The 62,463-nt window shown below is 48.6% G+C and overlaps 2 pseudogenes; one reads left to right on the forward strand and one right to left on the reverse strand.

The window, feature by feature from the left end:
• Positions 1-6,386: 6,386 nt before the first annotated feature.
• On the forward strand, positions 6,387-41,676 carry LOC134390284 (ski oncogene-like; annotated as a pseudogene).
• A 796-nt stretch (positions 41,677-42,472) lies between these two features.
• LOC134390183 (mortality factor 4-like protein 2) lies at positions 42,473-52,741 on the reverse strand (annotated as a pseudogene).
• Between the last annotated feature and the right edge of the window lie 9,722 nt (positions 52,742-62,463).

Raw genomic sequence — 62,463 nt, forward strand, 5'->3', positions numbered from 1 at the left:
GAGCAGCTCTGCGGTGGGCTGGCAGAGCGCCCTTTCCCTGCAGCGCCCACTGCCTGCTGCCCGCTGCCCCTCCATTCACCGGACGCCCAGCTGGGAACCAGACTGAGGCCCGTGGCTGCCTGGACTCCCCTTCCTCTCTTCCTTCATTGGAGACCCAGCCCCAACCACTGCTCCGCCTCTGCTTCCCTGGGGCACATGCAGTGTCCCCTGCCACCGTGCCAGGCCCCAACCCCAGGGCCAACCCAGAACCCCCGTCTCCTGGGAAGACCACAGGTTCAAAGAGTGGAAGGTGCTCCAGAGAGGCTGTGTCAGGGGCTGCGGGGCAGTTCTTGGGGCCTGAGTGCGCAGTGGGGGGTCCTTAGGGTAGTACCCACAGCCATGTGGGCACCATCCTGCCAATGCTGTGTGGGTGGGCTGCCCAGCCTGAAGATACCTGGCTGGCCAGTGGCTGGGCCTGGGGGATGTGCCTCACCTCGTCCATCTATTCACACAGATTTAATGAGACTCTACTTGGTGCTCGCCACCAGGCAGGCCAGCCGACCCTGACAGGCAGAGTGAGGGGGCCACCAGGCAGGAGGAGGCCAGCCCCATGCCTGGGTCACTGGCCCGAGCAGTGAGCATGGCCAGAGGCCAGATCTGCAGAGGTCAGCAGCCTCTGGGAAGGGTCTTGGACTATGCTCTAAAGGCTCAGGCAGGAGAGAGAGAAGCCCGCTGCCCCTCCATCCACTGGACGCCCAGCCGGGAACTGGATTGAGGCCTGTGGCCACCTGAGGGGGTCAAGCATTGTGCTCGGAGCCCAGCATGGGGCAGACCCTGTGCTCAGGAAGTGTGGCTGGAGGAGCTGTGGGTCCAGGAGAGGGGAGGTGGACCATGTCCTGCTGACAAGGGGGAGGGGTGAGCATGGGAGAGTGGTAGGTAGCAGGGGACGAGGGGCAGAGGCTTCCACAGAGGGCTTGTCTGGGAGTGGAAGGTTGGATTCCCTCCGGATAACAGGAAGGTGGATGTCACTGGCTCCTGAGAGATAAAGTGGGTGTCTGGAGGGCAGGACCTGCATGGAGGGGACCACCAAGCCACTGGGGTCTGGCCCTCACAGCTCACCCTGCCCTGTGCCCTCTCAGCAGAGCCCACCTGTCTGTGCCCTGCAGCAGGTTGTTGGGCCTCACCTGGGCTCCCACTGCCTACCATCCAGTGACGTGGGCAGGTCCCGGGTGCCCTGAGCCTTGGCATGCTCTGGTATGACACAGGGACAGTGATACCACCTGCCTCAGTACCGTGAGGGGGAAATAAGCCCTAGCACTGATGCTCGTGACACACGAATTTCTCCTCTTCTTACCAACAGCGTCACAGCCTCCGGCCTCCGGAAGGTGCTGTGGGCAGTGGCACTCCACTTTTAATGGCGCTGGCTGAAACCCTCATGTGGGCAGGGACAGTGCTGTGCTCAGCACTGTGTGCTGTGCTTGGAGGATACTAGTGATGACCAGGCCCTGGCTGGGTCCCCAGCTCCCCTCCCCCACTGAAGCCTCCATGGCCCCCCATCCCTTGCGTTTTTCCATGTGATCTCTTTAGCCAAGTCAGGACTAGACCCCACGGGGACGAGGTGGCCTCCCTGTTATCGGCATGGTATGGCCGCGGCCCCAGGTGGGCCATGGCCAGCACAGTGCACATTCCAGAGCAGCACAGGATGCTTTGGGGGACAGGGTCCGGTGGGCAGGGGTGGGACCTCAGGGCAGGGCGCCCACACAGGCTCTCTTCTCAGCTCAGCATGCAGCTAGCTCCTCCAGGCTGGGCCTGGAGGGAGTGTCCCACCCACCATCTACAGGTGGGGGCAAGTCCTAAGGGACAGGCTGTGGGCTGCTCAGGGGGGACCCCTGGGGGGATCAGGGCCATGTGCCCCTCCCTCACTCATGCTCATTCCTGCTGCTGCGGCACCCTCAGCCCTCAAGGTCCCCTGTGCTGGCAGGGCAGGTGTCTCCTGCAGGGGAAGGGGTCCAAGAGCCAGCCTTGCCTCCCCAGCCTGGGGCCTGGGCCAGGCCACATTGCACCCTGGGAGTGGGCCTGGAGGTAGGGTTGGGTGACCATCTGGCTCCCAGGACTGCCCAATGTGCTGCCCAGGCCCTCAGATGCCAGGTGGCTTCATCGCTACCCCACCCAGCTTTGTCAAGCAGCTGAGGCCGGGCCTGGGTCCTTTGGACACATCTTGTCATTCTCTGAGCCCTTCCTTATTTCACGTCCTATTCTCTCTCTCCCTGCCCCAGCCCTGGGATCAGCTTTTTCTCCAAAGGTTTCTTTCAGAAGAGAATGGAATTCAGAAGCCAAAATCTGGGTTTTTGCTGTGCTCACTGCTGTTAGGGGTCCCTCCTCTCAGGGCCTCTCTGTGAGAGAGCTAGGTATACACATCTGTGCAACACACACATTTACATCTGTAGTTCTGTTTATAAAACCTAACATTTCTGAGATCACATAGGTATTGCTAATTCTAATCCAACACCGCATGGTCCTTTCCATATTTTAAATTCTCACCTCTAACAGTGAGAAACCTGACTCTTGTTGCCCTAAAACACTTCCTGGTTTGGTCAAACCTCCCTCCACGCACCACACACACATAATCCATCTCCCTGCTCCAGTGGATGTCCCCTCAACCCTTGGGCTCTGACCTCTTGCTCAGGGCTGCCCCCTGGGGATGGCTCTGAGCCTGTCTCCAGGTGCCTGGGGAGGTAAGAGGCTTTGCATCTTACCCCAGAGGGCCTGGCTTCCCTTCCCGTCCCTCCCTCACTCCCTCAGACCCTACCTCTACTTCCTGGGACTGCCTCGCAGATAATTTACTTGCACTCAGATCTGTCTCGGTCTGCTTTGCAGGGAACCTAAAACAAGGCAAAAGTCTTTTCTAGGTTTCATCAAGTTTATGTTTCTTGAGTAACTTTTTTTTCAAATTTGAAGTTTTAAAACAGTCACTCAGCACTTTCCTGACAATGGAAGTTCATCCGTGACTGCTACTAGGCTTTTCTTTCTGATCCCCAATGAAGGAGGGGTGGCATGGCAGCGTGGGGACAGCAGGACAGGGTGGAGCAGAGCTGGTCTGCGGTGGGGAAGCTGTGTGTGTTGGGGCTGGTCTGATGCCCATAGTACATTTCTCCAGCTGGGCCTCTGAGCTCCCTGACAAGTAGGGGTACCTCTTTGAGTGCTGGCACCCTCATCTCTCGGTCCTGAGGGCTGTCCATCCCATCTCCAGGCTGCTGGCTTCTTGAGGTTGGAGTCTCAACTACAAGGCCAGTCCCCAAGGGTCCTTCCCTGCCTAAAGCCAGCTCCAGACCACTCTTGCCTCCCCAGGGATGGGATGGTACTGCTCCTACACTAGCGTTATCAGTCTCCCACACAGGAATGGAAGCCGCACAGGGCAGGGCTCGTCTCCTTCTGCTGTTCTGGCGCCCAGCTCAGAGCCTGCAGGGGTAGGAGCTCCACACATGCATGCTTATCCAACAAGGGGACAACCATGCCCAGCTGCCCAACCCATCTGTGTGCCAAGGGCCAGGGAGTGAGCAGGAGGGCCTGGCACGGGGGTCCCTACCCCTGCCTAAATGTGGGGGCTCCTCTGGACAGGCACCAAGCCCATCCCACCCCACTCCCTGAAGTGGCTGTGCCTGTGGCCTGGACCCTCCACGGACTGGCATGGTAGCCTGGCCCAGTGGGCTGGCCCATGGCATGAGTGGGCGACTGGCCAGACCAGCTGTTGGAAGGGGGTGGGAGGGAGGAAGGCCAGCAGGTGGGAACCCCCACTGGGCTCAGGGAGAAAGTAGGGCCCTGCCAGCTCTGCCTAGGCACAGCAGCTCTGGTCTTTGGTGGGGTGGGGTGGCCTACTCTGGAAACTCCATTTTTTGGGGAGGAGGCTTGGAAGTCCAATGAGGGCAGAGGTAGCTTCAGAGGCCAGCCGAAGGCCCTCCCTGCTTCCTAGGGCCCTTCGCCGCCCCTGTCCACAGTACTTTCACCCTCCTGCACACTCCTGCCTGTTTTGCTGGGGAAAGTGTTGTCACCTCATCTGGGCCCTGCAAAGCCAGAGGCACAGATGGAAGTGGAGCATCTGAGTGGACACTGCCCATGCTGGGGGCCATGCTCGGAGTCCTGTCCAGAACTCCTGCTTGGCCAGAAAAGCAAGAGAAATTCCTCCCTTGATTGGAGACACTTCTCAGCTGTCTTAGGTTCTCCAGACATCTTCTTTGGTTGTACAGAATTCAAATCCAGATGGAAGGAAATGACTCCTTCAGGTGCAATCTTACCTTTTTCTGGGTTCCAAAATGTGGGCCAATAAGACCATCTCTAGGAAAACAAATAAGTCCTTTTTCTTTGTTTTTTAAGCATTTGTTTTAAGGTAATACTCTTCTTGGCCTGTCTTCTTACGTGGGAACAAATACAGACGCTCCTGGTGGGGGCTGCCGATGGTGGGGGCAAAGGAAGAGTGGGCGGGACAGCAGGGGCTGTGATCACAAGGAGGGACAACCCCCCAGGGCACTGGCCAGTAGGGACCAGGGAGAGGGCTCACGTGTCTGTGGCGGGAGCAATCATGTTTTCAAACACCCTGAACCTCAAGCCCTTCCTGGGGTGGTCGCTGCCGCTCGACATCTGCCCCTGTCTCGGGGGCGACCCGAGGCCTGCACAGACTGGCTCCCCAGGGCAGGAGCTGTGCACCAGGGGTGCTGGTTTGGGGCCGGTTCCAGCCTCCACTGGGGAAGAAAGGAACAGAAGGTCACGAGATGAAGGTCACCCAGGACAGCTTCAACACCCCTGTCCTGTGAGAAAGTGCCATGCCCAGCTCGCTGGACTGCCCACCTGCATCAGGTTGAGCCAGCTGGGGCTGTGCCCCCCATTCGAGTCCCCACTCCCTGGGCGTCTGCTGAGTGCTGCCTTTCTCTGGGGGCCCCTGGTCTTCTCCCTCTGGCCCTTCCGGGCGCGTGTCTCACCCACAACACAGCCAGTGTCCAAGGGACAGACAGTGGCCTCTCAGTCCGGCCACGAGCCCAGCAGACGTGCAAGCGGCTCCCGGCCCTGGAGGCTGCGAGGTGAGGGCACGCCAGCTGCGCCCCGGGCTCGCAGGCCTTCCAGCGAGCTGGCCGGTTGGCGGCTCAGAGAGGTGGGGCCGTCAACCCAAGGCCCGAGCCCCCAGCCCGGGCGGCGGGGAGGGTCACGCCGCGAACAGGCCGCGGGGTCACGGTGTGGTCAGTGCTGCCGGTCAGCAGTGCTGGGGCTGGGGGCTGCGCCTCGCTGCGTCCTGTGGGGGTGTCCCAGGTCACCTGCCTGATGTGTGTCTCCTAACGTGTGGAATCCCCTCGCCGTGGTGCGGGGCGCGCCGGCCCCGGGGACCCTGAGCCGTGGGGCGGAGGCTGCGCTGACCGCCCCGCCCGCCGCTCCGCTGGTCTGCGGTTGTGGCGGGGCCCTATGGGTTTCTGGCCTGGGCTGCGGTGGCGGGACGGGCGCCTTCCCAGCCGCGCAGGAAGCGGCCCCCGTCGGAAGGTGGACCCTGGTCGCCGCCGCCGCAGCTGCCGCCTCCGCCAAGCGGCCTTCGGGCGGGCGGGGCCGAGCGGGGCCGAGCCCGGGCGGGGGAGCGCGCGCTGCTGGAGGAGCGGGGCCGGGAGCGGGACACTTTCTTGGCCGGCGCTTGGCTGAGGCGGACGCGCGGCAACAAACGGCTCAGGCACCGGGCGGCGGCGGCGTGAGCTCAGCGCCGGGCGCTCAGTCCGCCGGAGCGAGCCGCCGGGAGGATGTACGCCGAGCGCACCGAGCCCCGCGCCGCCGCCGAGCTCTGAGGGCCGCGGGCCAGAGGCGCCTCCGCCGCTCCGGAAGCTGCGCGGGCGGGCGGGCGCGGAGCTGGCGGGAGCGACCGCGGCCGGCCAGAGCCGCCGGGACGAGCCGGGCAGGCGCCGCGCGGTGGGAGGAGCGGGGCGGCGGCGGCGGCGGCCCCGCGCCCGCGCCCTCGCTCCTCCCGGACCGCTCGGCCTAGGCCACCGGGGAGATTCGCGCCTCGCGGCGCCGGCACCTGCGCGGCACCCCCTCCACCGCGAGTCCCAGGCCCGCGACCGTTGGCGTTGGCCGTTGGCGGCGCGCGCAGGGTCATGTCCCGCGTCTAGAGCGCGGGGGGCGCGCGGAGTCCGGGCGGCGCCGGCGGCAGGCGCGGCGAGGGGCGTGTGGATGTGGGGCCGGCTCGGGCGGCGGCGGGCTCCAGCGGCGGGACCCTTTCGCCCCGCCCGCCTTCCCCTTCGCGCCCCCGGGCGAGGCTGAGGGCACGACCGTGATCGGCCGGAAGCCGGCGGCGGGAGGCGGCTAGGATCGGGGTCGCGGGCGCCGCCGGGGGGCGTGGCACGCGGGAGCAGGAGCGGCCCCGGGAACCGGAGCGCACCATGGAGGCGGCGGCGGGCGGTCGCGGCGGCTTCCAACCGCACCCGGGGGTGCAGAAGACGGTGGAGCAGTTCCTCCTAAGCTCCATGAGCTCGCTGGGCGGCCCGGCTGCCTTCTCGGCGCGCTGTGCCCAGGAGGCCTACAAGAAGGAGAGCGCCAAGGAGGCGGCCGCCGAGCCGCCGCCCGTGCTGCACCTGCCCGCAATCCAGCCGCCGCCGCCCGTGCTGCCCGGGCCCTTTTTCATGCCGTCCAACCGCTCCACCGAGCGCTGCGAGACCATGCTGGAGGGCGAGACCATCTCGTGCTTTGTGGTGGGCGGAGAGAAGCGCCTGTGCCTGCTGCAGATGCTCAACTCTGTGCTGCGCGACTTCTCATTGCAGATCAACTCCGTGTGCGATGAGCTGCACATGTACTGCTCGCGCTGCACGGCTGACCAGCTGGAGATCCTCAAAGTCATGGGCATCCTGCTCTTCTCAGCGCCCTCCTGCGGGCTCATCACCAAGACGGACGCTGAGCGCCTGTGCAACGCGCTGCTCTACATTGGCGCCTACCCGCTGCCCTGCAAGAAGGAGCTGGCCGCCAGCCTGGCTCTGGGCCTGGAGCTCAGCGAGCGCAGCGTCCGCGTATACCATGAGTGCTTCGGCAAGTGCAAGGGGCTGCTGGTGCGTGCACCAGCAGCCCAAGCGCCGCCTGCATTCAGTGCCTCGACTGCCGCCTCGTGTACCCGCCGCACAAGTTCGTGGTGCACTCGCACAAGCCTTGGAGAACCGGACCTGCCACTGGGGCTTCGACTTGGCCAAGTGGCGAGCCTACCTCCTGCTGAGCCAGGACTACACGGGGAAGGAGGAGCAGGCTCGTCTGGGCCGCTGCCGGGACGACGTGAAGGAGAAGTTCGACTATGGCAACAAGTACAAGCGGAGGGTGCCCCGGGTGAGTGTTCCCAGGCCTGGGAGCTGGGCAGGCCACACCCGGTGTGGGGGGCCCTCCTGCGCCAGGGGCTCCAGTCTCCCAAGGCTGGCACCTGTGTTACTTACTGCCTTACCCCACGTCTTAGGGTTTTGTTTTGTTTTAAGGAGATTCAGGGCAGCACCAGTGTCCCCATCAACAGGGCCAGATGGCCTGGTTGGAATGCCCTCTTGCCTGACCACCATGACAAGCCTGCGTAGGGGCTGGAGGCCTGGCCTGGTGGGTGGAAAAGCCCCTCTGAGGCCCACAGCCATTGCTTGGATAGGCCGGGAGGGTGCTTGAGAGAGAAGCCTGCCCCATACTCAGCAAATTCGATCTGGCTGGACCCACCCAGGCCTCGAGCCACAGCCCAGGCCTTCTTTGGGGTGTCCAGATGGGTTGGGGTGAAGGTTGCTCCCTCACCCCAGAAGGCTCCCAGATTGCAGACAGAGGGGTGCCTGCCCTTGGTCCCCAGGAGACAGTTTTGGCAAGGCGGTGCCGGGTTTCCCTGTTTGTGCCTTGAAGTCTTGGGACACAGACACAAAAATGAAGCCAGGTGTCCGGGCTGCAGGGGCAGGGGGCCGAGACTTGGTGACTCCAGCCCTGGGCCTGCCAGGGAGCAAGTCCCAGAGTCCCTGGGCAGAGTCGAGGGCGAGGGCCACTGGGCTCCCAGCTTGGGGCCTGATCAGCGGGCAGTGTTGGAGTTACTGGCGCCTGCGATTGGTTTTGGACTTGCCCAAATCGTTTCCTTCTCTGCCTTTCTGAAATGCAAAAGGGCGCCAAGTGGAAGGGTCCTGGCCATGGCTCTGTTGTTTGCCAGGCGGAGGATCTGTGGGATCCGGCTTGGACAGCTTGTGGCCCACTAGATGCTGAAACCGGTCACTGGGGGTCCTCAGGGACTTTCTGTTGCACGCTCCCCCAAAGTATTTGTAACTTTTCTTTTACACGTCTAGGTTTATTAAATTGCACACACACAGTGCTGCATTGGCTCAGCTATTTTGGGGAGGCCTGATTAATTCAGCTATTGCATCAAACTTTTTTTTTCTAAATCTGTGAATAGATGCTCCAGCCTGGTTTTCTCTGGGCGCCCCTCCAGTGGAGTGTCAGAGCTGTGGGAGGAGGGGCTGCAGAAGTGAGGGACTGTCGCCTCTGCTTGGAGGGGGCTGCATCCGTGTGTGCATCTGTGTGTGTGCAGTGGTGTTTCTGTCCTGGACTAGGCCAGTTCCCCAGTGGCCACTGTGTGCAGACCCATGGGGGATGGGTGAGGATGCTGGTGGCCATTTCTTTCAGGTGGGGAGGTGGTTGTGCGTGGACATGATGGGTGCTCCCAGTGAGCCGAGGGCCTTTCTGTTTGGGGTGCCCACACCCTCGCCAACTCCTGTGGCCAGAGGAAGCCAGTGTGCTCCCCAGGGACTGTGGTGAGGAGCCCGGGCGGACCGTGGCACTGGTCGTCGGCGAGGCCCGAGCTGCTGGGAAACGTTCATGTTACCGATCTCCAGCGTGTTGAACAGGGGATCTTGTCTGAGCAGGGTGTGTTTTGTTTTTGTCCGAGTTTGGGTCATGTGTGTGTTTGTGGTCTTTTTGTCTTCCTGGGCTTTGCAGGGGCCCGGTGGAGTGGCCAGCAGGGCCTTTTTGTCATAGCTGCTGTAGAGTGGAGCCCAGGACTGGCCTCTCCTTCCCTTGCAGCAGGCCCTGTGATTCTGGGTGAGGGGTCCTCCGGCTCAGGGTAGGCCTGGCCAGAGCTTGCGGCCCAGGTGCCCCTTGAGGGGAAGGTAGGACGTCCCCAAGCTATGGTCCTAGAGACAGACCAGGCCTCCACTTGGGTCACCTTGGCAGATGGTTTGGAGAGGCCTTTCTCTCTCAGTGCCTTCTCTAGCACGGCTTTGAAATCCAGTTTACTGATTAAAAAGACATTCCCTGAGTGGTGAGTGTGAGTGACTGGGGTGTCGATGCCTGAGTGGCAGTCCCAGCCCTGCCCTCACAATGGTGGCGTGGACTGGGTCCCTGCACATTTGCCAGGTCCTGCATGCTTTCCTGAGGAGGGACCAGAAGGCCACTGTCCACTCCTTGTGGGGTGCTCGGGCTCCCAGCCTCGCCTCTCTTTAAGTTCTCGATGGTGCAGCGGCTGGGCTCCCCTTGCTCAGTGACCATGCCATTGGGAGTTCTGAGCTGCGTGGTCCCCTTTAAATCTCCCTCTACAGCAGTGTGCTTGTCTCTGTAAATGCCAGGGGCATCACGTGAAAAGGGGGTGGCTCTCTCAAGGTGGGTGTGGACCCATGGCTGCCCAGACCCCACTGGTCCTAGGAGGAGTGGCCTGGGAGAACCCCCCGAGCCCCACCCATAGCCCCACTGCTGATCTCCTTTGGGCCCTCCTAGTTGCCTCTTGACAGCTTAATGGGATATGTTTTGATTTCTTCACTTCTTTTGTAGCTTATTTTAATATTTTTGATCTATGGAGGATGAGGGCAGAAGGAACAAAAAACGTCCTGGAACTCTCTTTGCAGGGGACGCTGCTTCCAGCAGGCCTTTGGGCTCTGCTGAGTGGGAGTGAGCCTTCTGGTTGTTTGTGTGAGGCGAGTTGTGTGCCGGGTCTCCTGCTAGGGTGGACTCGGTGATTTTCCCAGTTTCTCTGGAACCCTGATTACCTCTGCCCACCCTGCTTTGCGGGCAGGCCTGGTTGTGGTGCGGTCGTGGTTCCTGTGGTCATCCCAGTGTGGAACTGGGTGGGAGGCAGGGCTCCAGCTTTGAGCCCTGGGGGGGCCCTGTGCAGGCAGGAGGCTGTGCCCAAGGCCTGGCATGTCAGTGGTGCTGTGACAGTGTGAGGGGTTGGCAGTCTTCCTTGGTCGTGTCTCCCTAATGTCATAGGGGGCTCAGAGGAAGTGTTCACTGATGTCCCGGCTTCCTGCTGGTGTAGCTTGGATGACCATGTGCACTACCTGGGAGTGCCGTAAGTCACCTCTTAGAGATTCCTATGGATGTTGTCATTGGGGGCTATCTGCAGTGAGCCAGCCCAGCTCTGGAACCTGGGGTGTTGGTCTCACATCTCCACTCTGTCCCTTGCTGTGTGACCTTGAGCGAGTTGCCTAGCTTCTCTGTGTTTCAGTTTCCTCATGTGTAATCTGGGGACTAATGTTTTATTGATCTTGGGTGTTTAACGTGTTGAGTGTCAGAGGTGGGGTCTGTACGGGTCATTGCTGCTTGGAACACATGGCAAAGAGACAGGAGCCTTTACCTCTCCATCCTTCCCTTTTCTTTGGCCTGGTCAACTCTGTCCCTTTCTCTTGGGTTGTCTGATGGGTGTTGCAGGAAATTGGACTAAATCTTTTCATTGGCATAGATTGCTGTCAGTCAGAAAAGTAGACAAATGGTGGCAGTTTGAGCTGCCGCTTGGCCCGCTGCCTGGGACACGGCTTCTTGTCCCACAGAGCGTCTCGATGGGTAGCCAAGCACTTCCTTTCAGGCTGACGACAAGGTGGCACGGTGCCTCCCTCGGCCAGAGCAGTCTCCACCGCTTCTGTGTTTGACAAACAGGCTCCTAAGTACTGTGTGTGGTTTTGAATGTCCTCGTGAGTCAAGAATATCTGTTGTTACATTATTTCACCTCTGTCTCCAGACGCCTGAGGTCTTCGAGGGGTCTTTGTTTGAATTGCTTGTATGTGTGATCAATGTCAGTCCGTGGTGCATGGACCCGTGCGCGGCAGGCATGGCGGTGTGGATTGTCTGAGTTCCTGACAATTGGTAACTTTTTCTGGCTAGCCTCAGTCAGCATTGAGTCTTGAAGAGAGCATTGAATGACTGAATCTTTTAGGTACAGAGGCCAGGAAAGGGTTCTGGACGCAGGAGCCCACTCTGAGTAAGTTGTATTTTGCTCTTTTAAGCTGAAATTCCTACAGGAAGCGGTGGTACTGGGAACTGGGAATGCTGGAAATAGCCTGCTTATTCCAGGACCCCTCTTTGGTGCAGTGGCGGACATCCTCAGGTCTGGGGGGTGCTTCAGAGGGTGGGCTGTCCCTTTGCCTCTGGCCTCCTTTTGGAGAAGTGTATTTACTGTGAGGGTGTTTTGCTGCAGGTTTTCGTGGGGTGCAGCGCTGATTTCCCGGCTTCCGATGCTTGGCTCAGACAGCAGGCTGTCTTCTCGGTGATGCTCTGCAGTCTGGCTCCTGAACGAGCCCCCGCCCGTGCACAAGGATGGGGTCCGCGGGTCTGGTCTGATCACCAGGGCAAGGGCTGCAGCACGAAGGCTGGTAGGGTCTTTCCAGACGGGGGAAACGGCAGCCTGAGAGCCAGCTCTGGCTTCTTCCTGTGGCCAGAGCCAGTCCTGCAGTGAGGGGAGCTGGGGGCCCTGCCTGTCCCGCCTGTGCCCTTCGCTGGCCTCTGCTGGGTGCAGAGCCTCACACAGCTCGTTCTCTGGGCACGGTCCATTGCCCCATCCATCTGACTGTCTGTCCTGCTGGTTTCCAGGATCCCCTGGGAGCTGGGCTGGGTGCCTTGCCTTCTGGGGTCAGCAAGATCACTGAGTAGCTCCCCTGCTGCTCCTTGGGTGCCACAGTCAGCATGGGGCTTTGGAGAGTAAGGTCGCTGACTGTGCGGCGTCTGTTTTTCCACCTCCCTGAAGCCAGTTTGTGTAATGTCTGTCTGAAACGTCAGTGAGACAGACAGGGTATGGCGCGTGAGGAAGTTTGGGTGAAATGTAAGCCGAGCCCCACCCTGGAGCCGGGCGTGGGGGGCAGCCCCAGCCCAGGTTGAGCCCTGCGCCCAAGGGGGCCTGGGGGGAGGTGGCAGCAGGTCCGGGGCCTGCACCCTGGCCATCTGGAAGGAGGTGTCCGCAGCCTGGCGGCTGGGCTTTCTGCGGCAATGTGTCTCTTTCTAAGGATTGCAAAAGTTTAGGGAGGATTTCTCCACTAGAAGGATTATGCAAGTTTCAAGTGAAATGTTTTTTAAAAGTTTCTTTGTTTTGAGTCAAAATACAGAGGCTGAGTTATTTCCTTAAGATCTGGGACAGCTGAGAAAGAAGAATGTCCCGCTCTTCCTCATCCTCTCGGCACTAGGGCTCGTGGAGCTGGGGACCGACCAGAGACAGGCCTAGGTTTTCACCTTCACACCTCCCTCCCAACTGCTGCTGGGGGTAGTTGTCAGGTGGGGGCTCCATCCCACCCTGGCCATCACCTGTCATGTCCCTGGGGACACTTTATTGCCTGTGTAAGCCTGGCCGAGGTCTACCCCTACCTTTGCACCTGGCCTCAGGGCAGCTTGGTTCCTTGTCTGGTGACTGGGTGCTGCTCTGGCCACCTTTCTCCTTGCTCTCTGTTGTGGGTAACTCAGGTCACCCTCAGGAAGCACTTGGCACGTCCTGGGGGCAGGGGCGTAGTAAGCGATAGCTCTTAGTGCTGCTTTTTTGTGAATACGGAGACAGTTCCCGAAGAGCTCTGCTTTCCGGAGCCTGTTTGTTTGTTGCACTGTACGGTACCTGATGCTTTTCCAGGAGGCCTCGCTGGGGGAACGGGGTCTGGGGGTCCCCCAGCTCCAGGCTCATCACCACTTGCATCTGCTTACTTACTGAAATGAAGGACCAAGACTTGGGTGTGAATTTTTCGTGAGACTTGTGGGTGACAGTAGTAAAACCTAGGAGAAGGCCCAGGGTGGACGCAGCACCCATGCCGTTCACACCCTCAGGGGACTTGGTGGCACCCGGCACCTGTAACCTGCAGCATGTCCTACCCTGCGTGGAATGAGTTATTTAATGAGTCACGTGGCATCGGGAGGCTGATTTTTATTATGTCGTGGGTGCGACTTTCCCGGTGGGCACCCCGTGTGTGCTGGGGTCAGGGGCTTCTCTGTGTGGCGCAATGTGCTGGGGCTTCCTGGTGGGGCTGCTGCAGAGTCAGGGCGGCTTGGCCTGGGAAGCTTGCAAGGAATTGCACCTGATCCTTCTCATCCAGAGAGCCTGAGCCTTTCTCGGACAGCAGTTTGTTCTTGCACTCTTGTCAGTGATCCCATGGCCCGAGGCTCCTCAGCATGGCAGTGGGCTGGCACCGTCGCTGCCCTGCCACTCACAGCCCACCCTCGGCTCTCTGGCTCTAACAGTTGTGGTGGGTCCCAGCTGACTGGATCGTGTTGGGCCTCTGTGTCCTGGACATGCTTTTCTCTGTGCCACCCTGACAGGTTCGTGGCCCTGCCCACCTCCTGTGCCCCAGCACTGGTTGTGCCCCTGGGCTCCCCCTTCCCTGCCCATCCCTGACACCCAAGGGTGGTGCTCCTTGGTCTGTGGCGTGTCCAGCCCCACAGCTCCCCTCTTCAGAAGTGGCGAGAGCCAGGGTGCCAGGGTGAGGGACTCATGCTTGTTTGTTGAAGGTGAGCATTGGGTCTGGACTCTGACCCCTGGCTTGAGTGTGAGGGGGAGTGTGCCGGACAGGGTGGGGGCAGCCTGGCCCCCTGCACAAGCTGTGGGTAGCACACGCGACCACATGTGGTGCAGAGTTTGTGCATTTCCTGAAGCCCCTTGTGCTTGTTTCCATGCATCCCCCCGGACCGGCAGTAACCAAAAGAGGGTCACGCCTGGAACCTGTGTTGTCAGAATTCGGGGCTGCATCAAGGTCTCTGTGCCAAAGAGGCTGCAGGGGGTCCTGCTGTCTCCCCTTCGTCTCTCCCTCCAAAGGTGTGCCCTGCTGGGGCATTCTGTGTACCTGGGTGGGGGTGGGGGTTTTGCAGAGCCCGCCGCAGGCTAATCAGCCTTTCTGGGGAGGGGGCCTGGGTGGAAGATGCCCAGGACCTCCATCCTGGTGTAACTGGACACTTGGGAGGTGGGGACCCAGGGCCGTTGCCTAGGGCCTGAGGCACTGTTGGCCCCATCTTTACTCTGCCTCACCTGCTGCCTCCCCTTCTGGGAGTTACAACCTGTGTTGCCCAAACCGTTAAAAAAATTATACTCCCAAGTTGAATGATATGCAAATGTAGTCAATTAAGCGAGGGGATTTTAATTAGCAGTTTCAGTTCATGTGTGAAGTGCCTTGCCTTAATTACTTGACAGTTTTGTTGTAAATTTCCTAAGTGTTTTTTTGCAGAACTATCAAAACTGTGATTTTTTTTTAAAAAAACATTCTTGTATGCAAAAAGTGTTGCCTAGCTGCCTGGCCCTCGTGGATTTTGTCTCAATTTATAAAGCTTTTTGAACTATGAAAACAAGATGAGCCCCATGGGCTGCCTTGTGGTGGCTCTGTGAGTTCAGCTGCGATCTGTGTTTTGCCGTGCACAGGCTGGTGGGGGGGCTTGCTGGTGGGGGTCTTGGGCTCCCTGCATGGAGAACATGCAGAACTTTCCTCCCAGGTTGGATCTGGGCAGCTACTGGCAGTGCCTTGCCCCAGGGTCGGAAGACCTGCAGAGGAGTCAGGAAGGTGGGGCCCCTGAGGGCCAGCAGTCACAGATGTCAGGCTGGGGGACCTACACGGGTGGGCACGGGCACACCCCTGGCATCCCTGAGGCCTGCTGTTGTGGCTGGATGTTTGTTTGCACTGCCTTGGGGGTTCACGGTTTAGTTTTTGAGAGGCGAGAATTCCTGATCTCGAAGTTCCTTTCCTGATCACCGAGAGCCTTTGTCCCCGTTGGCTTGAACCAGAGGCAGTTTCCACAGCACTGGGGTTGGGTAAGACCTGCCTGTGTCCAGGCTCTGCCCACTGGTGCCCTTTTCAACCACTGGCTGGGCCCCTGCCCTCTCTGCCAGGATGTCCCAGTGTGAACAGGAGGTTGGTGCAAATTGTTATTTCAGCTGGATTCAGAATATGCTTTAATTTGCTTGTTCTTAAAGTTGTCTCCTGTGTGGGGCAGGGGGTCCTGTATGATTTTTAGTGTCCCATGTTTACTTGCCTGATTAAGCTTGATGTCTCTGGTATAGACAAGTTTTTAACAATTTCAACATTTTTATTTGAGTTGTGATTTATTTGGTGACTTACTCAGCTCTGAATGAGGACTGGATCTGTTTTCTCTCAGGCATGTCTGTGATGTCCTGTGCCCTCCTTTTCTCTATGAGGCATGCTCCCCTGGGGCATAGGAAAGAGGCCTAGGACCCAGCAGGATAGCCCCATGAAGTGGACGGCTGTTTCTGGAGTTCCGTCCTGTTTGTCCGGCCCAGGCTTCTGGGATCTCGGCCTTTGGGAGGGTGAAATGGCCATGGGGGTGTGTAACGCACAGGAGGAGAAGTGGATGGAGGGAGTGAGGGAGGGAGGGCAAGCGAGCAAGGTCCTGGAGCAGTGGGGGAGGGGCTGCACCCAGAGCGTGCTCATGTCCTGGGGGGAGGTCCCATCTGCGCCTTTCCGAATAGTCTCGAGAAATGTGGCCTTGGTTGGCTTGGCTGGCTAGATGGGAATGTGTTTGCGACACTAAATTTTCAAAAGCAAATGGCAGGTGAAGAGCTGGAGGTGGGTGGCCGCTTGGCTCACCTGCCTAGGCTGATGTGTAGGTGGTGGCTGCAGGGCTGAACTCACAGGCTGGTCCCCCAGGCAGGGCTTCCTGGGCTGCTGAGATCCACAGTAAAAGAAACCAAGTGGATTTTAAGATGTGAAGCTCTCTTCAGCCTGAAGGGACTGCTCAGTAGTAAAAGTGCACTTGGGGCTGTGGGATGCGAGGCTGCCCTGACGGCCCCCCCCCGCAGCTGTAACCCACCTGAGGAGCCGCAGTGAGACTCTGCATCATGGGGGAGGAGTGTGGCATCTTGTTTCCATGGTCAGGTAAAAGGCAGGAGTGAACCACTACTATTTCCCTGGAAACGTTTGAAGCCAGGGTGGAGGCTGCCCACGTGTGTGTTCCAGCCCTGCCACCACAGCTCCCTTCCTGCCCTCCAGCAAGGGCGGCCCTGCCCTGGCCTCGGCGCCTGGGGCTGCAGTGAGGCCTTATGGTCTGGACCCTGTGGTGCCTGGCCACCCCAGGGTCCCACGCAGGGCCTCAGGAGGGCTTTGCGGAGCTCTGTGGCTGTGCTGCACACTTGGCCTCTCTGTTTTCTGCTGAGACTTCAAAGCTCATGGGAGCAGAAGACCAGGAGGCCGTGAGTCTGGAGAGGCAGGGCTAGCCAGGTCCCTCTCCACTCCCCGCACTTCCCCACGGGCCGGTAGGGAACGTTTCCTTTCACTGTCTTTGTGACTGTGGGTCTTAAACTTGTCCGTGCACTTATATAAAAACAGTTTTATGTGGAAGATTTCAAGCTTACCCCAAAGTAGAGAGACTAGCTTAGTGCACCCCATGTACCCAGTTCCACAGTTATCAGCACTCTTACTAATTTGTTTCATCTGTCTTCCTCCTTTTTTTTTTTGCAAAGGGTCTAGGTTTTTAAAGCAAATCCCAGGCATCATCTGATTTCATATTTAAGTGTTTTAATATCTATGTTAATGGATATGGAATTAGAAAAATTCATAACCATGACACCATTAAGATGCCCGACAACATGAGTGGAATTCCTTAGCGACAGCCTGCGTTCAGGTCCCTCCTGTCTCAGAAAGGGTCTGTGCTACTGCTTTTCAGAATCCAGGGACAACATCGCGTGTGGTTGACGGATCTACTGTGTTTGCATCTGTGTGCATGTCTGTGTGTGTCTTTGTGTGTGTGTTTGCATGTGTGTCCGTGTGCATGTCTGTGAGTACTTGCCTGTGCATGTATGCATTACTTTTATCTGTGTGAACATATCTGTGTGTACATGTCTGTATGCATGTATGTCTGCATTCATGTTTGCGTGTGTGCATGTCTGTGTGTGTCTGCCTGTGTATATGTGCGTGTACTTGTTTGCACATATCTGTGTGCATGTATGTCTGCATTCATATGTGTGCTTGTGTGTCTGTGTGTGTGCATCTGCCTGTGTGTGTACTTGTGTCAGTGTGCACTTCTCCGTGCATGCATTCACTAGTTCTTTTGTGCATGTGTGTGTCTGTGTGCATGTCTGCCTGTGTACATATGCGTGTACCTATGTCTGTGTGCACGTGTGCCTGCATTCACATGCATTTGTGCATGTGTGTGCACATGTGTCTGTGTGCATGTCTATGTATGTGTGTACTTGTGTCTGTGTGCGCACATCTGTGCGCATGTGTCTGTGTGCACACTTCTGCGTGCATGCATGTCTTCATTCACACGTTTATGTGTGTGCCTATGTGCTTGTCTGCCTCTGTGTGTGTGTGTGTGTGTGTGTTTGTGTGTGGTGCTGTGATGGGCTTGTATGGACAGTCCCAAGTGCTGTCCTGAACATGGCAGAGGTGACATTTTTTCCTGTTGAGAGGCAGCAGGGGTGGGAGAGGGCAGAGTATGGTCATCAGATCTGCTGGCCTTGGAGCCAGATTCTCCCCCTTGTGGAGGGACAGCCTCCTCGCCTGGTGTTGGGACCAGGTGTGCCCATCAGCACAGCCACCAGCACCCACCAGGTTCTCTGGAAGTGGAAGTGGTGAGCCCTTGTAAATGTATGAGCTTTTCCCTGTACACGTGTCATCAGAAAAGCAGTTGGCACATGGTTCGCTGAAGGATCCTCAAATGGTAGAGAAAAGGGCAGAGTAGAGTGGCCAGTCCCTGTGGTACTGCCCTCACCTTAATCTCCACCACACTGACTAGAAGTGTTTTTCTTGACTGGGTTTTCCCTTACGTACCCCATTTTACAGTCTGCCTTTCCCCTGAGTGCAATATTGAAAGTACTTTCCTCTCTTGCTAGGTTTTCTATAGGAATATTGTTCTTCAGGAGATAAGCGAAAATAGCACATGATGACAGCATTCAAGTGGTACAGAAGGCCATGAGAGAAAAACGGAGATGAAGCACGGGTGATGTTGTTCTTGGTTACTGCAGGTGGATGCGGCATGCTGTTCTGTGCCTGTCCTTCCTGCTTCCTGTCTTTTGGGGTATCAGTGGCGCTGGGTGCTGCCTTTGGCTGTCCACATGGTATTTCTGAGTGTTTGCTGGTGTTGAGGGTTCTGGAGTTTCTCTAGTGTCTAGGGCATATGCTATTTTTTGTTACTGTAAGTGGTGCTTCAGGGCTTGTCTTAACAAACGTGCACCATAGGAGCTTCCTTATGCAACACGCACCAGCAGGAAATGTCATGTACTCTGCAGATCAGCTGCTTTGTCCCTGCCCTGTTAAGAGAGGCAGCATACCCCTGTTTCTGTCTTCCTGTGCCCCTGCTTCTGTCTTCCTGTGCCCCTGCAGGATCTCCATCCCAGGAGCCTCCCTTCCCTGTGTCTGCCCTGTGGGGCAGCAGGGTGGTCGCCAAGCTGTGTCCCAGGATCCCTAGTCTTTGGTGCTTGTCTGTGCAGGGCCCTCTTACTTGGCGCTGTCATCAGTCTGGCTGGATCCCTGTCATTGCTGTGTGGCTTTGCTGCATCCCTGTTCTTGTGTAGGTGGACATTTGGGCTTCCAGTGTGGGTGGCTCAGTATAAGTGTGTAGAGGGTTGTTGGGTACATCTTGGTGCATGCGTGTGCACGAGCTGCATGTGTATGTGGACCATGGGACTAGGAGTAAAATGGCTTGATCAGAGGGTGTGTAGATCACACCAGGCTGTCTTCGGAAATGTCCCTGTCCTGCCTTCCCCTTTGTCATGTGACACCGGGCATGGTGAGTTTCTTGCAGATCTGGCAGGTCAGAGGGATGCCCGCTTGTCACCCTTCTGTTTGTTTACGTTGGACGCGCACTTACACAGACACAACTTACGCCTGGATGGATTTCTTTTGCATCTTAAATCATGTGGGTTGACCACGTTTGTGCTTAAGTCTTTGTGCACATTCTGATCACTTATATAATAGGCCCTGAGGTCCCCAAGAGGCAGGGCCATTTCAAAGACTGTCAGTTTTACGTATTACCAAAACTTTTTTCTAAATGGTGTGCCAATTTACACACCCACAGAACTGTAAAGAAACTACCCATTTTCCCACCTCCTTAAGGTCCTGTTATTTAGAATAGCTTTGTTAGTTTGGCAGGTGGAAAGTCACATTGAGTTGTATTTCTTTGCTTTCTAGTGGGATCGACCATTTTGTTATTTTTAGTGCTCTTTTCTGTAATTTGCCTTGTGCATGTTATTTTGTTGTTGTTGTTGTGGCAAAATAGACATAACGTAAAATTTACCATTTTAACCATTTTTAAATACACTTCAGTGGCATTAAGCACATTCACTCTGCTGTGCAACCATCACTGCCATCCATCTCCAGAACTCTTCGTCTTCCCAAACACGATCTCCGACTGCATTGAACAACAGCTCCCTGTCTCCCTCCCCGAGTCCTGGCAACCTCTTTCTGCTTTCAGTCTCTGTGGATTTGACTCCTCTTGGGACCTCACATGAGTAGTATCAAATGGTACTTGTTGCTTTGTTTCTGGCTTATTTCACTGAGCATAGCATCCTCAAGATTCACCCGTGTTGTAGCATGTGTCAGAATTTCCTCCTTTTTTGAGTCTGAATAATAATTCCGTTGTATGTGTGGTGCACATCTTGCTTACCCACTCATCTGTGGGTGGACACTGGGCCGCTTCCATGTTGTAGCTGCTGTGAATATGCTCCTGAGAGCACGGGTGCGCAAATAGCTCCTTGAGACCCTGCTTTCAGTTCTTTTGAGTATAGACCCAGAAGTGAATTGCTGGATAATGTGGTAGTTCTATTTTTAACTTTTTGAGAAACTGCCAGACCGTTTTCTGCAGCGGCACCCTGTTTTGCACTCCTGCCAGCCGTGCACGGGGCTCTCACTCCTCCACGTCCTGCCCATGTCGTTATCTTCTGTCTTCCTGATGGTAGCTATCCTGTGGGTATGAGGTGGTGTCTCCCTGTGGCTTTGATATGCATTTCCCTGTTGAGCATCTTTCCATGTGCTCATGGGCCATCTGTGTGTCTTCTTTGGGAGCTCTGTCCAAGTCCTTTGCCCATTTTGAATTGGGCTATGTGGATCCATTTTTTTGGTTGTAGTTCTCTCTGTTCTGGGCATTCATCGCTTCTCACTGTCATAAGTGAGTGTCTCCACTGTTGTAAGTGACCTTCTCCTGGTGCATCTGCTGAACGTACCTGGTTTGGCTGCTCTCTGTTACTGGTGGGCTGCCCGCAGGTCTCTGCTGTGGTATGTTGGGAGGCAGAAACGTCTTGGTGCCAGAATCTTCTTCATAAGAGGAGACCCTGCACATGATAGTGCCCAGGGCTGCCTGTGAGTTTTCTGTCCCCCTGTGCTGGGCAGGGACTGTGCCTGGAATTGCCAGGTGCTCAGCGAGAGGGTTCCTGCCCCATGCAGAGGTGACAGCAGCCTGCTGGGATGGAGGCTGTGAGAGTCATGGTGGGAGTGAGTCTCTGAGTGGAAGTGTGGCCTTGAAGCACAGCAACAAGCAGGCCTGGGTGTGGACACTGTTTTCTTTCAGAGCTCCTGCTGTGTGCCTGGCCTGTGACAGCCACGAGAAAGAACGTGCTGGTGGGCCTGGGGTCCAGTCTGGTGGTCTGGAGACCCTGCCTTGCCCACTGTGCCTGGACTGCCTTTGCCTCTTGGGGAGGCCTGTGTCAAAGCTGTGTGTGTGTGTGCGCGTGTGCGCGTGTGCGCACATGTGTGTGCAGGTGTGCACAGCTGGAGAGGGCAGGGCCTGGACAGATGGCTGTCTCAGCCTGGGGCCAGGGAAAGGCGGCAGGAGGGCTTCAGGTTCCAGGTGGGCCTGGTACTGATTTCACTTCTCACTGTTCAGTCTGCCTTCTGCCAGACTTGGAGAAAGTTCTTCAGGAAGAGATGGGCTCACCGAGAGTGAGACTTCTCGCCACATGGAGGCCTGCACTCCTTCCTCCTCCTTAATCTCTCTGCCAAAGGTGGGCTGCGTTTACCCAAGGCAAGGTGTTGGTGTCCTGGTAGCTCCTTGAAATGTCTCCCTGGCATGGGGTGCAGCTGCCAGGCAGGAGGGACATCCCTTCCCTGGCCACTCAGAGTGGGGACAACCCACTGGCTAGACCTCGACATTCTGTGGAGAGTGGGAAGAGAGGAGCCCCGGGGCCTGCTCCCTGCCCCAGCACTGCGCTTTCTCCTTCCTGGACTCCAGAGGTGCTTGGGGCGTGCACAACTGACCTATGGCCAAGTCCAGTCTGGCTGTGGGAAAGAGGTGACCCCAACCCTGGCCCCCCTACCCACCCACTGCCGCTGCCTGGTGTTGGTGTTGGCATCTCCCTGATGGTCTAGCTTGCCTCCGTCACCTGGGCCTGTAGGCTAGGGCCCTTTTTCATCAGGTGTTCAGCTGTATGACTCTGTTGGTTCCCGGGAGGCTGTTGGTGAGCATGTTGTGTGAGTGACTGTGGATCTGAGACTTGTAGAGTATGCTTGTGGGACCTTGTGTGGAACAGCCACGTCCCTTCCCTGCAGCCCAACAGGCTAGGCCAGCTCCCTGTCCAGGCAATGAGGCCTCGAGGATTGGGGGGTGGAACCTGGGGCCTGGACAGTCACCTCGGCCAGAATGGGCGGTGCCCATGCTGCCCGCTTCCCCGTCCTCGGGGTTACACTGAGAGCAAGGTGGTGTGTGGAGAACCAGCTTGGAGACCCCTGATTCTGTCTGCTGTTGCTGGGGCTGAAAGCTTGGGAGAGACAGAGTCAGTGGGAAGGGTTATGGCACCAGCATTGTAGATGGACTCTGAGCTGCAGTCTCCCTGGGGCCTTCCCATCCTTCTGCCACTGTTGTCCAGGCCCACAGGCACTTTGTATTTGTCCATTACTGCACTAGAGAGTTGACCTGGAATTTGAGATCTGTTTATAGTGGGCCAGGGTTTGTTGCAGTTGAGAGAATTTGGAATTTTGGGAGTTGAATGTCATAATGCTGTTTTGGTCTGCGTGAGTTTTGGCTGCTTGTTTCAGAGAAACCGCTAAACACGGCTTGGATGTTAATGGCGCTCATTGTCCTGTACAAGCTGAAACAGGCTTGGGGCAGCCTCGAGTTACACCGGGGCTGTCCCTGGGGCCTGACGTCCACTCAGAGGTGTGCCTTGCCACCCCAGGTGTGCTGCGGTCAATGGCTGATGGGGGAGCAGAAATGAACCTGTGTGCAAGCCTGCTGCCTCTCCTTGGGTTAGGACTTGATGTTTGGAGAAATCTTCACATGTATGGTAATGTGAGAATCAAGCAGCGTGGCGGCCCTGTTCACCGTGATGCACCATCGCCGATGCTTGCCATGTTGGCTTCCTGTCTCCATGTGAGAGGTCTTGTAGTTTTTTGCAGATCCTTTGAGAACATGTTTCGGTTCTTCTCTCAAGCTCTTCTGAGTGAATCTCTTAAAAGCTAGGGCATTGTGGTCACCATATCTGGGAAGCTGACCCCATGACCACCTGTGGCTGGGCTGCAGCCATCAGCCTGCTTGCCTGCTGTCCCAGTCCTTTTCCACTGCTTACTTCTGCCCAAGCCCTGCCTTGCAGTGCAGCCGATGACTCTCCTGAGCCCTGTTGTACCTGGGCAGTCCCTCAGCTGCCCTTTGTCCTTCACGATGCTGGCACATTTGAAGGGCACCGGGGGCCGTCGTGTGGAGCACCTCCAGCCTGGCTGTGCCCAGTGGTCCTTGGTTGGATGCACGGGAGGCGTTTTGGGTAGGAGCCTGGCATCCATGCATTGTCTTCAGGAGCCTTATCCCTCGGTAATTAATGAGTAATCCACAGGAAGACTTTAGAACCTGTAATGTTTCTGGCCCTGTGAACTTGCTCCCTGTGGGTTCAGGGTCCTCTGGGGATTCTGCCGGGCTCGGCCTTGGAGACTGTGGTGTTTTCCTCCTTTTCTGTAGAGCGCTTCCTCTCCTCTCCTGCCTCTTGCTGGTTGGTATCACTGTGGACCCTTCTTTTTAAAGCATCACCAGTACGATCTGTTCTTGTCATTATTTTGATGCCTAAATTGTCATTTTGGCTGTTTGCTGGTGTCAGTCCTCGCTGGTGTCTTTTTTGAGAGCGAGCAGAGCTTTCCCTGCAGTCCCTCGGGCGCCCTCACGTCTCATGGCAGTGCCGTGTGGCTTGTTGTTCCTGACCCGCAGGACCTGGTATGTGGATTTGTGGACACCCTTCAGCCAGAGCTGTGTGATGAGCAGATACCCACCGGCAAGTGGACGGCATGTGTGTCTATGGTGCCAGGCAGCTGAGGTGCCACATGTCACTGGCAAAGCCCAGTTTATCTGACAGATTCTCAAGTCTGAATCACAAAGTTGTGCCTGCACAAGACGGCTTTTCTAGAAAAATGAGCAGCAAGGCATTTTTCTGCACATGAACATTGGCCATTTTTCCAGGCCTCATTGTCATCGATCATTTACAACCGAACACCTTCCTCTCTTTGCTGGACTCCCTCTCTGCTCCTTGGCTGTGGGCACAGCATGGCGAGTGCAGCTTATCTGGCCCTTTCTCCGGAGGCCTCCCTGCTGTTGTGCCCCATTGACATTTCACTGTCCCTGGCAGTGTCTGTGCCCAGACAGGCCGAGGCACGCGGGGACTCATGCTCCTCTTGCTGTGCTTTGCGCACCTGACTGCGAGGCCTCCCGAGGTCCTCCCCCAGGGTTGTGTGGCCCCATCTGGGTGAGTGGGGTCGGAGGGAGAAAAGCGGACTGGGGTGGATGGTGGCTCCTTCAGATACTGAGGACTGAAAACTGTCCTTTCTTGTCCAGTTTTAAAACAAACCTTATCCCACCTTTAATTTTTGGAAGTCCTATGAGGTAATGACTAGCTCAGTTCATTTCCAGCTGCTCTAGGAAAAGCAGGAAAGTCTTGACTGGAGTGGCTGTTGTTGTACGATGGGGCTCAACTTTGGCAAAGCTGATGGGTCCTTTAGGCCCCACAGGGCTCCTGAGCTGGTGCCTGTGGCAGCTGGGGGCTGCCCATGTCCCGGAGGTCCTGGTGCTGGGCTGCACTCCCCTTTCTGGGATCATCCTGGGCCCGTGGTCCTATCTGGCATTGCCTGAAGGGTCCCCACATGGTTCTGTGTTTTCTCCCTACTGCAGGCTTTTGTCTGCTGGAGCTGCTGACCTCAAAGCAAAGCCATGACTTTAAACCTCAAGTGACTCAGTGATCAGGGCCAAAGAGAGGATGGAGCTTGGAGAAGTGAATGGCTGTCTAATGTGGTCCTCCAGAGGGTCAGGCTGGCATCCCCACAGACGCTCCTGAGCTCGGGTGTGGGCTCTTCCTTTAGACCAGTGCCAGGCTGGTGCTCAGCTTGTCTGGAAGAGCCTCCAGGGGTTCCAGTTCATCAACAGAAGGCTGGAAATTTTGAGCGTTACACGAAGGAAGTGAGGATTATTGATCTGGAATCCATATTTTGTGATGTGAGTCACGCCTTGTGAATATAGCTCTCCACACACTGCCTCCGTGACCTGAATCCAAAACACCCAGACTTGGGCTGGAACCACCATCTCTAACACCAGCCACCACATTTAACAAAAGTGGGTGTCATGGGGGAGAAGCCTGGAGGCTCCACAGGCCTGGGGAGTCTGGAGTCATCCTTAAAGAGGTATCCTGAGAGTCGTCTTTTTATTTTAATTTTGATGTATCCCTTTGTTTGTTTACACCCAGGGAGCGGCCCGTCCAGGCCTTCTTGGGGGTAAAGGAGCATGTGAGCCCAGGTCTGTCCTCAGACAGGCACTGTGAGGAAACAGTGTACAGAGCACACACGTGTTCTCTCAATAACCCCCCCCCCATGTACATGCACGTCCCAGAGGCTGCTGGCGTCCCCGGGTGCTTCGCTTCTCTTCTTGAGGACATGTTCCCTGCACAGGTGCATTTATTTGTAAATTAGCCACATGCTCCCTACTGCTAGCAGTTAGAAATGGTACGAAGCAAAGGAAAAAACATCACTTTGAGAGGACTAGGAGGCAAGAACTAGCTGATGCTTTCTAGTGAGTCTGTGTGCCGCCTCTGATGTCCCTGTCCACTGTATCTGCAGAGGCCCGGGGAGGCAAGGCCACGCACCCCTCCGTACGGACCTGGCACGAGGCCCATGTGTAGGTATGCTCTTTGTGCTCCATGCAGGAGCAGAGGAGGTTGTGTGATTCTGAGACCTGTCTGAAGACATCCATGTTGATGGATATGGTGAGGAGTCTGCTGGGGTGGCAGCGTAAGCAAAGGCCTTGCTGGGGGTTCAGCTCTGGTGGCTCATGGACACCTAGGTACAGGGTGCTGCCCATGGAGCTCTCATTGCAGGAGTAGAAAGTTCTGTGTTCTAGATGCTCATCTCATGAGATAAAAAACCTCATGACAGCATGCCTATCATCTTCCTGCGGGCACCCTGCTGAGCTGTCAGCGTCTGCTTTGGTGGAAGAACTGTTCCCTGGCTGCAGCCTTGCCCTTGTAGCAGGAGGAGGAGGCGAGGGCCGTGCAGCCTTTCAAGGCCGTGGTTCTCAGCCAGTGTTCAGGGCTCAAGTGCTCGAGCGTCCTTATGGGTGCTCAGGTGTCCCAAGCTGCACCACATTGTTCTCTGTCAGAATCGTTGCTGCAGGTGCTCCTGGCAGGTTCACAGTTATGACAGTCTGGGCTGGTGCTGCCCCTGCGAAGTGTTGGGCACACATAGGAATTGCTGTTCACCTGGAGACATTGATTCTGAAGGGTCTAGGAGGCCTCTGTGTGGAGGAGGTGATGGCCTGCCTGGGTGCACCTGCTGGAAATGCTGGCCTGGGCCTGCGTCCCCCACATTGGAGCTGACCAAGGGGCAGGACGACTTGGCTCTGCCCTCCTCCCTGTGGCCTCCCGTGTTGTTATGCCCTGTCCCTTGAGCAGCCCTGCAGCTGCCTCAGTTCTGCCTGATTCTAGGAATTGCTGACTGTGAAAGCTGAAGATCCTATTTTGATGTTGATTTGGCTGCATTTCCTCTTCATTTACTCAGAATTCACTCTGGACATATTGAAATTGCAGCCCACTGGCTGTTGGTCTGTCCTCGTGCACATGTGATCGGTATGTTGCCTGCCTGGTGCGGTGCCTGTGCATAGGTGAAGTGGAACTGGCTGTGGGAGCTGACTTGGAATCTTATTTATTCTTGACGACATCACAGTTGGCTAGGCTGTTTGGATGTGACTCTGGGCATTTGCGATAGGACAGTACAGGCCATCAACACATTCACTTGATGCATGTGGCCCCTCTGCTGCATACCTTTGGGGTCCCTACGGTCTCAGTGAGCTCTAGGTGGTTTTCGAGAATGGAGACAAGAGACCAAGATGGTAGTTCTTTTCCTCTAGATGCCTGTGCCATCCAGTTGGGCACAGGGGGCCTTCAGGTGATGGCAGCCTGGTGCTGCCCAGCAGTGTCACCTCTCAGTTGTGTGATGCTTGGTTCGGACTGGCTGCCCCACCCTGCATACCCAGTAGTCAAGTTCAGGCCACTTCTCCTTTTGTTTGGTCTGTCATACCATTATACGGGGTTTCTTCTTCTCTTTTGTAGTCATTTAAGGAATCCATGGACAGTAGCTAGAGTCAGAGTGCCAGAAGTCAAATGAAAACATGCAGGTGTCCCCATCCTGTCCTCCCCAAGTCAGCTACAGGCAGGTACTTTTCCATTCTTGCTGAGTATTCTTCTGTCAACCCCATGTCACTGAGGGACCAGCACGGTGCTGTTTGACCTTCAGTTCAGCTGTTCAGAGCTCCCACATGCCAACATCACTGCATCTCCAGTTTTGATAAATCCATTCTTTCTGCTGATTACTAGGACTCAGTGGCATCTTCTCCCATCATTTCCTGTGTGGGCCACTGTGTGTCCTGACCTCATTGCCTTCTGGGCCACTCTGTGTCCTGACTTCATTTCCTGTCTGCACCACGGTGTGTCCTGACCTCATTTCCATCTAGACCATGATGTGTCCTAACCTCATTTCCTGTCTAGACCACTCTGTTCTGACCTCATTTCCTGTCTGGGCCACTGTGTGTCCTGACTTCATTTCCTATGTGGACTGTGATGTGTCCTGATCTCATTTTCCATCTAGACCATGGTGTGTCCTAACCTCATTTCCTGTTGAGACTACTGGGTATTCTGACCTTCTAGACCACTGTGTGTCCTGAACTCATATCCTTCTGGGCCACTGCACGTCCTGACCTCATTTCCTGTCTGCACCACAGTGTGTCCTGACCTCATTTCCTATCTATGTGTGTCCTGACCTCGTTTCCTTCTGGACCACTGTGTGTCCTGACCTCATTTCCTGTCCAGAGCAGTGTGTGTCCTGATCTCATTTCCTGTCTAGATACTGCTATATGTCCTGACCTCATTTCCTGTCTAGACACCACTGTGTGTCCTGCCCTCATTTCCTGTTGGGAACACTCTGCCCTGAAGTTGCGTGTCTGACCTTATTTCCTCTCCACTTTGTGTTATGGAGTTGGTTCTCATGCTTTTGCTCACTTGCTTGGCTTTCTCAGGATCTCTGGCTACGTGCTTGCTCTGGCGCTATTCCCTGCCTCTTTGCACAATTGTTTGTGTGATCCAGCAGCCACATGGCCTGCTGGTCCCCTCCGCCTGCCCTCTTGTTGCTAGTTGCTGCTCCTGGGTTTTTCTTTGCCCTTGGTGTCTCTGGGCCTCTGCCCAGTGTGGGGTTCCAGGAGCCCCCCTCCAGGGTTCATTCCCTCATCTGAATGACCACAGCACGTGTGTGAACAGGCGCCTGGGAGGTTGGTACTTTGGATCTTGCACAGCTGAATGTTTAATTTTCCACCCTGTGGTTTTTGGTTTAAGAGCAGGATGTTCAGTTGACCTTGCTCTCAGCATTTTGCCTCCAGTGTCCTAGTGGAGAATTCCAATACCCTCTGATTCTGGCCATGGCATGTAACCTGCCTCTGTCCTGTGGGAGCTTTCAGGATGTTCTCTTGATCCCCGTGTCTGACCTTTAGGCCAGGCGATTTTGGTCTTGTGCTGGGCACCCACTGGGCCCAGGGGGCTCATGCCCCCATTTTCAGGATCGTGTTAGTGGCGCTTCTTTGCTGTTCTGTTCCTCTGTTTTCCTTTGGAGCCCCTCCTGGCTGGATTGTGTTCCACTTGGACGGCTGGTCCTCTAGCTGCCATAGCTGCACTGCTTTCTCCCTCTGTGTGTTAGTTTCTGTGATGTCTTTTAGTTTCTAAGATGTCCTTTTTTGTTCTTTGTGTATTTTGTAAAAGCCCCCACCTGTTTTGTTTTTGGATGTGTGTCTTGCCTGTTACTTCCACAGCTATTAATGATGTTTATATTGACAGTGTCTTCTGTTGGTTCTCCTGAATTCTCTTCTCTGGTTGGTTTCAGACCTTGGCTTTAAAGGGGCAGCTTTCCCTGGGTTGGCAATTCTTGACGGGTCACATCAAAACTGAAATGCTGTTGGGCAGCAGGGGGGCGGCAAGGCCCCAGGGAGCCCCTCCCCCCAACTGTTGCCCATGCAGACTTGCAGACCAGTCCCTGATTTCACTCCCTGGAAACTTCCTTTCCACTTCCTGTGGTAGCTGCGTCTTTGCTCCCTGGACTCTTCTGCATGGTTCTCTGGCCCCTGCCTCTGCAGCGGCTCAGCCCCAGCCTCCTCCCCACTGCCTCCTGCCCTGTGTATGCTACAGGTCAAGACTGTTCCTCCTCCATTGAAGAGCAGGGCTTTTGTGATTTTTGAGAGGAGAAGGGGATTGAAGTGTTTTCGTTCTTCCATCTTGAAACTGCTTTTCTTTCCTCATGATGCTTTTGAGTTATTATATCTTCTTGACATGTTTCAGTGGATTTGAAAGTTTTTAGGTAAGTGTTTGCATTTTAAGCATTGAGGAAGAGAGGGCATAAAGAACTGCTTTAAAAAGGAAAATACGCTTTCTCTCTGCTCCACCATTTTCACAATGCGATAATCTGCCATCACTGTCACCACCACCAAGACATTCACCAGCTGTGTTTCCCTGGACTTTGGACTTCCTAGCCTCTGAAATTGTAAGCAATAGTTTTTGTATTTTTAAAAATAAAATAAAATTTAAAAGAAGGAAAATACAGTAAGTCCAATTATTTGTGACTTTAGCCAGAAGTAATCCTCAGATCATCAGGTTTTATTTTCTTGGAGTGTCCTACTTATTTCATGCTAGTGTGGGTGTGTGCATGAATGTGTGTGTGTACATGCAGGACTCATCGTCCTTGAATCCTTACATTCAGTGTCTGCAGCATAGTATAGTCTTGACTGATGTTTGAAGGAATGACCAAGATACTCCAATTCTGAGATTTTAAGGTTTAATCATCCCCACGGCATGATTAAACAATGAATTCTGTTGAGTGACACAGAGTCAAGGAAGAACGTGAGGTGAAGCATTTGGGGTTGCTTTTTGCAAATGTTTGAAACTCTGGTCAGTCCAGAAGTGGAAGGAACACCAGCCGTTAGTAATGGAGGTTGCTCAGTGAGGCTCATCCCCTCCCTCCTTTTTCACTGCCCCCACCCCCACCCCCATGAGTGTTCTTGACTTCTGTTTTTTAATCCAGACTTCCCACGGCCCAGTGTTTCTACTGGGAGTGTGGTCTGTAGCTTTTAGCTGCTGAGAGTTTACCTAAGCTTTGTTCATTTTGGGTTTTGGATGAGTCCATCATTCTGCAGGTTTTCTGGACCAGAGAGTCAAACTGGGGCTTTGGAATCATGGGGTACCTTCTTAAACAACATGTTTCTGGGTCCTGTTCCCAGAGCTTCGACTCCCAGGTCTGAGAATGCGCATTTATAACAAAACCCAGGTGATGTGGCTGCTGCTTCTGCTCCAGGAACCCCAGATCTACAGCTCCGCCAACTGTGGCTGTGCGCCAAATCCAGCTCCCACCTGTTTTTGTGAATAAAGTTTTATTGACACACGAATGTGCCCATAATTGCACGTGTTGTCTATGGCTGCTTTTGCACTACAGCAGCAGACTGAGTAGTTGTGAGATCACACGGCCTGAAAAGCCAAAAATATTCATTATTTGGCTCTTCCAAGAAAAGCTTGAAGATTCCTGATCTAGAGAAAGAAATGGTTGTAATGCCGTGCTGCACAATTTTTGTGAAACTTTCTGGGATGGAAAAGGATATATTTGGGGTAACCACAGAAGAAATGGTGGTCTTACGTTGCTCGTTCACATTTGTGTTGACCTGTGGAGATTGTTTAAAGCAAGAGAACAAACAAATCCTAGAATACAAAGGGTGTAGTTGGGATAATTGCTGTATGGTTGTTTTTTAAAGCAGCTTTTTTGAGGTATAATTAAAATATGGTAAACTCATGTATTTAAAGCAGTTTGGTAACTTTTGATGTGTGTATGCACTTGTGAAACAATCACTGCTTGGACATCATCAACCTATCCATCATCCAGAAGTGTCTTCAACCCGTAGTGGGCACCCTGCCTGCCCCACCCTTGCTCAGGCAGCCACAGAAACTTCCCTACAGCTTTATGTAAATGAAATCATACGATGTGTTCTTTTTTTGGTCTGGCTTCTCTCACAGTGTACTTATGTTGAGACTCTCCTGTGTGGTTGCGTGTCGGTAGCTCTTCCTTCTAACGGCTGGGTAGTGCTCCCTCATGTGGATGCCGCACTCGATTTATCTGCTCACCCGTTGGGACATTGGGTTATTGCCAGTTCCTGACTATTACACAGAGAGGTGCTATGAACATTCATGTGCAAGTTCTAGTGGTGACATAACAAGTTTTGTTCTCTTGGATAGATACCTAGGTGTGGAATGGCTGGATAATACATTGTGTTCATGATGAACTTTTTAGAAACTGCAGAACTGTCTTCCAAAGTGGTTATACCATTTCACGTTCCCACCGGCAGTGTAGCTCCTCCACATCCTCGCCAGCATGTGGTGTGGTCAGTCTTTGCAATTTAGACATTCTAATAGGTGTGTAGTGGTATCTCCTTGTAGTTTTAATTTGCATTTACCTAACGATGCTGAGCATCTTTTTATGTGCTTATTTGCCATCCATACATCTTTGGTGAAGTGTCTGCTCAAATTTTTACCCACTGATTTAAATTGTGTTGTTGTCTTGTTGAGTTTTACATTCTTTATATATTCTGGATATAAGTCTTTTTTTCACATTTATACTTTGCAAAGACTTTCTCCCTGTCTGGCTGTTTTCTTAACAGTGTCTTATGAAGAATAGAATTTTAAAATTTTTATCTAGTCCAATTTTTCAGTTTGTACTTTTGGATTGGACTTTGGTTTCCTAGCTGAGAAAACCTTCCTTAAATCAAGGTCACAAAGATTATCTCCTGTTTTCTGTTAGAAATTTTATACCTTTAAGCTTTAATTCTGTGACCCATTTTGAGTTAATTATTGTGAATGTTTCAAAGTGTGGATCCAAGTTCATTTATCTTTTGCATAGGGTGTTCAGTGTTTCAGCACCATTTGCTATGAAGGTCATTCCTCCACTGGATTGTCTTTGTGCCTTTGTCAAAACTCAGCTCTCCATGTGTGAGTTCAGTTGATCTATTTGTATCAAAACCCACAGTTTTTAATCCCTGTAGCTTTATATCAGTTCTTAAAGTTAGCTAACATTGGCTCTCTAACTTTTCTTTCTCACAGTTGTTATGGCTATGCTAGGTCCTCTGCATTTCCATATGAGTTTTAGAATCAGTTTGTTAATTTTCATGAGAAAAATCTCGCTGAAATTTTGTTTGTGATTGCACTGGCTCTGTAGATCAATTTGGGAAGAACAGACATCTAAACAATATTGAGTTTTGCAAACCATGATTATAGTACTGCTCTCCACTTGGGTTGTTTTAAATTTCTCTCAGTGATGTTTTGTAGTTTTCAGTGCACAGTTCTTTCATATCTTTTGTCAGACTTTTTGATTTATTTGTTTCCTTTTTTTTTGTTATTGTAACAGTATTGTTTTAAAAAATTCTGTTCCTGATTATAAGTTGCCAGTACAGTTGACTTTTGTGTATTGAACCTGCAGCCTGCAACCTTGCTGAACTCACTTAGTTTTAGTGGTTTGAAGATTCCGTCAGATTTCTACATAGATGATTATGTCATCTTCAAATTAAGACAGTTTTGTTTTTTTCTTTTCAATCTGGATGCCTTTTTTCTTGCCTGACTGTACCAGCTGGAACGTCCAGAATGGCGCTAAATAGAATGGGGAGGACATGCAGTCCCCACCACTGATATGATGTTACTTGTTGGGTTTTTGTCAGCCCTTTACTAGGCTGAGGAGGTCCCTAGAATTCTATTTCTAGTAGTTTACTTTAATCAGGAATGGGCTTTGGGTTTTGTCAAATGATTTTTCTGCATTCATTGAGATGACTAATATGGTGAATATCTTTCTTTTTTGGTTTATTAATATGGTGAATTATATTCACTGATTTTAAGTGTTAAGCCAACCTTTCATTCCTGGGATAAACTCCCTCTTAGTCATGATGAATCGTTCTTTTAGAATATTGTTGAATTTCATTTGCTAAAATGTTGTTTAGAATTTTTGCATTTCTGTTCACGAGGGGCAGTGATTGGTCTGTATCTCGTTTTGCTGTGTTTTGTTTTTCCCCATGTAATGTCTTTGGTTTTGGTATCAGAATAATGCTGGCCTTATAGAATGATTTGGGAAGTATTCCCTCGTCTTAAATTTTCTCAAAGAATTACTATTTCTTTTTAAAATGTTTGGTCTAACTTACCATGGAAGCCTACTTGGGCCAAGTGTGTTTTTTGTGGAAGGTTTTTAACTCTGCTGGCATAGGCTGACAGGTTGTCTGCTGTTTATTGAGTTTGAGTTGCTAGTTTGTGTTACTCAAGTAATTTGCCCAACTTGTCTAAGTTGTTTAATTAATTGGCATAAGGTTGTTCATAGTATTCCTCTATTCATTTAATAGCCTAGAAATCAGTAGTGATGCCACGCCTCACATTCCTGATGCTGGTATTTCTCTCTCTCTTTTTTCCCCCAGATCTATCTGTCTAGAAGTTTATCAATTTTATTATTGTTCTTCTCAAAGAGCCAGCTTTTTGTTTCATTGATTGTCTGTATTATTTTTTATGTTTTCTCTTTTATTTATTTACATCTTGGTCTTTATGATTTCCTTTGGCTTACTTTGGGTTGAATTTTCCCTTTTTCTAGTTAAGTTGGAAGCTGAATCATTTATTTGGAGTCTTTTTTTTCCAATGTAAGCATTCAGTGCTTTGAGTTTTCTCCTAAGTCTTGTTTTAGTGGTATCCCACAAATTCTTTTTTTTTTTTTTTAAAAGATGACCGGTAAGGGGATCTTAACCCTTGACTTGGTGTTGTCAGTACCACGCTCAGCCAGTGAGCGAACCGGCCATCCGTATATGGGATCCGAACCCGGGGCCTTGGCGCTAGCAGCACCGCACTCTACCGAGTGAGCCACGGGTCGGCCTGGTATCCCACAAATTCTGATATGTTGTTTTTATTTTTATTCAGTTCATAATAATTGACTTTTGATCTCTTCTTTCATGTGTGGGTTATTTAAAAGTTTGTTATTTAGTTTTCAAACCTTTGGGATTTTTCCAGAGATATTTCTGTTACTTATTTCTAATTCAATTTCATTGTAGTGAGAGAACTTCCTTTGTATGATATGAGTCTTTTTGAATTTGTTGAGACCTGTTCTATGACCCAAAGCATGGTCTATCTCAGTAAATATTCTGTGTGCACTTGAGAAGAATGTGTATTCTCCCACTGTTGTGGGGAGTGTTATAGAAATGTTGATGAGGTGAGGTTGTTGACAGTGTTTCAAATCTGCTATATCTTTGCTGGTTTTCTGTCTACTGCTCTGTCCGTTACTTAGGGAAGGGTGCTTACATCTATTCCACCTGTAGATTTGTCTCCTTGCTGTTCTGTCAGTTCTTGCTTCATGTGTTCTGTAGCTTTGTTATTAGGTGCATCAGAGTGTATAGTTTTTGTTGTTGTTGTTGTTGTTGTTGTCATTTTCTTTTTTGGTTCTTTGACTCTTATCATAAAATGTCTCCCATTGTCTCTGGTTAATATTTTTTGCTCTGAAATCTACTTTGTCTGATATTAGTATTTTAATAGCTTTGTTTTGACTATTGTTAGCATGGTATTTTTATTCCACTTTTTAACTTTTAATCTGTCTGTGTCCTTATATTTAAAATGAGGGTTTTTTTTGTAGGCCACATATGGATTTTTAAATCCAATCTGACAATCTTTGCCTTTTAATTGGGGTGTTCACTCCAGTCACATTTAATGTGATTATTGATAAGATTCGGTTTGAGTCTTTTGTCTTGTCGGTTATTTTCTGTTTGTCCCATCTGTTCTTCTTTCCTTTTTCAATGATTTCCCTTTTCTTTTGGATTAATCAAATACTTTCTATCTTCGTGATTTCTCTAGGGCTGACTGATAACACCTTTATACTTATTGCGTTTAACTTACCATGGCCTACCTTCAAATGATAGTATAGCACTTCTTCTGTAGTATAGGAACTTTGCTATAGGATATTTCCGTTCTCCCCTCCTTGCTTCCTGTTATCATGCAGTTTACTTTTAAATATGTTATAAGCTTGTAATGCATTGTTATTGTTTATGATTAAACAACAGTCTTTTAAAGGGACTTTAGTGAAAAACAATCTTGTATATTTACCAATTAGTTATCAATTCTGCTACTTTTTATTCCTTTTGTTGATATAGAATGCCATCTGGTATTGTTTTTCTTCTGACTGAAGGATATCCTTTAACGTTCCTTGTAGTGCAAGTCTGCTGGTTATGAATTGTAGCTTTTTTTTTTTTTTAAAGTTTCAGAACTTTAATTAAAGATGCTGCTCCACTATCTTTTTGCTTGTGTTGTTTCCAAAGAGAAATCTGCTCACGACCTTTTGTTCCTCTTTACATAGCATGTCTTCCCTTAAGATTTTCTCTTTGTCACTTTTTTCAGCCACTTGATCATGATGCACACCGTAGTTTTCTTCATGTTTCATGTGTTTGGGGTTTACTGAACATTTGGGGTTTACAGTTTTTGTTACGTCTGGGAAATTTTTGGCCATGATTTCTAAAGATGATTTTTCTACTCCCTGTCTCCTCTGGGCCCCCCAGTTACCCATATGTTGGGCCTTTTGAAGTACCGCAGTACCCGGCTCACAGTGCTCTTTTCCACCTTTTGGGTTCTTTTTTGTGTGTTTGTTTTTGGATAGTTTATTACTGTGTATTCAAGTCCACACATCTCTTTTGCTGTGTCTACTTTGCCGTTAATCCTACTTAGTGCATTTTTCATCTCATGCATTGTAGTTTTCATCTCCAGAAGTTTGAATTGGGACTCGATCATATCTTTCACGTCTCTATTCAGCTTTTTAAACATGCAGAATACAGCTGTAATAACAGTTCCAATGTCCTCTGTGAGTTCTTTTGTCTGTGACAGTTCTGGTCAGTTTCAATTGAGCAATGGTTCTCCTCACTACAGTTCGTATTTTCCTGCTTTTTGGATGCCAGACATTTTGAAATTTACCTGTTTGGGTGCTGAATGTTTTTGTGTTTCTTTATATCTTCTTGAGCTTTGTTCTGAGGTGCAGTTAAGTTAGTTGGAGACATTTTGACCCTCCTGGGTCTATCTTTAGCTTTCTCAGGTGGTTCCAGAGCAGGGTTCATTCTAGGGCTAGTTTTTTTTTTTGTCATTTTCGTGACCGGCACTCAGCTAGTGAGTGCACTGGCCATTCCCATATAGGATCTGTACCCTCGGCGGGAGCATCGCTGTGCTCCCAGCACCGCACTCTCCCGAGAGCGCCACGGGCTCGGCCCTCTAGGGTTAGTTTTTACCCACCACTAAGGCAAGGCTCTTTTGAGTTCTCTACCACTTCCCCAGGAATTTTGGGGTTTTCTTGTCTGCCCAGTGGGCACTGGGGCCACTGCCAGCTGGATGTGAACCCCAGGCCTATTCCTTGTGGTCCTCTCAGTGACTGGTGGAGTTTCCTCACTCATATGCCCTTATCTGGTTCTGCTGAATTCTCGGGGGGCCCTGTGGACCCGGGGCTCCCCCTGTGCCATGCTTTCCTCTCTGCTGCTCCCTCCTTTGAACTCCGGGGGTCCACTGGGTCCCTTCTAGATCCTCTCACTGCCAGGAAACTCTCTCAGGCAGTGAGCTGGGGGGTGGAGGGCTCAGCGGGGTTGTCTGTCTCTTGGGGATCACCATGCTTTGCCACCTGATGCCCAGAGTCTCGAGGGCCGTTGCCTCCTGTATCTTGTCTGGGTTTTCACTGTTCCAGGTGGGAGGGTGGTGGGTGCCTGTAGCTCTAACTTGGCTGCAAGTGGGCCCTCTCATCACAGTGTGGTTTTTGCCATGTCTGTTAATGACTTCCAGCTTCTCTAACCAGGCACCCTCTTCATAAACTACATCGGAGAGATGGGACAAAAAAAAAAAACAGCGGCGTTGCTGCCGCTTTGCCTGGCCTGACCTGCGGAGCACAGAGGCTTTCCTCCCCAGGCTGCGGCTGTGGTCGTGCGCTTGTTGCTCAGTCACTCTAGGACTGAAAGCTGTAAAAAGTAAGAATAACTTGAGACTTTGAGATGACAGGTCTTTGGGAGTGTCTCGAGTTCAGGGGGAATGTAAGCAAATCGTGCTCTGTGGTGACAGACTTGAAAAGCTGCTGAATTGTGCTGACTGGCATATCCATTGTGAGAAGATGTGTTTCCTTTTGAAATAATTTTGGCTACATTGTGTTCATTTTGTGTGCATCTTCATTACCGCCTTTTCATTTCCATCGGGAGCAACGGCGAACATAGTGCACTGATTTTGACTATTTAGACTTGGGACCGCATCAAGCTGGTGCCGTGCAGCTCTGCAGTGAGGTTGATGTCCCCGCACTCTCAGGAACATCTGTGTGAGTGGACGATGCTGGCCGTTAGGAAGGGGGACTGCCACGTGCCACTCAGAATTCAGCTTGAGCTGAGAGAAGATTGAATTTTTTGTTTGTCTGCAAAATTTTCAGGCAGTCTGATCCCTTTAAGAGTGAGGAAGGGGCATGTTCATGGTGCTGTTCCGGCTGGAGCAGAGCAGTGAGAATGGCCTGTACCTTCTCATGTTGTCTTGAGAGAAACTCTTCCCTGTTAAATATCCCATTTGTTCTAGGGACTTCCTCTAGGGCAGAAGGCCTGGTGGATGACTTTGGGATTTGGCCAGGTTTGAGGGTAGTGCCGGGGGGTGTGGGCCATGAGGGTTTTGGGGACCATGCATTCAGTGCTGCGTTCCATTGTCATCTAAAGCCAGGTGGTGGCTGGGCACCGGGAGAGGTTGGTTCAGAGGAGGGCAGTGCCTGAGAGGGTCTCAGTGTTGCCATTCCCACTCCCGAGCCTGCTTTCTGGGATACAGCCAGCTGCAGAGAACATGGCTGCCCTGGTGGCCTGGTGTCTTGGGTGGTGGGTTGACTCCATGGGCTTTCTGCTTCCAGACCGTTTCAGGACAGAGGTCTGTGGTGATGCTGTCTGTGAGTAGGTTCAAGTGAATGGAAGCACCCTGCATCTCCTGGGAGACATGCTAGAAGGTCCAGGTCACAGCTTGAACCCAAGGCTGGCTCTGATGGGAGGCTGGAGAACTTTCCAGCAGCCTGGAGCCCTTCACTCTGTGGCTGCCCCGGTGGCTGTGGCTGCCTGGGCATCGGACAGAGGTCTTGCAGGACAGGTGGTGGCCACCCCCTGTGAATGTCACATTCCCACGGGCCAGGGCTCAGGACCATTGTGAGAGTCCTACATGGAGCTGGTGCTTGCGTTCTGGAATTGGTCTCACTCCACAGCCTTGGGCAAGATGCCTGCAGGTCATGAAGCTGTGGCATAGAGCATGTCATGTGGCAGGACCCTCACCGATGGGCCTCTGTGTTGCTGCTGTTGTGTGGGGCTTTCCTGGTGGCCATTGAGACCTTTGTGCTGCCGCCCAGTGTGCATGTTTCTCACCCCTCAGATTCCTCCTTGGCGGCCACTAGACAAGCTGTGGTCAGGTGTGGAGTGAGGGGCTGGGGCTCTGGAGGTGGGCCAGGGGTGGATCGAGCCACGCATCCTTGGCCACAGGATGCACCCAAGTGTGGAATAAAGTGCTTTGAATGTGGGAGTGGAGAGGAGACGGTGGCAGTGTCACTGCTCCTGAGGGGCGTTTTGCTTCCTGCCAAGGTGCTTTGCTGTACTTGTGGTTGACGGACAAGTGGCCTCTCGACACGGGCTTCTTGAAAAGGGGGCTTCTCAGTGTTTCCCCTAGAGCTCACACACCACCTGGCAAAGTGCATCCAGGTGGACAGGGACTCATCAGCCTCCCCAGGCAGTGCTGAGCTAACTGCACGGCAGCCACAGGGCTGTGTTTTGTTTGGTTCTGGGGCTTGCGGTGTGTTTCTTTCCTCTAGCCAAGTGGAGAGTTTTACCTAATTTTCTTCCTTGGCACAGGTGAGACTTCCAGTATCCCTCTGGCTCATGAGGGCTGCGCAGCAGAGGCATGAGAGGCTGTGAGCACAGCTGAAGAGCAGCTGCAGCAGGAGGGGTGTGGAGACTGGTGGGGCAGTGTGGCAGGGCCTGGGAGCCCCTACTGCTGTGTTGTGATCTCGTTCTGCACATTCAGCTCCAGGAGGGAGGGAAGGGCCTTGTCGTGGCCATGCCTTGGGTAGAGTGAGCGGGATGGTGACAGTGGATTTTGCAGGTACACGAGTGTAAACTTAGACCTGGGGGCACGGATGCCCTGCATCCCAGGCCCGGCTCAGCTGTCTGTGGCCTTTCCTCAAGTGAAGCCATGTTGCAGGTGGTGTCGTCTGTGTTTAAAGGATGTGACGATGTCTTGTTCGTTGGTCATGACAATGAGCTTTGCTGCCCTAAAGCATGGCACTCATGAGGGGTGGGGGCCTCGTGGTGGGCTGAAGGTTCTTTGATGATAAAAATAAGCTCTGGGGGAGCAGCCTCTGTGGTTGGTCCTGGACACGGTTCTCCTTCCTTCCTTGTCTGTGGTGCCTGTGCTAGCCCTGGGATGGGCTTGTGGATGGTCCTGTGCACAGAATCCTCAGCTTCCAGCTCCCTCCCATGGTGGTCCTGGGGTCTGGGGCAGCCCCAGGATGGTGCCCAAGATGCAGCCCTGCTGACCTGAAGCGTCCTGTGTTGATCCATTGTGGGCCCGGGGGCGTGGCCACAGGTCCTGGGCTTTGTCCTCTTTATGAGAGGTCAGGTGGTCACAGTGGGTGGGCGATGAGGGGCCTGCAGTTCCTGGGGTGCCATCTGGTGATTGTAAAACGGGCAATACACATTTTTGGAGGGGGGAATGGTAGGGGAAAAGCTGCAGATGGTCAGGAGGCTGCCCTACCCTGCTTCCTAGACAGACACCTCTGTGGCCTTTCTCTGGGTGTCTGTTCCCAAGGTGAAAAGTTCAGGCTGTCCTGTCTCCCCAGAGGGGCCAGAGGTGGGACAGGAACACAGGGGCTGGATCTGGCCGGACATTCCTCACTTCCCTTCCTTTTCGTATCCTGTCCTGGGGGGCGGGGTACAGACTGTGTGATTGTCGAAGTCCCAGCTGGTATTTTGCAGGACTCTCCAGTTGGGCCAGCCATGGGACAGACAAGTTCGCTGGAGTGCCTCTCCATATCAAGAGCACCTTTCCCCATCCTGGGCTGGTATAGGCTGAATTGGGTGCCCACATCACAGGGTGGGCATCCCCGTGTGAATGAACTGACCTGATGGCCCCAGCAAGCACCTGACCCTGGGCTGGGGCTGTGGGTACACTGCAGGGCCCTTGAGGACTGGAGGGTCATGCCCTTCAGCACACCCAGCACTTGGGTCACCCGATGGGAGTGAGGGCATTTGTGAGCCAAGGCGGGCTTTGTGCTAGCTTGGGTAATGGGGGACTGTGGGTGCCCAGGACAGTCCCTGAGAAGAACAGACCCCACACTTTCCAGCCAGGCTGGTCATCACCGCTGCCCCCCCCTGCCCCAGCAGCACCTTCCCCGGTGGCTCCAGGTGCTCAGGAGCATGTATTCTCAGGTGCTTGTTGAACAGAGGAAACTTGGCACCTGTCCACAGAAGTCCATTGTGGTCAGGAGCTGTGGGAAGATGGTGGCCTCCCCTGCTGGGAGTTGGCTCTGCCCTGTTGCCCGAGCCTGACGGAGGGGCTGCGTGGCATCTGTCTTGGACTTAGTGAGCATGTGACTGTTGTACGTTCCCTTTTTGAGCTTTCCTTTTAAGAGGACCTATTTAAGGTCCCATCACGCACACAGTTTGCAGTTGCGAGGTTAAAGTCTGAGGTTAATGGCACATTTTGGGAGGAACACCAGAAGGCTGCTCCTCATGGGGGCTTTGTGTGGGCCACCTTGACCCGGGCTGACGCCAGGCGCTCACCATTTATGCTCAGCTGCTCTCGCCCATGAAAACCTTTGTCCCTTTGAGCCCTGCCAGCACCTGGGGCCCCTTGCTGTCCCCGCAGGCCTTCCCTGGGCAGAGATTGTGGCCCTTCTGCCCTAGAGCAGCTTCTAATGGTCAAGGGCGCCCCTGCCACCCCTTCCCTCACATCCAGGCCAATTGCTGAAGGACCAGGAGGCTTCTGACAACATTTGTGCTGATGGTTCAAGAGGCTGACACCCCGGGGAGGCCCGGCTGGTGGTGTTTCCAGAAAGTGGCTTTTCAAGGCATACCTGGTCCCTTAAACAAGAGGCAGGGTGCTGGGACGGGAAGGGTGGCCCATGTTTGCTGTTTCTTTCATTCCTTTTTCTCCACAGGGTGCTCTCTTCCCGGGCAGGTGCAGGGGCTGCCGAGCTGAGGGTCATGGGGCCCCCACCTGCTTGTCACCCTCTCCTGGCTCTTGCCCTGCAAAGGGACCAGTTAAAAAGGTCACTGCTCTGATTTTCATTGCTGCCTCTTATGTTCTCACGACCTCTTGTCTTGCACACTGACGGGTGGGACTGGAGCTTCGAGGAGGGCCCTGGCCTTTCATGGGATTAAAAAGCTACAGAAAGGTCTGAATGGTGAGCCACCAAGGTTAAATGTTACAGTAGCACAAAATAGTGCTAAAAATCAAGCAAAAATACACATGCATCTCCAAGTTTAAGGTGAACAGGGACCAGAGCTACTGGAGACTGTGCCACCTCCTAAAACAGAAGTGATTCGAAAAGCAGTGGGAAGAGGGCCTTTTCCACACGACGTCCGAAGGGGCGGCTGTGGCTCTGCATCTGCACTCGCCAGCGGTGTGTGGGTCCCCTTTCCACAGACCCACACAAGGCCCCTTTCCCAGCCGAGGCACGGGGAAGCCCTTTGTGACTTTTTTACATAATAGAGAGTGAGTTGGTTCATATTTTTGCATTGTAATTGGCCAAAAAGCCCTTAAATACAACCATGTCTTGTAAATGTTGTCTTTAATGTAATTGTACGTTTTATCAGAACCCAAACTTTCCTGTTGCTACTCCAGTATTCTGTTGGTGTGCATGTGAATCTAATTTCTTTTTCCCTTTTCCCTTCTTTGCATGTGCTGGCCTGTTCCTCTGGACCCTGGAGCAGGTAAGATATTTCGCTCCTATGAAGCCCTCCCATGCCCCCACGTGCCGCTGAGCCTTTCTGCCGCTGGAGCTAGATGCTGGGGGTGTGTGTCTACGCAGGGAGATGGTCAGGGGGCAGGAACGCCAGGTCTTAAATCAGGAAAACTGTCCTGACAGTAGTAAAAATAACCAGCTGCCCTGAAAGAGCACCTGAAAACACAGGCTCTTTGCCTTCTCCATAAAGACATTTTTTATGTCGTCACCAGTATCCAAATTGCAAATGTCACAGGGCTCTTTCTTTCTGAGATGGCCCCACAGCCATTTGGCCCTTTATCTTGGTAACAGATGAGGGAGGTCTGTTTGGTGGTGCTCGAGCCCCACCTGGGGCAGCCTCAGGCGCGGGAAGCTCTGCCTCTCCTGTTGTCGGTGCTGCTGCTGGCCTCCCCGCTCTGTCCTGCCTGGCGCTGGGTCCTGGGAAGTGTGCATGGGGAGAGTCTCTGTTCTCTGGTCCCACGTCCTGCTTGGCACGTCCCTCTGCAGCTGGCGCCTGGGACCTCAGCAGAAAGGGGGCACTCCTTCCAGGGTCCTTGCGAGCCCAGGGCTGGGGACAGATGGTGCGGCTCCCGTCCTCGCTCTTCTGCCTATGGTGGTGACAAAGCCCCAGCCCTGCTTCCTCTCATGAACTTGAGCCCTTGTATGTCCATGACCCCAGTCTTCAGGATGGCGTCTTCAGTGCCTGAGTGGGGTGACACAAGTGTGGGGTTCCCAGGTTGGGTGACTGGGAAGCAGACTGTGAGAATATCCAGGGGGAAGTGATGAATCCGTGGTGAGAGTGCAGGTCCTGGTTGGGGCTTGGCCAGGACCATGGGCCCTCCTGGCTTGCATTAGCGGATCTTGCCCGTGTGGAGGGCCAGGAACCCTGCCGCTGGTCCGTGGCGGCCATGTCCTGCCTGGCGCTGCATGGTCAGGGGCCCCGGTGGGCTCACTATGCCTCACTGACCACACCAGTGCGTTTTGCCATGACACTGAGGCTCCTGAAGTCGGGTTTCTAGGCAGTGCTGGCGCCTCGTGCACATGTGGTCACTGGCTGGTTGTGGTTGGGATGCTGCCTTACCTGACCCTCAGCCCACACTCTGAGAGAAAGCCTGTCAGAATCTTGGGCTGGCACCATGGGCTCTGGCCCCTGGTCTCAGTGGCTGCCATGTTCCCTACATGCCACAGCGAGCACCTTTGCACATGCGTGAATCTGATCAGGCTGCGTCCCTGACGTGGGCTTGGGGTCAAGTTGGTGCATGTGCAGGTGGGTAGGGGGCATCCACCTGCACCGGGCAGCATCACCTCTAGAAGATGCCTGTAGAGGTCAAGGGTTTGGACCCCAGTACCCGCCAGGCACAGCTCTTCCAAACCCTGTTACTGTTGTGTTAATTAGGTGACTAATGTTGTCATTCGCTGGAGGTTGTGGGCTGGGTATGTTCCATCTTCCAAGGCCGGCCGTCTTCTTCTGACTGTGGCCTCTCCAAGTGACAGTGACAGTGAGTGAAACTTGTGTCTGCGAATGGAAGGGAAAAGCAAGAGGACTGTCAAAGGTTATCAATGGAGATGACTCCTGATTAATAAAGAAGCCACACCACACACACTGTGATGTCCCTCTAAGGCAGTCACTCCCTCCATTCACCACAGTAGCTCTTCATTTCCATATTTAAAATGCAGAGAATAAAAAGGAATGAAAAATCCATTCTCACTATGTTCACTTCAAACAAAAATGACTGGTTAATGTGCCGAGAAGCTGTCATTACTGCTTTTGTGAAGGGTAGTTGTGAAGGAACAACTCCACAGAGATTTCTCAGCCTACAAATTGTGACTGTACATTTCTGAAATTGTCTGCCAAATAAACAGGGCATTTAGTAAAAAAAAAAAAAAAAAAAAGAAGAAATACTTCTCATGAGTTAGATCGTTTAATTTTCCCAGGCCACTATAAACAGTGATCATACATCTGACAGGGAAGGGAAGACTGCTAGAGCCAAATGCACAAGAGACAAGAGAAACAACAGCTAACATCTTTCTAAAAGTGTAAAAACTAAATCGCCCCCTGAAGACAGCTCTAAATTTACAGCATAATAAAATCCAAGCAGTAACTAATTAAAAAAAAAATACTACTGCATTTCTTTAGAACTCCAAATACATTTCCCCTTTCAAATGTTATAAATGGTGATGGGATTTTCAGACCAGTCCACAAAATCATCCATGGTATCTCATCATTACTACAGTATCTGAACACCACTTACAATAATGCTGTTCCAGGAAAATGCATTCAGAAAATTCCAACATGGAAAGAAATGGCTATTTCTCTACTGTCACAGCCTAGCTAATGAGAGAGTAAGGTTCCATTGCTCCCTTTCACCCAAACTAAAAGTCACATAGGGACCAGGCTTCCAAAAGGCAAATGCTAAGGCTGAGAAGCAACAGGACAAAGAGACTTCATAACATTGTGCAAATCAAAACAGGTGTTAGGGTTTTTATAAATGGGAGAGAGAAGAGTAGGAAATATAAAATGTTTTCACCTTTTCCCCTTCTGTTCACACTTTTATTCTCCCCTTTTCCTTTTATCTGAGGAAAAACCTCATGAGGTTGGAGAATCCAGGCAAAAGAAATCCTTCTTTTAGGAGTGATTTTACAATCAATTGGGCAAGGAGAGGAAACTTATTAACAATAATATGTCCAATGTAATATAATTAAGAAATTAATAAAACAATACAGTACACAGTTTTAGAAAGAATTGCATTCAGTGCTTTTGGACACTTTAACTGTTAAGTTTCAAATGAAAACTTTTCATTTGCACAGTTCATTTACACAGAATAATTTCCCCCAATTATGTGAAACAAGTGTGAAGCAGAACGACATACAGTATGAGAAAAAGTATGTAGGAGTGTACACACATATACATACATATATATGTCTGAAAGTCAAATTCTGTACAGAAAAAAAGGATAAAAAAATTTAATAGTGTCTGAAAATTATATAATCTGCATTTCCAAATAAGATATTTTCTGAGCACATCATCAAATCAGAAAATCTGGCAAATACTTGTATATGTCAGGGGAAAAAACTGAAAAATTACTTCATCTCGTAGATATGAGAATTTTTATCCTTCTATTGTATTTCCTTGCAGCATTTTTTCTGTGTGTGTGTGTGTACATATGTGTTTTATATAACACACAGTTTATGTATACTTTAAAGTCTTGGTTTCTGCTTTTTTCCACTTCATGTTAAATTGAGAGCACTTTCTGTGCTCCAATGTCTTTGAAATATGTAAAGCCACCTTATATCCCATTATATGGATATACAATAATTTAACAATTCCCCTACCATAGGGATCATTTAGGTTGTGACAGGTTTTCAGTCTAATAAGTACTTTTCCACTGAATGCCCTTGTATATGATCTTTAATGCATGATTGGAAGTTTCTTTAGGACAGATAATTAGACATGATATTATACTATATAAAAGGATATGACCATTTGTAAGGCTTCTTATACATATCACTAAACTACTTTTCAGAGTGGCTGTATGAATTCCCAATTCTAATAGTGCATACGTGCACCCTCCTCATTCTTAATCTTTAGGTTTTGATAAAAAGGATTCATAAATAGAACTTTTCCAATTGAGTTTATACATGTTATCTTATTCATTGAAGTCTAAAAGACAAATTTTAGAACACTATTTTATGAGGTTAGCTTGAAGTATAATCATTAATTTGCACTTATGTTACTGAAAAAGAAGCAAATAAAAGGGCCAGTGATTATAAAACATCCCTTGCATTTATGAGTTAAAGTATAAATTAATTTACTCACAACAAGGACAGTTCTCCAGAAGAATATACCAAATGAAACAATTCCCAAGAATGCTGTTACAAGTACAGGTTCCCATGGCAGTCCAAAGAAATCTGGCCCAGGCTGAACATCATCATGCAATGTAGCAACAACCTGAAATAGACATATTAGAAATAATGGGAAGCCTTAAAGAAATTTGCAATAATGCACTCACAAAGAGTCAGCCATAGAAATTCTATTGCAAAATCCACCAGATAACAACCCCCTCAAAAAGCTTCAATAGTTCTTACTGCTTCAAGAAAGACAGGATGTTGGCAGTCTCATTTCTTGTTTGACTCGTAGTGTTTTTAAATATTACCAGTCTAAACGTCTTTAAGTTGGGCATATATTTCCAGTTAACAGAGACCCTGCCACATCATTTTGTCCAACACATAGCTAGAGTCCCTCTGGATCATACTTTTCTCTTGGTTAATTGGATCTTATTACTTTAAAAAAAAAACGTAAGACAAAAAATTTAAATATAGTATAAGTAATCAAGTTTCATGGCTGCAAATAAAACCAATATGATGGTAATGGATGTCTTATTCCTCTAAAAATTTAAACTTTAATTTTGGTCTACTCTTATGTAACAAGGACACATGCTAAATCAGATAGCTCATGGTAACTGGTCTAGATAATCCCTGAATTTAAGTGTCTTTAAAACTTGGTGCCTTAATTTAAAATGTTTCCTGGGAGATAGTCCATTGAACACCTGCCAGCTGCACACTGTTTTTGCTGCCTTCTACAAGTACCCGAGTTAACTACCATACTGACTCCATCCCTCAACAGTGCCAGGGGCCACTGGGAAAAGCCACGCTGGCTCTCAGTGTTTGGATAGTGGCTTTAAAGATAACACAGCACCTGCCACTTCTAACTGTTCTGTAAGAAATGAGCAAGTGATGACACTTCAAGTACATTCCCACTAGCCTCCCTAAACAGCACAGCAACATCCTGCATGCCTCAGGCCTGACATACTCCATTTCCTTGGCCAGGCCGGTCAGGGCACCCACTCCACTCAGAACTCATCCACCCACCTGCCAGAACTGGGGTCCCTCCGTGGGAACGGGGATCGTCATCTCCAGCAGCTTGGCTGTGAGGGCTGTGTACAGCACTGACAGGGGTCCCCAAAGCGCCCTGTCCGACGTGGCAACAGAAGGCACAATGGCAGCGACTGCCAACATCACGTATCTACAGGTAGGGGGTGAGACGCTTCCCTGCTGAACGGCACAGGACTTGTCACCTTCACTGCCTCTTCTCACGGTGACTGTCTCGCTCAAGGCACAGAACTCGTCTTTTTCATCATCTCCTCTCATGGAGACCATCCTTCTTACAGCATAGGACTCATCTCCTTCACCTTCTCCTCTCATGGATACCGTCCAGCCCAAGGCACAGGGCTTGTCTCCTTCACCATCTCCTTTAATGGAGACCATCCGGCTCACAGAGTAGACTGAAATCCGTCTGTCCCCTGGCCGGCTCTTCAGCCACTGAACACTGAGAACACTGTAACCATGGGGATGATAGTGAACACTGTGCACAAGTCAGATGGCGCTGCGTGGGCGGGGCCTTCGTGGGCAGCCAAGCGGAAGCATTCAAGCAGGGGGAGGTGAAGAATGGGGCTCACTCACCGTAGGAGCTAAGTGAATTTCTATGTCGCATGCGTTGGGACATCCTAATTATGTCTCAAACTCTAGGAGCAACAATGGAAGAGATTTGTAAAGTTGATTATTTAAATATAGAAAACCTTGCCCAGTCCCCCACCCCAAAAATTGCAAAATAAGCAAAATTTGACGGTGACAACCTGCGAAAATATATTTGTAACAAATTAAAAGGGATTAATATTTCTAAAATATAAAAAGCTTCACAAATAGAGAAGAAAGTGGCCAACAAACCTATGGAAAAATGGGATGAAAGAATGAATGGATCTGGGAAAAGAAATATAAATAGCTTGTAGACATATGGAAACACACTCTGCCCTGTTCATAATAAAAGAAATACAAATAAAGCCTACACTGAGACACCATTTCTCACTTACCTTGGCCAGATCCAATTATGTGACCACATGTGAGGATACTTCAAAAAGTATGTGGAAAAACAGAATTAAAAGATAATACGAATCTTTCCATAAGCTTTTTGATATACCTTGTACTCTGCTGGTGAGTGAATGTGGTGAAAATAGCCACTCTCATGCATTGCTGATCACTATGCAAAATGATACAACCCCTATGAATGGGAATTTTGCAACATCGCCCTAAGTTAAGTGTGTATTTACACATTGACTCAACAATCCCACTTCTAAAGCTCTATCTCAAAGATACTGGAGAACAACGGATGTTGAAAACATATATGCACAAAACTATGTTACTCCAGTTTTATTTATAGTAACAAGAGTGGAAATAAAATGTCCATCAATAAAAGAGACATTGAATAAACCAAAGAATACTGTGCAGCTATAAAAAAGAAACAAAATAATTTTTTATACTGCTATATATAAAATATGGTTTCCAGAATATTAAACAACAAAACAAAACGTGGCACTTGGTATAATCAGTCTTTCAAATTTTAGCTATTCTAATAAATGTGTAGTGGTAACTCATTGTTGTTTAAATTGGACAATTAATGATGCTGAGCATTTTAAAATGTGCTTCTTTGCTACCCACAAATCTTTGGTAAAGTGTTTATCTTACTGTGTTATGTTTTTCTGGGCTTTTTTCTCAAATGAGCTTTAAGAGTTCTTTATATATTTTGGATACAAGTCCTTTATTAAGCAGATGCTCTGTAGTGAATTTTTCCCAGTCTGTGGTTTGTATTTATTGTTTACTTTGAAAAGTGTTTGTTTTGATAAAGTCCAAATTATCAACTTTCACTTTCATGAATCATGCTTCTGATGTCAAATCTAAGAAATCTTTGCCTAACCCAAGTTCAACAGAAATTTTCTCTTGTTTTTCCTACAAGTTTTATAGTTTTAGGTTTTACATTAAAGTCTATAACCCATTTTGAATGAGTTTATGAATATGACACGAGGTATGGGTGATTGTTTGCACAGAAAGAGCCAATAGTTCCATTTGTTGAAAAGACATTCTTTTCTCCATTTAATTTTCTTTCCACCTTTGTCAGAAGTTCATTGCCAGATATGTGTGGATCTATTTCTGGATTCTCTATTCTGTTTCAATGATCTATTTGTCAGCTGTCCTGATTACTTATAAAGTCTTGAAATTATGTAATGTGTGGTCTACTCTAGGACCTTTCTATTTTCCATAAGAACTGTAGAATCAGCTTCACATTTTTTTTTGGTCTTTTTTGTGACCAGTACTCAGCCAGTGAGTTCACTGGCCATTCCTATATAGGATCCAAACCAGCGGCGGGAGCGTCGCTGTGCTCCCAGCGCCGCACTCTCCTGAATGCGCCACGGGCTCGGCCCCACATTTTTTATAAAAAACAACAACAACAAAATCCTGCTGGGATTTTGAATGGGATTATGTTGATTCTAGTGATCAAACTGGATAACTGACAACTTAACAATATATTTAGTCTTCTGAATTATAAACAAGATATATTTCTCTATAAATTTCGGTCTTCCTTAATTTCAGTAGTATTGTATAACTTTCAATGTATATGTCTTACACGTTTTTTGACATACTTATCTTTAGATACTGCATTCTTTTTATACTGTTGTACTTGGAAATTTCTTAAAATTTCAGTTCCCAATTATTTATTGCTAGTATATAGAAATAAAATTGCTTTAGATTTAAATCTTTTTCTGGCAACTTTACAAAACTCCTTTATTAGCTCTAGGAGCTTTTTTATAGGTCACACCAGATTTTATGCATAGATGTTCATGTTTTCTGCAAATAAACAATTCTTCCTTCCCAATCTTGATGCATTTTATTTCTTTTTCTTACCTTAATGTACTGGCTCTTGCCTTACTGAACCTCAGCATGATGTCTAATAGATGTGATGAGAGTAGACATCCATGTTTTGCTTTCTGATTGTGGGGAAAAGCATTCAATCATTCACCATTAAATATGATATTATTGTAAGATTTTCATAGAGCCTATTTAAGTTCTCTTCTATTCCTTGTTTGTTGACTTTCTTTTTCCAGCAGTAATGCATGTTGGATTATTTTTTCAAATTCTTTTTCTGTGTCTATTGAGCTGTACATATGGATTGTCTTTTCTAAGTTTGTCATCATGGTGAATTACACTGATTTTTTTTTGTCTTTTTTTTTTTTTTTTTGCAGCTGCTTGGTACAGGGCTCTGAACCCTTGACCTCAGTGTTATAACAACATGCTTTAACTAACTGAACTAACTGGCTAGCCAGTTTAATTAATTTATTTTTAATTTAGACACATTTGTACATATTTATGGAGCAGTGTGATGTTTAATACATGTATAAAATACGTAATCAAATTATGGTAATTAGCACCTCAGACATTTATCATTTCTTTGAGGTGAGAGCATTCAAATTCTAGCTATTTTGAAATATATAATATATTACTGTTAACTAGAGTCACCCTACTGTGTAATGGAACAGTAGAACTTATTCCTCCTATCTAACTGTAACTTTTGAAATGTTAGATGAAACTTGTATTCTTGGGATAAACCCTATGTGGTCATAATGTATTTTCCTTTTTATATATTGTTAAATTTGATCTGCTAAAATTTTGTTTAGACGTTTTGTTCCTATGTTCATGAGAGATACTAGTCTGTGTTTTTTTTTCTTGTTTGTCTTGATTTCATATCATAACACTGGTTTCACTTAGATACGAAGTATTTTCTGTTCTTCAATTTTCTAGAAGGGTTTGTGTAGAATTAGTATTATTTCTTCCTTATAGGTTTAATACAATTTACCAGTGAAGCCATATGCGCTGGAGCTTTCTTTGTGGAAAAGTTTTTAAGTAAGAATTCAATTTGTTTTATACTTACAAGTTTACTGAGGACACCTATTTCTACTTGAGTGAGCGTTTGCAGGTTGTGTATTAGATGGAATTCCTTCATCTAAATTGTCAAGTTAATTGGCCTAAGTTGTTCGTAGCATTCCCTTGTTATCATTGAATATCGGTAGAACCTAGGGTGATGCTCCTCAGTGACTGCTGATATTGGTAATCTGTGTCACCTCTCCTTTTCCGGATCACTTTGGCTAGAAGTTGATCAATTTTATTACTCTCAAAGAACCAGCTTTTGGTTTCGTTGATTTTCTCTATTTTCCTTTTGTTTTCTATTCCATTGACTTATGCTCTTATCTGTATTATTTCCTTTCTTCTCCTTACTTGGGAATCACTTTATGCTTCTTTTTCTAGTTTGCTTTGGTGAAAACTGAGGTCACTGATTTGAGACTTTCTTTTTTCCTAATATAGGTAGTGCTATAAATTTCCAAGCAGTGCTTTAGTGGCATTGTACAAATTTGACATGTTGTGTTTTCACTCTCATTCAGCTCAAAATACTAATTTCCCCATTGACTTTAACTCATAAGTTATTTAAAGTGTATCATTTAGTTTCCAAATATTTGAGGATTTTCCAGATTTTCCCATTATTGATTTCTTTTTTTTTTTCTTTTTTCGTGACCGGCACTCAGCCAGTGAGTGCACCGGCCATTCCTATATAGGATCCGAACCCGCAGCCGCTGGGAGCGTTGCCGCGCTCCCAGCGCAGCACCCTCCTGAGTGCGCCACAGGCTCGGCCCTCCCATTATTGATTTCTAATTTAATTTTGTTATGGTCACAGAACATACTTAGTATGCTTTGAATCCTTTCACATTTATTGAGACCTGTTCTATGGCCAGAATATGGTTTATTTTGGTAAAAGCTCCATGTACACTAAAAAGAATACGCATTCCGGTCTTCTATACATGTCAATAATATTAAGGTGTTTGATGATGTTCACACCTTCTAGATCCTTACTCATTTTCTATTTATTTGTTCTATTATTGAGAGGTGAGTATTGAAATCTCTAATTATGATTGTAAATTCATTTTTTACTGGTAGTTCTATCAATTTTTACTTCATGTATTTTGGTTTTTTGCTGCTTTGAAATTTAGAAACAAATTTTATTTAAGATCTGAAATACAATTGCTAAAATATCAACTTTTCCACAAAAACTTGGTTACACAATGATGCATTGACTCTATCATGTTAGAATGTGCATTAGAATCAAATACAAAAACCATTAAACAAACCACCATCCTTCAGCAACTTAAACAAAGATTGTATACCTAAGAAATAGCATAGATGGACTTGCAGATAGGATGGGCTGTTTCACTTCAAGCACCATTAATAAAAAAGAGCACAATTGCATGGGTTTTCATGTATATACATTAAGTTGAATCATTTGGCACTAGGAATCAGGGTAGTAACTGGGATTAATCGTGCATTAATTAGCATGATTGATCAGGACATTAAATCAGTAGCATTAACACATATAGGAAATTGTGTAGTGTCAAAGGGATAGAACCACCAGTGTTCAAGGAATATGATCAACTAGGCTAGGCAACAAAATGTTTTACTGAATGTTTATTCTTTGTCGAATTACTGCATACACTAGCAACTTTGAAATGAGAAAAAAAGCTTGCAATCCTTGTGGAATTCTTTGCTAGATATTTTTGGAATTCATGCAAATAGCCCAAGAATGACACAAGGCTCTTCTCATCAAGGGGTGTATATGCCAACATTGCTCCAATTCCTGCAAATAATCTCAGTAGTTGTGGCGCTCTGTAAAACTATGACATTGGTGCATCAGGGTGAGCTGAGAGGATTGCAGCATACTGGAGCCTCTCAAATTTGTCAAGCAGCTGAGTGCCAACATCACGTTGAAATATTCTTTTATTCCTGCCACATTTCATTAACTGCATATTCCTTACTATTGATGTTTCCCTGTGATTTCTTGCAATTCACATACTCTTCCAGAATGGCATATGTGTTTCTCTTAGGAGTTGAAAGAGCTGCTTCTGCCTCGTAACTAAGTCCCAGTCCTCAACAAGCCATGGTTTTAATTCTTCAAGAATCTTCACTTTAACTTCCACCCTGTTCTTAAATACCAGTTCACTTTCAACAGTATGGTGCACATGGGCCCTTTTCTTCCGAGGGGGCTGAAGTGCTTCGCTGGCACTGCCACTATCTCCATTTCCATGAGTCTTCTGTTTTTTTTTTTTTTCTTCCTAATGGATCCTGAAGGGAGGTTCTGTGCTGAGCGACCCCCACCATCATCCTGGGAGAGCTGGTTCAAGATTCTTCTGCTGTGGACCAGCTGTCTTCTTTCCTGAACAGGCCCCTCTCATCTTACTTCTCTGAGTGTTGCTTCTAGTTGGTTTTTTGAAGTTGTTTTCTTCCACAAATTGTTGTCCATGAGTTTGAGAACCCTGCTTTCTGGAACTCATTCAACCCTGTATTTATTCCAACCAACAATCTTCCTTCTTTTCCTTCCAAGAACGCCTAGTGAGTTCCCAGATGGACTCTTATAGATCTTCTGGGATGGTCTCGAAGGATGAAGTAGGAGACATAACCTGGAAAGGAAAGCAGATTCTGCAAAGATGAAGAACTTTTGTGAAATCATCCAAGATTCTGCAATCAGGGACGGTTCTGCAATCAAGATCCAATCTGATCCTTACTGTACAGCAAACTTAGCTTTCCTGATGGTGACCTGAAATCCAGTTCTTCCCAGCAGCTGATGTGTGATCTCTGCTGTTCCTACAACTGCCATAGCCTGCTTCATGTATTTTGAAGGTCTATTATTAGGAGCACAAACATTTAGAATTGTTATATTGTCTTAATTCACTGACTCCTTAAAGAAATAACTTTCTTTATCCCTGGTAATATACTTTGCTCTGGAATCTCCTTTGTCTGGTTTAATATAGTCACTCCAGCTTTCAATGGACTAGTATGAGTGTGGGATATGTTTTTTTATTTGAAGGGTGATCCTGGTAGACATGTAGTTGGGTCATGCTTCTTTAACCAACCTGACAATCTCTGCCTTTTAATTGGGGTATTTAGACAATTTCCACTTACTGTGATTATTGATATGGTTAAGTTTAAACTCAGCATCACCTTTTCTTCCATTTATCCCATTTGTTCTCTGTTCCCTTTTCCCTCTTATTCTGCCTTCCTTTGGATCAGTTGAGTCTTTTTAAAGATTCTAATTTTTTCCTTTGTGGGCTTATTAGCTATAACTTCCTGTATTGTTATTTTGTGGTTGTTTTAGGTTTTATGGTATATACATCTTTAACTTAATCATAGTCCTCCTTCAAATGACACTGCACTACTTCATGTCTATAATAAGAACTTGATTGTGGAATATACTATATAGAGTATATGTACTTCACAGGGCCTGGTTTTCCAAAGCCTTGCAGTTTCATATTTTGACCTTGCAAGGACAGGAAATTTTACTCAGGGTATAATTCTCTGTTGCAAGATAAGGATTGTGGCACAGCAGTTTGCTGTCTCAAAAGACAGACTAGTTACTGATGGTTATGTAAGGATACTGAGAGATTGCTGTTAAGAAGGAATGTTTGCTAAGATCAAACTTGTTGCTAGGACCACTTACTTGTCTACTGGAATGTCATCTGGCTTGTTTTACTGAAAGTTACCAGCCTATACTGTAAACTATAACCCCACCTATGTCTCTTCCTGTAACTTCCTGGTCTGGAAAATAAATGCAGGAAGAGAACCCCATGTCAGTGTTAATTTCCCAAGGAAGGGATGCCTCTCTCTTGAGGGTCCCAAAGATAGATTAACCAATTTGGGGCCTCTCACTGTGCAGTAGAGATGGTCTTTGAGTAATCCTTTGCATCTCCGTCACCCAGGGGAAGTGGGGTGACAATTCTGTGTGGGCGAAGAAACACAAAGCAACACTTGATGATAGTTAATACCATTTCCCCTCCCTCTGACCTTTATACTATGGGCATATGTTTTACTTTTACATATTTTCTAAATCCCATATACAGTGATATTTATATAATATGAAAACGGTTTTGTATATTTACCCATGTGGTCCTCATTTCCGGCATTCTTCACTCCTTTGTGTAGCTCCATAACCTCCATCTTTTGTTATTTCCCTTATGCCTAAAGAACTTCCTTTAACATTTCTTGTTTCTTGGTGACTGCCCCATATGTCCTTTAAAATTTCTTATGGCAAGTGTGCTATGGAATTGTTTCCGCTCTGAGATGTTGTAATAGTCTTTGTCTCAACTTTGGTTTTGAAAGATATTTCACTGGGTATGATACTTTAGGTCAATAATATCGTCCTTCAAATATACTAAAGATACTACTCCACTGTATTCTCTCATGCCTTGTTTATGATGAGAAATCCAAAGTAATCCTCATCTTAGTTCCTCTCTATGTAAAATGTCTTTCTTCTTTGGCTGTTTTTGAGATTGCTCTTTATCACTTGTTTTGAGCAATCTGATTATGATAAACCTTGGTGTAGTTTTCTTCATGCGTCTTGTGCTTGGGTTTCATTGAGCTTCTTAGATCTATGGGTTTATAGTTTTCATAAATTTTGGAAGTCTTTCAGCAATTTTTCCTTCAAATATTTTTCTGAGTACCTCTTGTCTCCTCTTCTACAGGGATCCCAGTTACATGTAGGTTGGATTCCATATCCAGCCACGATAGCTTTATAGGTACTGTCTCTACTCTCCAGTTACATTTAGTTGCTTAAAAGTGTCCCACAGCTCTGACTTCCAGTAATTTTGTCATACTCTTGAGCTGATCAGTACTCTGATGAATGAAGGGGACTCTTAATGGATCTCCAGAGTTTTCTCGGCCTGTAGCTCTCTCCTCCTGGTTCTCCATCCTGTGAATTCCAGCTGCCCTCTTCTCCATGGACTCTGAACACCCTGTCAGCTCAGGGTGTCCACTGGCTCCACTTGGTTCTTCCCTTCTGTGTTACAGCCTGGGAACGTTCTTAACACTGTAAGCTGGGACAACTGTACTCACAGCATTTTTTCCTTATCGTTCAGACATTACTGTCCTTTGTTGCCTGATGTCCAGTGGCTGAAAAAATGTTATTTTATTTATTTTGCCTGGTATTTTCTTTTTAGTAGTTTCATTTGGGAGGGTAAATCCAGTAGTTGTAAAGCTATCATGGCTGGATATGGAAATCATTTGCTTATTTTTAAATTAATTTTAAAAGTTACCTATAGGGAAGGGTTAGAACAGACTGAATGGAACTGGGACAAAAGCTAGAGTTCTCCAAATACACCTTGCTTTACAAATTGACTTTGGATCCTGTGAACATCTTAGATAATTATTAAACAAACAAACAAAAACCTTTAAAAGCAGGCTCTAAAACTTGAAAGAAAAATGAAACCACCTGTGTATCAAGTTGGTAGCAAGACCACATAAGAGTGTTTTTCAAACTCACCCTAATGGGATATATCTTAAAGACAAAGGAACTGCTAAACAGTCTTAAAATACTTTCAATCATGTACTGTTTGTGGTAGTGTTGATATGTGTATTTTTAATACTCATATGACTATTGTAAAATAAGGTAAATATATGTTGATGTCATTGAAAACTGGGATTTCCATCATCAGAGGAAAAACAAAAGTTAGATGAAAGAAAAATCTCTCTAGCATCCTGAATTTTGATTGGAAGTAACCATATGACATTCTGATGAATATTCACATAAAAACCCCCACATATTTCCTAGCTTTGTCCTCTGAAAAGGCCTAGAAATGATGGCCAACTCAAAAGCAATAAGCAATCTCAGCACCAGAATGTAGTCTCTAAATACAATTATCCATTAAAAGGAACAAGGGCTCTTTAGAGAAACAGTTCCTTCAAGATCTTGGTAGGAAATGTCCAAGATGAGCTGTGATCATCTTGTCATACTAGGAGGCAAGGAAGGTTACAATGACCAGTAGATGGTGACAAAAAAGGTCCCAAGAGCCAAGCTGAGGAGTCTTGCAGTAGCCAAAGATGAGAGAAATTGAGCATCACTAAGAATAATCAGTATCCTTGATTGGACTGAAACACACCAAATATTTTAAAATCTATAACATCAAAATGAACATAAGAGAAAACAAACAAAAACCACCCTTTGGGCATCAGTGGATAATGCTGGAAAGACAACTCATTGTTTTGAAAACCGTTTAAGTTAAGAAAAAATCATAATTACCCTGCCTTAACTATACATACCAAATCTCAGTGTAAAGAATAGTTGATCGTAGTTTCTCTTTGTAGAAGCGTCCCAGACTTTAAATGAAGAAGGAACAATACAACGAGACTATCATCATTTTGCAGCCTGTAATATAGTGACAGGTTTAGTTAATGTCACCGACGATGACTGAGATCAGAAAAAATAAAATAAAATAAAAGAGCAACACCCAGATGTTAAATGTTTCCTGATTCTTGTCAAACAAAATTGGATTTGCATCTAACTACTTTCAATCCTCCGACTGTAAGTGACTAGAAAACTTGATAAAATATATGAAAAGAACTGTTTTTCAGATAGAGAACAGGCAGCACACACCTGTCATCCATGAGTTAAAGAAAACAAATAGGCAAGCCCTGCGACCACCCAGCTTTCTCCCTGGAGGCACTTTCTAGACCTCTGTGCAGGGAGGGGAAACGCAGGCAGAATACATCAGTCCCACTGTGGAGGCGACAATCAGAGTTTGGGGAGACTAAGGTACCTGAAATACACAGGGAAAGGCACTAGAAAGATAGGAATACAAAGGAACAGAGTTTCAGACTTCTGCAAGGGGTTCTCCTTCAGTTCAGGGCTGAATTTTAAGCAATACCTGTGTAGGGTAATTATTTATGTCAATAGGTACATTTTAATTATATGTAATTTATATCTGATTAAAGTTGAGTTAAGATACATATCAATCTATTACAACATCAGGACCTCAGAAGGATCCTAATTTGAACAAGAACAATTTTTAAAAGGAGAGCATGATGGTTACCAATATTATGAATATATTTAATACCACTTAGCTGCACACTTCAAAATGGTTAAGAGAGTAAATTTTATGGCAGGAAAAAAAGGAGGAAAAGGGATTTTAAATGTGCCAAATATCGGGTGATATTAAGGAATTATTGTTAAGTTGGGTGATGGGCCCATGGCTTCTCTGCTTTAGCATGTTTGAAATGTCCCATGATAAGATGCTAAAAAAAGTAAGACATAACTTCAAATGTTTAAGGGTTCCCTATGTAAAAAGGGAATTAGATTCTAAAGAGGAAATCATGTGGAAGAAAATTTGGAGTCAATATAAGAATGAACTAGCCAGCAGAGGAGTGCGTAGCCTTGGAATGTAGGTGGCTCTACCAGGAACTGCTGATGCACAGAACTAAAAATCACTTGTCAGGGCTGGAGTAGAAGAAATAACTGCAACTAGTGAGAAGTTGGACTATTAGCCTTCTGAGACCTCTTACGTAAGGTTTCACTAAATATTGATCAATGAATCTGAACTCTGGTGCAGGTTTCCCAATCACACCAGCATCCCATTACTCCCTAAGCCCTGTCGAGTAATTATCTACATGATCTATTGGACATTTAAGATAAACTATTTCCCATATTCTTCACATTTCCCGGTTTTCGTAAATATTTGCTAAGACATTTTCTTAAGCCTTTCAAAAATCAGAATTATGCTTTATACCTCTTGGAATCTTTTGTTACTAGCACGAAGTCTTGTACATATTGGGCCATCAAAATCCTTTTTTGACAATCCCTTTCACATCAGCATCTGTAACACGGAGCCAGCACTTCTATCTTACGATTCATGGCTGTGTCTTCCCTTGTCACAACCAATCACAGACGTGTCCTACAACGCTTCATGTCGCACAGGCCTACAAGAGGGCACTGTTCATATCTAGACATACAATAAAAAAGAATCTTCCCCACATCTGGAGGTGGTTAACTTTTTCAAGTGATGACGATTCATTCTGATAATTAAATTCTGAGTTCTGAGACTGCCTCCATCACTGAAGATTTCATCATGCTAACTGCATGGATCACACACACCTTCATCCAGGCGGCTGCTACCATCACGACCATGGAAAAAATTGAAAAATGGTTTGATTTTTTTCTCCATCTTTCCCATCCTGATGGTCTTTCCCCTGAATTCCACAGGTATTCAATGTTTTCACACTGCCCTCTAACCCTCCAATTGGGAATCAGATGGAGAACGGGATCCTATGAAATTCCAGACACTGCACCACACTTAACTTTGTCAAATCATTGAGTTTGTACAACAACTGCAGTAGGGTTTGTCTTCATTTTTCAGATGAGGAAGCTGAGGTTCAAAGTTTCATGATTTGGCCAAACTTCTAAATGATGGCTTTGGGATTGGAAACCAGATCATCCTGGTTCAAAACCCATGCATTTTATAGAACGATAACAGCAACTACAAAAAACAAAAACCCCCTTCCCTACAGAAATCTTGCAATAATAGAACCTAGAGGAAAATACTCTACATTTGTTGAAAATGACACTTTCTTCACAGCCCTAAAGGCAACTTAGCCTTCAACTTCTGAAAGCTTGTACATTTCCATAATTTTCTAAAGAAATGTCCAATTTCCGCAAATACCACAAGGGGGAGCTAAATCCTTAAAAGCTTAGATAAACTTCTAAACAGATTAAATGCCTCATTTGGGTCATGACTCTCTTCAGAAAGATCAATCTGAATAAACATTCTGCCATAAATGAGTCTTTCTAAGAAACACATCTGACCAATCCCTTTCCCACTTAAAATGAGTGGCCTAATGCCACTCTTCACGGCACACATGACTCACCCTGCCTCCCTTCACAGACCATCCCCCTCTGGTCCCACACACTACCACCACCAACCACCCACGTTCCCCTGGCTTCATCAAGTAACCTCGTCTTCAGGCCTCCATTTCTCTGAACATGTAATTTCCTGTCTGGCTGAATGCTGCCCCCGTCTCCCTCCCCCAGCCCTTCTATTCAACAACAAACTACATGTCAAACTGCCATTTGACTCTGCTTCAAGCCTGTCTCAGCATCGTCCCACCACAATGATACAATTTATTCAATATACTGTTCTACCTTCAGGTAAATACTTCTTTCTGCCTGTATCATATTATGTTTCAAGTGATTGTCTTTATCTCCCAGCTAGACCGAAAGATCCCTGAGGGGAAGAACCATTTCTTACACGTGTGCCCAGCCCTGGCAAGCAGCAAATCCTCCTCTTGTGCTGAACTAGGAACCCATCAAAGCCATACACCTATGGCTCATTTCAGGGGCTATCTTCAAAGGATCAGTAGCATTTTCATAAAGACACTTTAAGGTCTTTAGCTCATGCTCAAAATCAACTTAAAAACTGTAATAATCAACATTCTACTGTGTTTATAAGGAACTGTATGTGTCAAACTTGCTCTCTTAGTTAAATAAACCATGTATGAAAATAGTGAAAGAATTGTGTTTTTCAAAGGAGTAACACTTGCTGGCTCTTCAGCATTTGTCTTTAGTTGCTTTCTTGCATCAACAGCAGTGATAGGAGTGCCTTCTATTGTTAGCCGTATAATTGAGGGGAAAAACAAGTATTTTATTTTACACTTTAGAAGAAGGATTCTCTTCAGTTTAAATATTTACTGAGTATGCAGTAAGTATTAGTTACTGTGCCTTGAATAAGTGTTTCTCATAAAGACAATTACACTGAGGAAAAATCTTCAGAATCCCCATTATAGCCTTCATACCCTTTAATTATAAAATGAACATATCTCTTTTGGGAAAATATAGGAAAATGGTCAGGGCCCCTCAAATGTTCAGAATCTTGCTGAGCATTTGATGTAATTATGCACGTGCACCCAGGTATTCCTTGGTTATTGTCCAACGTAATTGCATATGTGCATCCAGTTGTCCTGGGTTACGGACTGAAGTATAAAGGACGAGTGGCTCTGATCCACGGGGCCCCCACCCCCAGAATGCCCCTGAGGGGCCAGGGGGAGGCTGCTACTGCTGCTGGAGGCTGTTGCTGCCAGTGCCCCTGGGATGCCCTGAGAGGTGACCACCGCTGCTGCTGTAAGCTGCTGCTGCTACTGCTGAGGACTGAGCTCGTGTCGTCTGCCAATGGCTCCTGGGATCTTTCCCAATTACCTAGCATGGACCTGCATGTGAGGGGTCTATGACCCAGTCTGTACAATGGGTTTGAATGGTCTGAGCCCTAGCCCTGACAATACAAATGGAAACTTAATATAACTAAAATAATGAAATGTTTTGGCTTTAATCAGGAAATGCCTAGCCATACAATTAGTGTAGCTATTGCCTCAACCCAACAACTGGCATAGTTGTGTAGCTTTACAATCTCCAACCCACCCTACCCCCCACCAGTCCCCCATCACCTCCCTGGCAACAGCACCACTATGGGAACAATAGGAGTATTTACTCATGGGAATTGAGAAAATAAGAATTTTAAGCTTTCTCCATATAGACAGTCACATTCAACAAACAATTGTTTAGTGCTGGTGAAGCAAATTAGTAAAAACTTCAGAAAAACGAGGAGTGAAAAAGAGTGCATCCTGGCTTGCAGTTGTAGGCAGAATGCACTCGTGCTCAGCACAGGGTCTGGCACCCGGCAGGGTGTGCAGTAAGTGTCCTCTCAGTGAATGAATGGCAGCTGCATAAAAGAGAAGAGGGCAAATGCCAAGAGAGACCAAAGGGAATCGCTTACAGGGCAGAGAACTGACTCCGGCCTCTGAGGAAGAGGTAGATACTTACACCTGAAAGTATCTCCATGTGAGGAGGCGGTGGGTGCGTGGATTTTGGTATGTCTTATATGGGCCTGGAGCATGTCTTACAAACAGCTAGGAGTCCAAAATGCTGATCAATTAGTGAGGGGTAGGACTAGTTGCCTCTAAGGTCCCTCCCAACCCAAAGGTCCCTTCTACCCACTATGGATCTATGAAACCTCTTGTGAAGTTTTCCCAATTAAGTCAGCACCTCAGTGCCTGCAATGCACGGAGAAGCATTTAGGAAGACTTGCCTGTGAAGGTTACTGATGTTATTTTGTGGTGGGACTTAAAAGATAGGGCAAAGAATTTGTTAAATCTGGAAGCCGAATTTTGCCTAATCCGGAAAGTTTCTGAGCAAGAGATTAACAAGTCTTAATATGCATAGCTCATCTTCAGCAGCAGAACATTTCAAGTAAAACAGTTTAGAAGTAGAGAGTATTATATATGAATGCAATGTACTCTAGAACATGGGTCGGCCTCTGTGATGTCATTCCTTTGCAAATTAGCTTCATTCCTTTCCCTGCTGTGACGTCCTATACTTTGTGTGTGTGCCAGGGGTGGGCAGGTGTCAGCCCAGTGCTTCCCAGCCCTGCAGTGTCACTGGGTAATGCTGCACCTGTGCTCAGAGATCAGAACCTCTAAAAACACAAAAAACAGTAACGATGTCATCATGCCACCATACTGGACAGACAAAATAACACAATCAGCTGTTCTCTGATTCACTGGTTAAATGTGAGCTATGCAAGCATTAGAAAGCTGTTGATAGCATTATTGGGTTTCTAAAAAAATATTTTAAACTTTCTCATCTCCCACTGGATGTTTACTGTGTGCTGCAATGACAAATGACAGCCTACAATGGACTGTCACATGCTGCAAAGTTCTGACTGCTTCCTATGAGCACATAGTATACAGATACCTGGACCCTTCCCTGTATTTTAAAGTTTGTTCTTTTTTTTTTTTTTGGTTTTACCATGTCTAGGTAGCAAATCAGAAAAAGAACTGTACTACATTGTATCCTATTTATGGAAAAGGGGGTTAAGGTGGACAAAAAACACAGAATCCTTGAGTTTTAGAGCAGTGGTTCTCAAACTCTAACTAGAATCAGGCAAGAACTTGCTGAAGGGCTTGTTAGACACAGACTGCTGGTTCCCATCACCAGAGTTTCTGATGCTATTGTTTTGGTTGAAAACTACTATTTGAGAGTATAAGTCCTTTTAAGAATAATACTTTAGATTAAAATGTTCTACACAGGTTAGTGATAGCCAAACATTGGTTTGTAGGTTAGTTATGACCCCTGGCCTCTCCTATTTTTTATTTCCACCTT

Source organism: Cynocephalus volans, chromosome 11 (genome assembly GCF_027409185.1).
Source record: "Cynocephalus volans isolate mCynVol1 chromosome 11, mCynVol1.pri, whole genome shotgun sequence".
NCBI lineage: Eukaryota > Metazoa > Chordata > Mammalia > Dermoptera > Cynocephalidae > Cynocephalus > Cynocephalus volans.